Below are 69795 nucleotides of genomic sequence, written 5' to 3' on the forward strand. Positions count from 1 at the left end.
CTCTCTGAGAGGAGCCTGGCTCCATCTTGTCTATACCCTCCCTCTGGGTAATGGCGGACAGTAAATAGACATCCCTCAGCCTCCTCTTCTCTGGGGTGAGCAAACCTGCTTCCTTCAGCCTCTCCAGTCAACAACCCGGGCAAGACTTTCCAAGATGACAACCACAGCTGCACACCAGTGCTGTTTATTACTGACCTAAATGCTTTTCCCGTGGAGAAAGTTTGATTTAACAGTAACACATGCAGCAGAAAGGGCACCAAAGACACTGCTGCCACTCAGCTCCACCGTGCCTGGCTGGCAGCAGTTGCAGCCTCACAGCTGGAGGTTCCCCGCAAGGCACCTTACCTAGATGGCAAAGTCCTGGCACAGTGCTGCAAGGGGACTTTGCTGCTGCTTGCAGAAAAACATTCTTTTCACCCATTTCTAGCATCATTCAGGTACTGGGTTCTGTCACGGTGGTGTCCAGAATTATATGTTTTAATATGTTATTTCCAAACAATCCAAGGTGTCCAGCTGCAAAGTGGAGGTCTTGCACAGCAGGAGCTAGCTGAAGAGCAGTGGTGGTGTCCCTCAGCACTGCAGTTGGCTATCCCTGAGAAAGCTGTGGCAACTATAGCACAGTAGCAGTAAGAATATCATTATACTTCAGTGAGTCTGTCCAGCTACGTGTGTCCCTTACCTGTCATGTAATAAAATTTAAGCTTTTTCACAAACTGTACGGACCTCCTGTCCAAGCAAATAAATGCCAAGGGGTGGCAGCACACTGATCAATCTAACTCTTGCCATTGATCTTGTGCTGTAAAAAGCAAAAGAGCCTGCTTGTGTGTAAATGGCGTAAGGGGGCATCCCACATTTGTTTGAAACCTAATAGGGTAGCTGCATGCTGTAAGCTTTTTCACGTGGACAAAGAAAGCGCATCATTGTTTTGACAGCTGATACTTGCATGTTAATTTGGCAGTATAGCAGATTAAATTATTTCAGACAAGTTTGGGGCGTGGGCAGGGAGGGGCGGTCAGTGGAAAGATCATGTACTAGTAATTCCTGATATTTCAAAAAGTTAGACCTGTTGCTAGTAAAATTGTCAACAACTGTAGTCGAGGGGCAACTGGAATACAGAGGTTACTGCCCAAGCTGTACAGCAGGTGGCATACAAAGTACGGTACTTGAGGCATCAATACAGAAATGTACAGCAAATACTTCAAGGTAAACTTGGTTACTGTTGTGAATCTCCACAAAATCACAGCAAAGAACCTGGGCGTGCTGGAGAGAAGCTGGCAGTATACACTACATAAAAATTAAGTTATTTTTTTAAGTTATACTTGCTTTAGTGAGGAGCAGGACGTTGCCGCTGAAGTTGCTGCTGTTAGTATTGATAGAACAGCTTCCACATATCTGCATGACACAATGATACCTCAGTTAACTCGTCTTATTAACACAGAGGGAGGACAGACATAGGCTATTAATGTTGGAGACTGCCTTATCTGACCCTGCTTATTTGAAGGGTTTTCATTTACTGTAAAGTGACTTAGAACTGCTGGGGAACCAAATTTCCTTGCTGATTATCTGCATGTGAAGGCATACTATGCGTTTGTATTTGATAATGATACAAGTCTCCACACTGACCACAGGAGTAGCAAAGAGATTCTCCACAAACTGTTACTGCAACAGAAACGTCAATTTTCGGATATTGCTAAGGATATAGGCAGGGTTAAAGGATTTGCTCACATTGTTAAAACTGAGCCATATATCTCTACAACAAATTCCTGCCTCCTGGAGACAGGAATTGTCGATTTGTTGATTTTTATGTGTCTTTAAAGGAACCAAGTGACTGTTGGGATTGACAGTCACCCGTTTCCACAAAATATTTATAAAAGGTCGTGGATCAGGAGTGTTTGACTATCAGCTATTGGCATTGAGAGTACCTAAGAACACAAAGCACCTTCACTGTGTTTATTGCACAGTGCTAATGCAAGTTTGAGTGGCACCTACACCTTTTCAAAGAAAGCCATTACCTGCAGCTCTGAAAACTCTTGACAACTTACATGCAGTATGTTCTTTTCTGATTTGATGGTGTGAGGAACCACAGTGTTTAAGCACATTACCTTCTGGACCCTCAACTGAGCCCTTCAGATTGAATTTAGGCCAATTAGTCTTAATGGTGCATAGTCTAGCATACACAGTCTTTGATCCTGTGTAAACTGCTATAGTGACTATGGATGTCTATAACCTGAGACTCGGAGCTACCCAAAGCTCTACTGGGAAACTGAAGAGAACAGAATTTGCCTGAAGATCATTCACGGAAGCTGACAATATATTTTACTGTTAAAAAGAAATTACTACTTTTAACAGCTACAGAAAAATAACTATCCATTATTGAGTATGTAGTCAGCCTAGGTACAGAACAGAGTTCTGCAAAGAGACTTAAGAATTAGATGAGGCTTTCTTCAGACAACTGAAAAAGCCTCATGTTCACAGTCCCTGGAAATAATCTGCTGGAGCAACAAGACAGCAGGGCACAAGCAACCCAGGAGGTTTCTGGAATGCATTGACAAAAATTTCTTAACACAAATAATCAAGGAGACAGGAAGGGGAGGTGCTCTGCTGGACCTGGTACTTACAAAGAAGGAAGGACTGGCTGGGAGTGTGAAGGTGTGGGCCAGCCTTAAGATCTGAGAAGGCAGAAGGGCTAAAAACGAGATCACAATCCTTGAGTTCAGGAGAGCAGTCTTTGGCTTTTCAGGGATCTTCTTGGAAAAATCCCATGGGATATGGCCCTGAAGAGAAGAGGTGTCCAAAAAAGCTGGTTGATGTACAGGAATCATCTCCTTCAAGCTCAGGAATGATCCGTCCTGATGAGCAGGAGGCCTGCATGAATGAACAAGGAGCTCCTGACCAAACTGAAACACAGAAAAGTGTAAGCAGGGTCATGCGACCTGGGAGGAATACAGAAACACCAGCCAAGTGTGCAAGGATGACAGCAAGAAAGCCAAAGCTCATCTGGAGTTTAGTCTGGTGAGGGACATGACAGGCAACAGGAATGGTTTCTACAGGTGTATCAGCAGCAAAACAAGGTGATGGAAAATATAAGCCCTCTGCTAAAGGGGCAGGGGACCAGGTGACAAAGACCAAGGACCTTCACTGGAAGATGATGAGGACAGGGAACATTTAAAGAAACTGGGCATATGTAAGTCCATGGAACCTGATGGGACGCACCTACAAGTGCTGAGGGAGTTGGTCAATTTCATTATAAGGCCACTCTCAATTATCTTACTGAGGACTGGAAGAAAACAAATGTCACTCCTATCCTTAAAAAGGGTGAGAAGTCCGGCAAACTACAGGCTGGTCCACCTCACCTCAATCCCCAGAAAGGTGATGGAGCAACTCATCTTGGGAACCATTTCCAGACACATGAAGGACAGGAAGATGATTGGGAGTAGCCAGTATGGATTTCTGAAGGCAAAGTCATGCTTAACCAACATGATAGCCTTCTCATCAGATGACAGCTTGGTGGATGAAGGGAGAGCAATGGATTTTGTTTATCTTTAGCAAGGCGTTTGACACTGTCTCCCACAACATCCTCAGAGCAAGCTGATTAAGTACAGGCTAGACAAGTGGAACTCGAAATGAATTGAAAACTGACTGAACTGCAGGGCTTAAAAGGTTGTGATCAGTAGGACAAAAGCCAGCTGGAGGCTAGTCATTAGTGGTGTACCCCAAGGGTTGACATTGGATCCAGTACTGTTTAACAACTTCACTAATTATCTAGATGGTGGAACTGAGTAAACTTTCAACAAATTTGCAGATAATACAAAACTAGGATGAGTGGTTGATACACCAGAGGATTGCACTGCCATTCAAAGGGACCTTGACAGTCTGGAGCAACGGGCAGAGAAGAACCTCATGAAGTTCAACAAAGGAGAATGTAGAGTCCTGCAGCTGGGGAGGAATAATCCAATGCACCAGTACATGCTGGGGACTGACTGGCTGGAAAGCAGGTAGGCAGAAAAGGGTCTGGAGGTCCTGGTGGACACCAAGTTGAACGTGAGTCAGCAGTGTGCCCTTGTTGCAAAAAAGGCTACTGGTATCCTGAGCTGCATTAGGAGGAGTGTTGCCAGTAGGTTGTGGGAGGTGATCCTTGTCCTCCACTTAGCTGTGGAGAGGCCACACCTGCAGTCCTGTGTCCAGTTCTGAGTTCCCCACTTCAAAACACATATGGAGCTACTGGAGCGAGTTCTTCAAAGGGCCACAAAGATGATGAAGAAACAGGAGCATCTCTCATAGGAGGAAAGGCTGAGAGAGCTGGGATGGTTTAGCCTGGAGAAGAGAAGGCTCAGGGGGGACCTTGTTATCTGATGGGAGATTATGAAGCCAGACTTTTCTCAGTGGCATCCAGTGACAGACAAGGTGGAATGGGCACAAATTCTGTCTGAACATAAGGAGAGAGGTTTTTTGCTGTGATTGAGCACTGGCACAGGTTGCCTGGAAAGTCTGTAGAATTTGCATCCTGGGAGATTTTCAAAAGCTGTTTGGACATACTTCAGGGCAGCCTGCTCTGGTTGACACTGCTTGAGCATGGTATTGGACAAGATACAGGTGTCACATCCAAAGCTCAAATATTCTGTGACTCTGTAATTAACTAAAGCACTCAGAGGAACAGCAGTGCAAGTTACCTACTGGTCAACATGATTATTGTCTTCTAAATATGACGTAGAATGCATTTTTAATTCCTCATCTATGGTGAACTCTCTTATCTACCCTTATTTTTAAAGGACTCACAAAAAAACTGGCATCTAATTCTATTACAGAAAAGCAAATTAAAGTTGTTTGCTTGCATCTGAATTCCAAGAAGTTGTGACTTTAATAAAACAAGATGCATGTTGCCTGACCAACAATTTTTTTTTTTTTTTGGTACTGAACCCACTGCCTACCTCCCAAGATATAGCAAAACAAACCTTCTCAGTTCACTTTCTCTGTATCACTCATTATTTTATTCATGTCCAGCCCTCGTTGCCCTTTTCCAGCCTAGGAGGTTCAAGTCTGCTTAGCTGTTCCTCATACAGAAGCTATTCCATAGTTTTGACCATCATTTGAAACTCTTTCAGTTCTAATATATTCTTTTTGAGATTGGGGGAAACAGAAATGCAAATATTACTCAAGATGTAGTGGCACATTGCATTTTATGTAGTCTTATTCTCCTACTTTTTAAACCCTGGTTCTACAAAAATACGGAGGGTGTCATTATTATAACCGTTCTGTTTAACCCCAAGACCTTATTCTTAAATAGTAGAAGTCAGCTTAAATAGTATCAGTCGGACGATTCTTGTGTATGCAAAGCTAGAACATCTTTTCCTCCTCCCAGTCATCATTTATTGTGACTGTTTCATCTGTCATTTTATCGCTCAGTCATACTGTTAAGGTCCTTATGCAATTCTTTGTTTAGCCTTTGTATTTACTCCTCTGAGTAACTTACCAACAAACTGTGAGCCCTTTTCAAGACCAGAGACATATTTGATATTACACTGCTTGGCATCAAGTTTATTATCAGAGATACAGGACAAGGCACTGAGTGTATGAGTATGCTGCTTTTAGTTCCAATTCCATACAGAAATAGGGCATGTTGGAAATCTTGTTTCCATTAATTGGAAGTCCATAGTGCTCCAGGCCCATAGGGTAATAGAACTGTAGGTTCACCTAAGCTTTCCAGGAATGGTAAACGCAGATACAAAATTAAACAGCTGTGCAACATAGTAGTGACAGAAGAAACAGCCAGTGTGGCATAGGAACTTTATTCCAGAGGTACACGAAAATCCTTCTGCTGGGAAGATTAAACAAGGGCTAAATAAAGTTCTCCCCTTGCCTAAACATGTGTTTTAATGTTTTACGTGAGGGTGTAAATTGTAGATGAGATGATCTATTGACCACCACATGTAACAGCTTCTTACTTAAACGCTGCTTCCCTGACCTATGGTGAACTCATTCAGAGCACACCACTCAGAAGTTAACTGCATAAAGACATGAATGTTTTTCCATCAGTTTACCTTTCACCGTGCTAAGGGCAGACATATCAGAGCTGGTGCAAGGAAGGGAACGTGACTGTGCCTTCCTTATGCCGCTCGCAATTTTGAGGCAGCTGTGAAGCTTCAGGCCAGCACTGAAAAATCTTGAATTACTGTGTGCTCTCTCATCTTTAACCCAGCTTCTTTACCTTTCAAAAGCAGTCTGAACTGCTCTTACCCCATGACCCTTAAAGAGTTCCTTTATTTTTTTTTTTTTTAACTACCCTTACACCAAAAGACAAAAGACCAGACTTGAGACTTTGGAAATGTGGAATAAGGGAAACTAAGAAGTTCAAAGTCTGATACATTACTGGCTTTTGATTAGGCAGGTACACAGTGTAACAGACAGCCTGTTCTGTGTAGGGCTTAGGTAGCGTCGGCTATTCCAGCCTGAATCGTAGCCCTTCGCCAAAAGCCCACAGAAAGAGACAGAATATCTGCAAAAAGTAGTCCTTCCCCATAGTACCTTTCACTCTCCATTCACTTCTAGACCATGTTGCCCTTATTCTTTACTTTTGCTGTTCCATCACTGTAGGAAACTGCTTGAATGCGATGTAGGGTACCTGTAGGCATAACTGTATTAAAGAAACTCTACCCTTGGAGCATGAATCACAACGGTTTAGACTTGTGAGGCAGCACCAACAACTGCCCAAAGTGCACTACTGGCTCAACCCTTGTGAGCTCTGCCCTACTTCTTCATCTCAGCAGCATCTTATGGAACAGAACCCCAGTGGTTGGACAAGTATTGAATCGACCTTTTCCTTCAAAAGTGCCAGTCATAGGAAAGAAAGGAAGGGAATTCATAATTCATGTATCCTCAGCTTGTAGCAAGAGATTCACTGAGTATGGCTTGCTTATTGTTTCTTGATGTGCTGTTTCTTCCGGCCTTGTTCTTTTTATATTCTACTCAGCCACCTAACCCCTGATACTTTATAGAACCTCATACCCTTATAGCAAGTACATAGTATAATGTTAGTATAATGTATTAAAAAAACACCCTAAGATACTGTGTTGCACCCTTTCCAAACCCTTCCACAAGGAATTTTGATTCTTTCAGAACCTCCAGGTTTTTCCACTTCCAACACAACTGCTATTTACGAGTGTAGGCTTCTTTCTCCTTCTCCCTGCTTTCCCAGATCAGTGTGTTTGGGTTTGTAGTAAATGGATCTCATCTAAAGACACTGAGCAATTACCAGCTGATGACATTTTGCTACTGAATGTGGAGGGCTGTGGGACTGACACAACTGATTCCATAACAGTATATCAGCTGAATGTTTGTGCTTTTCAGGGTGAAGTTTTACAGTATAATCCAATGGCAGGTAGCTGTGAAAAGACTTATTTTCTTCCCTCTGTTCTTGGACATGCTTTCCTACTGCCCCTGTCATGATGGTTCTAATGCCCGTGACTGCAGTGTTAAATTAGCTCAGGCCATTGACTGAACAGAAATCTAACTCATCAAAATCATTAGATTTCCATCAATCTGGCTTGGTCACATCTCAGTCACATGATTGCTTAAACCCCATGAAAGGAAGAGAAAATCGTTTGGTAATCCAGCTTCTTGCTACGGACTGTGGTAAAGGGTGACCTTGTACAGGAGGGACAGACTAGCTGCAGGAATCAGGCTTCTGATGATGAACATTAGGAAGGTTATCAGCACACTTTCGGACTCAAGATTTTGGAGAAGATAACAGGTGCAAAAGCGTATTTTCTTCATGTCATTTTTATGAAGGATAGTGAAGTTACAAAAATTCTGTATCCTCAAGTGCAGGGCAGATCAGAGTCTGTGAACAATCAAATTAGACACAGAAACAAAATATGGTGCAATTTAAATAGAGTACCAAAACAAGAACCAAAGTAGTAGTATACCTACTTCTATGCAAATGTTAGAATTATGAAAAATAACATGTAGGACCAGTCTCTTGTCCTAACAGGAGATGCACCAGGCATATTAAAAACTTTGTGGCAGACATTCAATCTGTATACAAGAACACAAAATATGCAGTAAAATAAGGTAAACTATACCAGTGATAGAGTAGTACTGTATGCTGATGAGAACCTGGATCAAACTAATGAACTCAGCATCAGAATAGGTTTAAATTTCAGACCTAAATAGAAAGTGTATAGTGTTGGATCTGCATCACCACCTTCTGAACGCAAATTCCAACACCACGATATGTTGATTGAGATCAGACAGACAGCTAGACAGAGACTACAGTAGTAACAAAAAACCACAATGACCCCCATATAGACTGGGCAAATGTCACATTGCGATGTGATGTAGATGCAATCAGTGATTGTGGAACAGTCAACTAGGAAGTCCACAAAAGGTTGTGACTAGATACTGCACTAAACAATTTACATCTTAGCTGAAACCACTACTTCATAGTAACCACAATGTGCTTGGAGTCAATACACCTGTGGAAGCAACAAGGGTCAAAAAATCCACTAGAATGGATCAAAGAGAAAACCACATAAGAATGAAGAAGCCTTTTAATCAATTAAGAAATGTGACCAAAAAACTGAAACATTTCCAGAAGGCACGGAAGTTACTGAAGGACACAATATTGGTATCTAAAGAGAACAGGTCCACATAGAAAGCCCTCAGTGCTTCTTTCATCTGCTTCAAATCCTTAAATAGAGTGCTGTCCTCTGCCAGGATGCAGATTATATGCTTACTAGAACACTCTTTTTCTCCAAGGTGTAAAGGAAATGTGTGGATCTGTCTCCCAAAGGAGCTGCATGAATGACCAGAAAAAAAAACCACACCAGGACAAGCAAACTTACAAATCCTACAGCTTATCCCACTTCTCCCAACACTCACTGAAGAAAGATGGATCACAAGACAGGCAAACACCCATCCAGCTCCAAAACCTCCTGTGACAGCTGCTCTTTTGCCACATCCTTCCACTGGCAGCCATTTCTATGTGTATCTGTGGCATGATAGCCAGGCACACAGCATTTCCCAAAGTCTTTGGCCCTGTCTTTCCACAGGTCCTACAATGCCCATGGTAAAATGGCCAGTAGGCCAGAAAAAAGTGACAGCACCCTTTACAGAGAGTACATGGTTGTTTGGGAAGGACAACAGTTTGGTGTCAAAGGCTGTCTGTGAGATGTTCCAGTGCAGGATGCAGATTCTGTCTAGTCAGGAGTGGCTCAGCCTGATCTCTTGTACTTGGATGTAGGTGAAAGAGGTACTATTATCTGGTTGGGGGTGGTACCAGGTATCCTTTAGGGAGTGCTGATATCCCAGTGATATCTGCCTCTTATTTCCAATGCAGCTCTGTGAGCAGGGCAGAAGCAAAATTCACAGGCAGGGCCAGACACTCCTATGGACTGATACTGCTAAGGAAGGCATCCTGACAAAAATGACATTGCAGACGTGGTATCAGAACACAGATATTAAAGACGTTAATGCACTTCCAAGCAGATCTGAATGTGCAGCAGCTGATTTAGTACAACGATCATGTTCCCCAGCATCCAAGACTACAGGTCAAGAGAGGACAGGGTTGTAATGATCAGTGTGGCAAAACTGAGTATGAGATTGTATAGACAGACATGTCTGTCCAAGCAGTCTTGCCGCAAAGTACAGTTAGATTGCTAAGATGAAGGTCTCCTTTGGGAACACAATGGAGAACCCTTTTGCCCAAAGCAAGGAGACCCTGCCCCTACAGAGATCTTCCTTCCATCCCATGGCGTTTAATGGTGGGATTTTGAGCTGTTTCTCTTGGAGGGTGGGAGAAGGGGGATGTGAAGAATCCACTGGCCAGCAGTGGTGGTGCCAGTGGTACCAGCAGTGTTTTATATCAGCAAGTTCTGTAGCCAGAGCTATTGTCCCCCTGGTACAGGGAAGTACTCTGCCCTGTAGGTCCCCTTCCCTCCTTCAATAGGGCCCTCACTGATGAAGATGGGGCTGTAATCTGCAATGCTGCATCTTCTTCCCAGAGTAATGAGTCTTCAGCAGCTGGCACAGATGGTCCCTCAGCATGATGGGTCTGAGAAGCCTGCAGATTTGTGTGAGCCAGTGGTCCTCATAGTGCCAAAAGTCTGTAGACTAAGTAAAGGTCCCCAGTCCAGCCAGTGCACCTGGCAGAGAGCAACAACTCTCCCCTGACACAAGGACAAGCAGGAGAGGGAGTAGGATTTGAAAAATTTTACAAGGACCATCTCTGCTTTTTTGTTTGTTTGTTTGTTTTCTGTCTGATCCCTATCAAAATATGCTATAGACATAATACTACTTGTGGAATAGAATATGATGATGATACAGATAGGCAAACATTGAGTTACGCACAGACCGAGGACAGTGTCTGAATAAGATGCCACAAATACTCTCAGTGATTTTTGCTGACTCTGAACATGAAATAATGCATGAGCAAGACTGTGAGCGATGTTTTTAAACATACAAATATGTCATCCAAAAATCAGTAATTTCTCATAAACAATCTGAGTTAGCAACTTATAGAACTTAGTTCAGTTCCCAAGTTAAATGAAAGTTGGAATAGATCCCATCATTTAACCTCTGTACCTTATTTTTATTGGCCATTATCCCTCCATCACTCCTGACTTTGGTTAATAGCTTCTACTGTCGATCTACAGCCCCTCCCTGGATTCCTGTTCCAGGTTTAATATTTTCAGATGGCATGGACATTAAATGTCAGTCCTGGGATACAATGACATTCGTAGGGCAGTTCCTGCACTTTCTTCTGCTCACTTATCTTGTCCTGGGCTTGAAATACTAGTCTACCTGTCTCTCTGACATCTGGAGATTGTTGCTCCCTTATGGCCCTGGAGTACTTTTTGCACTTTTTTCTCCTTGTGACAGTCAAAATTGACTCTTGCTGGTAAATATATGGCAGTTTTAGTTTAATGAATTCCACAGAGAAAAGACTTTCTGTAGCCTTCACACCAAAGTGCGACCCAGTACTTCAACCTGGATGCAGTGCATCTCCCTTCCCCCAACACTTCCCTACAAGTCAAAGCAGGGGGCTGTTAAAAGAGGGAGGGAGTCCAGTGAATGTTATGCTGACTCTCATTATCATCCCTGTATCAGCAGCCCGTGATAACAGGAAAGGTTATTGCCACAGGGGAATTGCTTTTTTCCTCGTTTGTGATGGATTTATTACTCTGGCTGCCAAGACAACAACTATCTTCTTCTCTCTGTTTACCTTTGTCTTTACTACCATACCAGTCATACTACCACCACCAGGTTTTTTTTTATGGGAAATGGGCCAGACCCCTGCTGTGCAGGAGAGTTAGGTGGTTTTGTATGGGTATTTGCATCTGGATGGGGGAAGGAGAAGGAAAATGGAAGCCTAGTCAAAATTGTACAAGATTTACTCGTATAACTTTTATAGTAAATTAGGTATTTAAAAGTCTTTGATGGTAGTGATAAGATGTCTGTGCTACAACTTTTACATTGACATCATTTACTTCAGTTAGCTGAGACAGGACAGGACACACTAGTACAGTCAGCAACCAGTACCATGGAATTCATATGACTAGTTTATAGCATCTATTCTAATAATGATGAAAGTCTGAAATGTAAGCAAGACCCAAGTATTACTGAGAAAAGGTTTATGGTTGCTTATGTCTCTGCCGCAATCAGAAAAGACAGTCCCTTTCCTCTTTTCTAGGTGTGTTACTGACCCCTTCTTTTCTAACATTCATGTGGCCATGCATCAGACGGAATGGAGAGCTGAGCTGGCTGAAAATTAATTTTTTGTTGCATCAAGCTTCTTAATCACTAGTTCCAGTACCTAACAAATCAGGACCGTCCTTTACAACCAGTCTGCTCCTTAAGTCCCCTAAACCAGTAGTGTAATCACCCACTCAGAGAGATCAATAGATTCTAGGGCCTCAAAGAAGTGACTTTTCAAGCATTTGAAAGTTGAACGTGTGTTAGGAAAATGAAATAAATTATTTCTTTCCTTGCATACCTCTAATCCTAGCCATGACCTCCTAGACATACCTGTCCATACTCAAGATCCCTTCTTCTTGCCCAACCGCAGCTCAAGCATACTCCTAAAATGTCTTTGAAACCTTCCCTTTTCATCTCAGTCCAAATAATTTTGCTTCATAAGCCAGTCGTCCTCCTAAATTTTTCAGCTGTGATGACATTTTTTCCTAGTTGGCCATGGCTTACATAAGAGACAGCATTCTTCTCTTGAAATTATCCAAGTCCGATACAAAACCAGGAGCCCTAACACACCCAGTGCCAGCCCAGTTCTACACAGCTCATCACTGGTTTTAATTTCCACCCTTATGATGTCAGTCATGTTGCTGGTGTAATAGCATGATAGCACAACTGACAGATTGGATGTGCAATTATTAATTTTACCTGTGCAACAAGCAATCTACAGGAAGGAGAGGAAGAAAGGCAGAAATTATCTACCACACACTGCCTACCATCTCTCAAGGGTGGTTTTAGCTGACAAGAACATACAGGTCATGGTGCAGGTGACTTATTAGCAAACATTCACCATATGCAATCAGAGATCATTGTCTAGATATACAGGTAAGGAGCAGTTTCCCAGAGAGTCTGTAGATTCTCTGTCCTGAAATAATAACAAATTCATGAGCTTAGAAGCATCCCTAATATGTTTTGATCACTAAGGATGAACCTGTATCTCCTAGATAGTCTCTTCTGCTCTTCTCAGTCTCTTCTGCTAAAATATCTTCAAGCTGATTGCTTCAGAGAATACTTGTGATGCAACATTATTCTCCTAGAAAATAAGAAAACCACTGAACCCACTTTAAATAGTTCATTGACTGTTTGCTAGTTCTTATTGACTTTGGATGCTTTTGGATGCGTAAAACTGTTATAAATAGTTTTCTGCCTCTCAGCATTCTAATTATTTTTCTTTCTTTTTTTTTTTTTTTACTTTAACTTTTTGATACTTGCATACACACTGTGTCTATTTGTGTTGTTCTCAGTTTATTCTAAGATGAGACAATCAGATCTCTACCCCACCAGCAAGATACCTCTGCCTTTGGAAAGCCATTGAGCATATGCAAGGAAGAAATTATTTAATAGAGGCTACAAAGTACTGTGGGATAGAGAGTCACTGACAGAATTGAGGGTTGCAATTTAAGAAGAGGGGCAGCTGTAGGGGAGGAGCCATCCAAGCTGTGGAGGTGCAGAAACAATCTCCTAGGCAATGGACTGTAAGCACAAAATTTTAGCAGCTCAGAAGGTCACCGAGTTAATTGCAACCAAGGTTGCAGTGGGTGCGGGGGAGTTGTGTATAAACTATATATTTATTTCAGTTATTCCTGACCTACATGCTTAAGTTTTCTCTATTTAAAAAAAAAAATATCAAATAATCTTATTTTTATTCTAGTGAAGACCATTCTATTTTGAGTTTTGAAGCCTGCTGGTCTTGACCTGAGAGATCACCCGGACATCTAGTCAGATCCACCTTAAAATTCTGAATGAGTTGGGATCCATTTACAAAACCTAATTTTGCTATCTTCTCTTTCATCTGATTTTCTGTGTCTTGCTCTTGCTTCTGGATTTGTTTAAGTTATCTCTGCTTGTTCTTTTTGCTCTCAGTTCCAAACTGTGACCACACTGTGATGTAAGATAAGACAACCTCAAATTAACAAATAGTTTACCTTAGGTACCAGCATCAACATAGGTATGGCTTCGTTTCATTTGATATTGGGGTGAATTCACAAAGCGCTCTCTGCAGACTGTGACAGTTGAGTTGTTTCTGGAACTGGGACACAACCCTGCCCCTTTTAAGCTCATTTGAGTTTTGCCAAGTCATGGCATATCATAATGTCATATCATGTCATACCACAATGTCATCATGTCATATCATGATCTGTTCAAGTTTCCTTCCAAGTTCATCTATTCCAACATCTACTTCAATGGCTCCTTCATGTCCCTGTGTTCCCATAAGTATTTATCTGCTTTCAGTTGTGAGATCTATTTTTTTTTCCCATTCTGCCTTTCCTCTGGTAACATCACCATCTCCCTACCTGAGTTATCAGAAGCTGATGATTCTCAAAATCTGCCCTGTTTCTGTCAATTCTGCTCTATTCAGTCTAGTATTAGTCAGTACATGTCCTCTTGAATATCATCATATTATATTGTTATTGCTCCATGATGAAAGCCCTTAAACTTTCTGGACTTTTTCTTTCTAATTCTTACTGTGAATTTAACCCTTCTTTCAAGTTTTCTCTGAGAGTTCTCTGTCATCATCTCTCCATATTCGGCCTTGCTTGCAATATGCTCCTGTACAGCTTAAATTTCTCTTTTGCTACTGTTCAAGCCTTAGTCCACGGTCTATTTCTGTCTTTCACGATAAAAGCCATCTTTTCTCCCAGTCTCTCTCCCTCTTCCTAACCCTTTTCACAGCATTCTTTCTCTCCCAAAGCTCCAATTGCCTCCTGTAGCTCTTTGAAGCCTCCGTGGGTGTCTTGTCTAATAAAATGTCCCACTCAAGCACCTTGTTCTCATCTACAAGACAGTGCCTTATCATATGTCTACTGAAGTCTTTTTCCTGCCTTTTCACTCTTTTTTGCTCCATATGAAGCTATTGCTTGAGGCAAAGTACACTTGCTGTGACTTCTTTCTGTCCTGTATCTCATCCCCTCACATCCTTCTGTGCTTTCTTTGTCTCGTATTGCCTCCATGTTTATCTGTTAGAGCCTCTGTTACAGTTAAGTAGTCCTCCTTTTGTCACCTTTCTCCTCTTCCTCCTTCAAAACTCCCCTTCTCCCTTTCACCTTTACAGTTTCTTTTGTCTCGTAGCCTATCTTTTATATTATCTCCTTCACAGCGTTATTGGACTGAGTTATCTTAAGCACAGAATATTATTTTTTCTTTATTCTTAAATGGCTGCTTTTCTATTCTGTGTGCATGGTTCTGAGTAACAATAACTCTGCCTCTACAAATTCGTCTCCTTTCATTCTGGGGTGGCAGAGGGCTCTGCATCACCATCTGCTATAAGTCTGTGTATGCAGTCCCGATGGCAGCTGAAAAATAGACCTTGTGTTTCATTCCAGAGGAGGCTGCAGTCTGGCGGTGGGCGATAAGGTTTGTATACAGTGAGATCATGAAGTGGTCTAGATCTTTTAGGATGAATCTGCTAGAGAAACACACACACACAAAAAAAGCTCTAGTATAAGCAGAAGGCTCAGAAGGTAGTATGATGTCTCATAATTGTGTGGGCAGGGCACAAGGAACAACATTAATCTTGTCACTGTTGATTAACAGCACTGGGATTTGAGGTGATAAATCTCCTGGGACAGGACCGTGAGAGAAGGGTGAGTCTTCAATCATCCGTCCCACCATATTATCAGAGCTTTCACTATAAAGACAGTAGGATGGGAAGGCTAGGAATTATATTTCTGCATCATGAAAAGCATTCAGGTGAAAAAAAAATAAAGTCAGAGAAAGGGAGACCTGAGAGAAAACTGGGAAGAGGAGGGAGAAAGATGGTTGAGTGGAGAAGAGATCCATATTGGGTGAGAGTTCTAACTTCTATTCCTTTCTTTTTCCTCACCTAAGACCATAATATGGGCTGTAGCTGTAGTTTCATCTGTCGTGAAGATGTCCTACTTGAAGGAAGTACCACAGAAACACACTTTGAAGTCCCTCTAGGGCCTGTAATATGCAAAGAAAAAACTGGTGTTTGAGCAGGTTGTATACCTTTCCTCTTGTGTGATGTGGAGGAGTCTAGAAACTTTTGTGAGCCCTTTCAAGAGGCTTAGGTGGACCTGAGGAGTCAAGCCATACATACAGGTCATCTGTGTTTGTGACTAATGCAAGATGGTTATTACATTTTCCTCTTTTTTTTATATCTTCCTCCAGTTCTGTGCTAGTCTCCTGAGTCTGTTGGTAACCTCTCAAGCAGCAGCATTACTACGTTGCTGTGTCCTGGTAGAAGGGCAGAGCTAGACCTTGGTAGTTGAAAGCGGGACAGATGAGCAATAAAGAAAATACGTAAAGACAAACTGTGCCAGGAAGTTAGAGAAAAAGTGACAGGGGAGATTTGACAGCAGTTGCTGGGCAGCAGCAATGCAGAAAGGCAGATCTTTTTCAGGGTGTGCTCAGTATTCTGTCCTTTTGGGACCCTGCTGATTTGAAAACATGGACAAGACAACGGGTAGAGCTGGAACATACCTTTCACTAGGTCAGCTATGCCAGCTGGAAAAAGTGGACAAGCTGTTGTGTCTATGAGTTCTTCTTTGAGTCTGAAATAGAAGCAGCAGATCTCAAAGCAAATATAAGTTGAGAGTAGCTGCTTTGAATTTAACTAGACTAGCGTCGGCGAGGCTGTGACAAAAGATTATTGGTATCTTGTGGAATAGAGAGGATGTTAATAGTGCCCACACAGCTGACAAATTACTTTCATCCTAGAGAAAAGAGGGAAAGGGGTGATTTATAAGCTGTGGAGCATGATAAGATTAGTGTTCAGGACACAGCTTATAATGTGACATAGATCTAGTATCTCTACAGGTGGCATACATTTTGTCATGCACTGGAATGGTGAATTTCAGTTCTCAGTCTTTTCCTTGGTAGATAGTATCTGGGCAGAGACATCAGAGGTAGAGAGATTGTTTGATGAGAAGTGCTCTCCCACTGGGAGTTAGACAAGTGCTAGGTCCTTAGCTGCAGATGTCCTTAGAGCTATATCCTTAGAGTGTACACGTGTACCACTGTGTGCATAATAATCACTCAATTTCATCTGTACAGTTATCATTCTACCATTTAGTGCACTGGATGAGGTGTATTGCACTGTGGAAAGTACGAGTGAGGGCACAGGGTTATTGTGGGTTGTGTTCCTTACGAGGATAGTAAAGGTTTCTTATCTGAGTAGCAACTAGAGCCATTTGGTGAAAATTGGTCTTAGGGTCCTTCATGCTTTTATTGATGAGGTGAGCGAGGCTGAGGCCAGTTTGGAGGCTGAGAGGGACAGTTCTCGGAGAAAAAACCTTTCAGGGTAGGATCATCTTATTTTAGGCTATAATTATATAATTATTTTCCATGGAAATTCCACAACAGTATCATACAAGACAGACAGTAGAGTTTGATTAGCCGGCAGTAGGGGGCTCTTTTTTATACTGAAGACATTTTTGATGTGGTATTCTTCTGCCTCTTGAAAAACAAGAGCTAGAAGAGTGCACCTTTGGGTAAAGGTTCCCATTAGTTTTCTTCAGTGGCTCTGATAAGTGTTCTCCTCCACTAAGTGTAATAATAACTGACAATCTGGTGCTGTATTACAGCTTTGATGTTTGCTGAGACTTACTCTGGTTGGTCTTTAGGTTTTCTATATATGATGTACACTTATACTCTATACAGGGGTTTTTGTATTTTATACACTATATAGTATATAGTATGCATCATTTTTTATGTTAACTATAGTGACATTGGTCTTCCAAAAGCATCTCAGTAGGTTGCGAGCAGTTAATGCCTTTATGATGGAAATCCATGAGGGTATCCAAATGTTGTTCTTAGATTTTCTAGACACGGTCACTTGAAACTCTTCTTTAAGAGTTTAAGGTGGCTCATTACAAGTTTTGTCCTACTGATGCAACACAGTCTTCCTCCAGGAAATATTGCTTATTGACAGTAAAGTGAGTGCTGGTGAGAATGAAAGAGATGAGCCTCTATATTTTTGTAAATATACAGCCTGGCCTGCCACCAGGTGTGGGTTGTACAGGCTAACAATATCCGTATGGATATTATTGCTAATGAATATCCATATGGATATTGTTAGCAGAAACACTGGAGGAGGTGGGGAGGTGGTTCATGGAGGAAATCGAGTGTGCCATCCTCTTGGAGACTTTCTTTGTACCCCACTCTCAAGGACTGTTCAGACTGAGAAAAAACAAAACGAGCCTCCAGGGGAAATGTTTTACAGGGGTCTGCAAAATGAAATAATGAGACTAATGTTCTGGACCCAAAAGAAGGGTGTTTTGCAACTTTCTCTCCCCCATCCTGCCTGCAAATCTCTTATCCTGCAGTGTGAGAAGCTTGGCAACCATTATACTGGAGAGGTGACAGTGTACAAGAGGAGGAAGAAGGGGTTAACAGCAGCTCTTTAGTGACTGTGTTTTAGGCATTTGGGGTCTTCTTTTCTTGTATACAATTCCTAAGATCTTGAACTCACTGCTCTTAGTTGATTAGTAGCCATCAAAAGACATATGGTTACAGTCAGCACACTGACAGTACTGGGAGGTGTTTCTAGACCATGTTGCTGGAACATGCTTCTCATTCCTGTCACTGGCTAGTAGCTCACTGGTGTTGGCTAAGTTCATTGCTTTTTTGCCTGTCTGAGAAACAAGTGGCAGAGTAGAGAGGAGAAGCTGTTGAATGCTCTAGCCTGTGGAAAAGTGGGCACCAAGAAGAATAAATTTCTGCGTATACCCATAATTGAATACCCACAGAGCAGTTTGGTGACATTCTTCAAACGTGTAAAGCATTCCCCATAAAGGCACATGAGAAGGCTGCAATTCAGCTGTAATGCTCAGCAGTTTAGAGGTATGCCTGACTTCTCCATTAGGGCTTGCTGCTTCTCTTGTGGACCATGGACTTAGAAAAATTGTCTCGGGACACTGACTGTGTACCCATCTTGTTCTATCTTACCATAGTTGCTGGCATCTTTATGATTGTCACTCAGTCTTTTGGACGCTTGGTATGGGGAAGAGAACAAGGAAGCCCACTGAATTTTGTTCTCACTGCAAATACGGCTTGCTCAGGATGGGGAGGTGTGAAAGAAGAGATCTCCTGGATAATCATTTCTGCTTCCTCCTGTCTGCTTTCTGCCTCTGTACTTCTAGGTCCATCCGTTTTACCACCTTCTTTCCTCCTCCCCCCTCCCCCTTCCCTCTCCTTCAGGAGTTCCCCTCTTGCCCACGCTTGATATTCAATCCCGTCGGAGTTAGTGCCTTTTGCTGACATCAGACACGGCACTGGGGAATCATGTGGCAGAGGAAGGTTGCTAAAAATACAGTTAAACCCTGCAATCACTGCCTTTGGGCAGGAAGGGGGGAGAGAGGCACAAGGAGGAAGAGAAGGGGCAGAGAGAAAGTGAGTGCAGGAACAGGACAAGTCAGAGTGATCTGAGGGGAGAAAGAAAGGAAGGAGGGAGTAGAGGAAAGTGCAGAGGCCATGCTCTTGGCCAGAACATGAGGCAGTTCTAGGTAAGGCCCAGAGTGGCAGCTCCTTTGCAACTGAGCGTGAGGAAGAGTAGAGGCATGGAGAACTCAGAGACTACGACGCAGGAACCCAGATCAAAGTCAGCTTTGTGGGAGGGCACACCGCAATACGACTATGTCTCCTTTGAGAAATGCACCCGTTACGGGATACCTTTGGAGGCAGGATGTGAGGCCGGGGGGACAGGGGACGACCTGCACTACCTGGAGAACTCCCTCAGCTACCCACAGGTAGGGCTGAACAACTGGGACATTTGTGGCAGCACAGGTCTCCCTGGGATCACATAAGCTCTTGGGGCTCCTGGAATGGTGCTGGTAGAGCACACATCCCTGCCCATTCCCAATTCTACCAACTCTCCCCTTCATTTGTTGACTCCCAGGTCAGGCGTTGACTTTGACGGTTGTAGTTACATCCAGGAGTGCTACCAGCATTTTGAGTCAGGGGTCATTTTCACCTGCCATGGACACAAAGAGAGAATGGGCAAGCTGGGGGGGGGAAAATCAACTAGACCATTTATGTGTTTGCAACAGCAAAGAGAAACTGCAGCTGCCTTCAGCTGCATAGTGATATTAAGTAGAGCAGAGGAGTGAATAAATACAAAGAGAACAGTGATGTATGTAGGTGGGTATCTACCTGCACATCTGTATAGATGAAGTCATGCAGAGCTCTGTTCTGATTTTTCTCTGAACAAAAAGCACTTCATGCTCACAGATCCATACATGTTTTGGTAACTCTTAGGGGATTTGTAAGCGAGGGATTTTCTAACCTTTAAACTTGATCTGACTCTTTCTCTGGTTCATACAAGCAGCGGTTCACTAAAATATCTGGGACGCAGATGTACTCTGGTTATAAACTCTTGTTCCATTATCCTCTGTATCTCCTCTACCTCTCCTTTTGGGACAGCCTCCTGCAAAGGGGAGATTTTACAGCAGAGTCCTGATGTCTTATGTTCTACCACTCTGCTCAGACTAAAGCCCTCAGAGGGCTTTAGAGCAATGAAAGATGCAGTCAAACGATGAGGGAGAGAGCATGTGAATGTGAAATTCATACAGAGTGGATATTTCTCCTTACATGAGTACAAATACCCTTACATGAATACTTAGGTGAACGATTGGGGGATGAGGGAGAGGATGCATTAATCATCTCCTGATGACTTTTGCGATATAGTGATAGGAATAAAGCCACCTTTGCCACCAAGAAAATATCTTCCAGTAGATAAGCATCCCAATGAGTATTATATGTGTTACATTGCAAAAGATTAGAAAATCTGTTCCATAGCCACAGTCATGAATTTCTCTTCTGAAACTGCCTAAAACATCCGAGAGTTTGCAAATGTCTCCTGCATGAAACCCCCTCCAAAACCTGCTCCCTGGCTGATTTGGAAGCAGCAGCCTGAACAGGAAGGTGTCTGGACAGAAGTCTGACTGGAGCTGTTTATGCTTTATTTACACTATCTCAAGCCAACGCTTTGGGTGTGGCAGTCATGGTAGCACGGTGACCATGGGATGGAGACGTTCATGTGCCCGACTGGAGCCAAGCTCTGATGGGATTCAACCTTTGAATCGCTGCCTGATGCTAAGCACCAACCCTGTGGCCCTGTGGCCCTGTAGCCTGGTGGCCCTGTGGCCTGGCCCGGCCTGTGGCGGCCAGCAGACCCGCAGTGACTGGGGCCTGAGGTAGGGTCAACTGGTGGGAAGGAGACATCCTGGCGCCATCAGCCATGCCCAAGTTCCCGGTTGGCCCTGGGTGAGCGTCACAGCTTTGCTGGGAGGATGGCAGACACCTACACGGTGGGGTGCGAGTGGGGCAACACCGAGGGCTGGAGAGCTGCAGTAGGCTGAGGAGATGTACCTTGTGCTGCATGAACCATTAGTGAGTTGGGGCCCGGGGTGGGTGGGGGAGCTGTGGGATGCAAACTCTTTCTCCAGTAAGGCACATCCAACAGCATCCCAGTTCACATGCATCCACCCGATATGCCAGTGCCCCACGTCTAAAACCGCTCTCGCAAGCAGGCGCAGGTGACACAGTGAGGCAACACAACCCACCTTTGTGCTCTTGCTACCTGGCATCGCAGTGTCTGCGCCCAGCTCCACAGCCATGCTGGTCAGTGCACGTAGACAGACAACCTCAGGCACAAACAGGCCATCAAATGCATTCCTGTGAATATCTTCAGGCAGTAATGTCACCAAGCAAGCACGCGTTTGTGAACACAATTTGCAGTCTAAAGAACTGACAGCTGTATTTATAGATTTACTGAAAAATGTGCCCTAGAAATACATGAACAATCTCATACACATGTACATGTATGTTTATGTATGAAACTTTGTATGCAGACATACCGTGGCAAAACCAGGCTTGCTGTGTGTATGTATATTTTACTAGCCATTTATGCACATGTACGTAAAGTATAAATATGCACACTAATGTACACCTTGTACAAACATGCACACTTATGTTATTAGCATGAAAAACCACCTGCTGCATGTGTTTTCATCCATTTCCATGCAGATTTCTTTCCCCCTTGTCGTGTGAAAAAAAAAACATTCAGCAGAGAGATATGTTCATTCTGTTGTGCCCTTTTCTTTTGCTAGCTGTTGCCTTTTGTTTTATATGTAGGTTGGAAACTATTTCAGACTGCCTCTGTGATTTGATTGGGTTTACACAGACCTCAAAACAGTGAAATCTTGGTCTTTGGCCTGGGACCTTCAGATAATTGATGGTCAAAAAACATGTAGTGGTTAAGAGATAATAAAATAATCATACTAGGAGGATAATAATAGTAATATATACATAATTTTGGACAAATAAGAGCAGATAATAGGTGTATCATATATGATGTAGTATACATTGATAAAAATACACATTCTTATATACTGTAGGATTATGTATTGTTTTCTTTCTGCATGAGAAAGCAGATAAAGCTGGTGAAGTATTTAGAAGCTGTGTTATTCATGACTATAGAAAGGATGTTCATGGCAATACATAGGCAGGTGTAGTGGGAAGGATGTGTAATGAGTAATTAGGCAATGCAGTAATATAGACTATAGAATAACAGACTCAGACATGTGTGGGTGAGAGGGGCCTCTGGAGGTCTCCAGCCCAAGCCCTTGCTCATAGCAGAGCTGACTCGAAAGTTAGGTCAGGTCCAGGGCCTTGTCCAGGCACATTCTGAACATCTCCAAGACTGAAGGTTCCCCAGCCCCTCTGGGCACCAGCTCCTGTGCTGAACTACCCTCAAGAGGGGGTGGATGGGAGCATGTTTTCCTTTTGCACAGACTTTCCTTTTTTGCAATTTAAGCCTTTTTCCTTTTGTCCTTTGCTGTGGCCCTCTGAGAAGTATCGCTCTGATGTTTCTCCAACCCCCCTCTCCCTTCAGGTGGTGGGACTGCTGTTAGATGTCCCCCTTGCCTTTTGTTCTCCAGGAAGAACTATTATCTTGTTGCTGCTGCTGGCCTCTCACACGTGCCTCATTGGCTCTATGTCTAAGCAATTGAGCCTAGACTTTTTACTGACATTTATATTTACTTATGAAGTGAGTTGTGTGAGGTTTCACCTTTGAGACCAAATATGGCTACTCTTTTGTGATCCATGAGAAAAAAACCCTAAGGAACAACCTTTCAGGAATAGCAGGATGGCCACGAGGTGGGAGTGAGAGGGATGAGCAGTAGAGCTCAAGGCTGCCTCAGTGGCCAGGAGCAGCAGATTAAAACTAGTATGCACTGGCAGTGCTGGGGGATGGGATTTCAGGACTGGAGTGTGCTGTGGAGAACAGTCTGAATGTCATGGGAAATGGCTTTGGACTGTGAGAGGAAGGCAGTTTTATGCAGGCGCTGAGCTCTCAGAAAATAGGTCCAGAAAAGTCTTGAGATTGTGGTGCTGTACATATTTTTCCCCTGAGATTCTGTGCAGCTTTTCCTTCATTTCTCAGGCAATGAAACTTTCCCATCTTTTTTGGAAAGACAAACCCTGCTAGTTTACAGTTAAACATTAATAAATGCTTCCTCCCTGAAAATGAACTTTACTCTGGTTGTGCTTTCTCCCTGGATGTTTTTGGAGGTGTCCCCCTCCCCCTGCTTTTTGCAGTATTTATTCTGTCAGCTGTTTTTGCACCATTATCATGTTCTCACTCAGCATTTAGCCAAGCTGGGTGTGATAGTACCTTTTCTGGCTCAACCCTTTAGGTGGTAATTGATATCTTTTAAAATTCTCTCCAGTTTTTCTGGTGCTCAGAAACCCTGTGTTCATTGTGTTACAGAGGGAGCATCAGAAGAAGGAACAGTCTAAGTCCTACTATGTTATATTTTTAGTTTTACATGTCTTCTAATGGAGTGGATATTTCTTGCCTAACCTAATTTTGCATTAAGGTGATCCTCTGATTCCTGGATTTTTTCTCTCTCCCACAATCTCCTATCATTTTAAATAGTGCCAGAGTCTTGGAGAAGAAAGGAGATGTATGAAGCATTATTTAAGTGAGTTGAGACTAACTTGTTCTCCAGGACAGAACCTTCATTTTTGTGTCCGGAGACTAACTCCTTTTTTCCCACATCCCAAGTGCACCATTTTCTAGCCAGACAGAAGCAGTGAACTGGGATACTGTATGAGGACTTTTACCATTGATACTATTATACTGTCATGCTGTTCCGTCTGGGTAGATGGAAGACTCTTAATTTTAATGTCATAATTGGCATGGATTTGAGTTCATATTTTGGATTAAGCTGTATTTGATATAAACTCATCCCTCATGACCATGTAAAGGCAATGAAACATTAGCTGAGGTGATGCGAAGATGCATTTGTCTAAAATCTGCTGGTACTTGGCATTTCTGTCTGAAATAGACACAGTGAGAGAAATAGGAGCAGTCTGCTGTTTAGGACTGGATTCTGTATGTGACAGCTTACCTTGTATAGGAAGCTCTTCAGCCTTATGTTTGACTGTCCTGTCTGTATTATGGGGGGGCAGAGCATGTCCATTCCTCACTGCAAAGAGTCTGCATTACTTAATTTGCCAAGAGTGTGTTGATAATCATGTGGTTAATAATTTCATTCAATTTGTCAGCTTCCAGTACAGTGATGAATAGAATACTTTCAAACGTTCAGGTAAGATCAATTTGTTTAAGAGACTGCAGGTAAGCCACCTTAACAACAGGATGTTTTAAAAAAGCCTAGATCTGTTTTCGGTGAAAAAAACACCAGTGTTTTCAAAGAGAGCTATTGCACGTGGTTCAAGTGTCTCTTGAGGAATATGCAAATAAATAAACTATTTAGGAGATTCAGTTATGTTTGGAAATATGAATTGGTAGAGCACTGAAACAGGAGCTCAGAGAAGCTGGGGAATTTCCACCCTTGGAGATGTTTAGGAGTTGCCTGGACGAGGTCTCGAGCAGCCTGATCTGGCTTTGGAGTCTGCATGCTGTGAGCAGCGGCTTGGATTAGAAACCTCCAGAGGTGCTTTCCATTGTAAATCTTTCTGTGAGTCTCTGAATCTACTGGATCTCAAGGGAACAGGAGCAACATCTCCTGTGTCACTTCAAAAGGAGGAAACACAAAGCTGTCAAATAGAAATGTCCCCTAAGCACTTGGTAGTGCTTTATATCTCTCGTATGTCTTGTCATTCTCCAACTGAAGTGTCTGATTTTGCTGCCACTCAGAAAATCCTAGAGCAGCAGATGGGGAGGAAGCAAAATGTCACTTTCTTACAGGTGGGAAGTGCCAAGATCAGAGGCCGTGCATCAGGTGGTAAAATGACCTCAAGTAAAGCCAAAGATGGTTTATTGAAGGACATGTGAGGAGGAGAGGCTTATTCTCTGCTTCTCAAATGCACACCTTCCCCACCTGTACTCTGAAAGAGTGATTTAGGATAGCTGTTCTTCAGGGAATCTGATAAACAAACAAGAGGGCACAGTCAGGGTCCTTCAAGCTGCCTTGAGATCTCGTTGACAAGCCAGCACAACTGCCAAGTTTACTATACCTCCGTGTATGAAATGTCATTGGTAAGCACATGTTGTTGAATTGCATATAACCAATTGCATTTCAAGATTAGTATCTGAAGACAAAGACTAGATTAGGTAGTTAGGAAATCCAGAGGAACTGGAGATGTGAGAGGACTTAGCATGATGATTTGGGCAAATAATGGAAGGAGATGTGCAGTACCCTGTGATATGTCTGGGCTGATGCTGCTTCTTTTCCTCCACAGGCACCATCAGTGGCTGTGTGCCCTGTTAAGCATTCCTTGGCAGCAGGAAGATGAGATGCAGGACATTCCTGCAGCCTGATTAATAGTGTAATACTTCTCAAAACCTTCAGAGATCTTCTACAGTGTGGCTGAAATCTATGAGAAATCCCTGAGGTTGGCAGCCTCATGTGAACTATTTTGACCTTCTTTTGTAGCCCCAGAAAGCCTGCTCAATCTCTTCAGACCACAGCCAGCTCTTTCTCAGGATGTTAAAAAGCAATTAGTATTCTATGATCACATCTTGTACCCCCAAAGAGGAGATTAAAAGATTTTGGAGAGGTTGGGAAGAGGAAACCAGAAAGGAAAAAGAAAAAAACAGATGAGCTGCATCTGTCTGAGAGTTTCTGTGTCTCTGTCTCCCTGCTTGGGTACATTTGGGTTTGTACCTCGGACTGACAGTAGATCTGCCTTTTCATCTTTGATGCTATTTGTGAAGAAGCATTTGCCTTACCTTTTCCTTTTGATCTCTCTTGCTTTCTGCTCCTCTAGCTTTATGGCCAATACACAGACCAGATAACTGACTGTGCAGAGAAGGAAGCAGCAAAACTACTGAATAAGAAGCAGGCCCAAAAGAACAATGAAAGACCCCTGAAACGTATGAGTCAAGTAGAGATCAAAGAAGAGCACTATTCCAAATGTCAAGGTAGGGACAATTCATCTTTCATTACCCTATAACTAGATATTGGGTAGGCCAGCCAGAGAGATGGAATTTAAGCAAGGCAAAAACACAAGAATATTGTGACGGGGGAGAAGAAAGGAAGGAAGGAAAAGGAATCACAGTGGATCGAAAATACTTTTTCATGCAAGCTTTCATCATATGAAGAGCCAAAATCTGTTTGGAAAGAAGACCAGTCCCAAGTTAATAATTTGTTCCACAACAGATCTCTGTAACAGGAGGAAATGGACTTTCTTGTGTCAGATTTTTGCTGCTAGTGCACAAGATGTTAAATTCCACCCCATGTCCCATCCCCCCCCCCTTTTGTTTTTTTGTTTTTTAAACTGCATAAGATTTTGCAGGACTATGTAAGAGATGGATGGGTACCAGTCCTTCAACACGTAGCCCATGATGCTTCCAAATAAATCCTTATTGTAGTTGGTTCTCAGCGTAGGAGAGGAGAGACAGACACAGGCTTCATCTCTGTTCCCTCAGTTTTTCTGGTTCATTCTTCCCTCTACAGACTGTGCTAGACGCATCCAGAAATATGTTACCAAGAAGCTTGGAGAGGACTGGATTTTCTTGGTTCTCTTGGGTCTGGTCATGGCGTTGGTGAGCTGGGGAATGGATTATGCCAGTGCGAAGAGCTTACAGGGTGGGTCCCATTCAGGTGTTGAAAAAGCACACTGTAAATTATATGAATGTTTTACAAAGCCCAGTGACAAATGTTCCTCCTTTAATATCAGTGTCCCATCCTCACCCCTTGCTGCCTGGGAAGTCTGAAGTACTTGCAACATAGCAGGGAAAAGGTTAACTAGGAAGAGGTTCTTTAAAGGGATGGCAGGGAAAAATTTGGAAGTAAGTGGGCAGAAACAAAGGATATGTGTATGACAAGTCAAAGAAAAAATATTATTTTCACTCCCTTTCCCTCCTGCTCCTTTGAATGTGGAGGGGCACAGGGAAATGGTCCTTCCTATCATGCTGGTTCCCATCCTCCCCAGGAATAATGAGCACATGGAGGATGGGGAGAGGAAGGGGCTCTTGGATGCCCTCCTGACACTTTTTCTGCTTTTTACTTTATTATTGTTCTTTCTAATTTTTATTTATGCAGTGCCCTGCAGTTTCCTGCTACCTGGCCATATAGTGCTCTCTCCTTTGGCCCTTTTCACAAGGATCTCCTAATCACTGTCTTATATCACTTCCCCACATTTTTCCTGTGGTCCCTCTCCTCTTTGGCAGCTATAACAATTACAAGATCTTTCAGTCCTCCTGCCCCCCATGTTGGGGAGCACACCCACACACAACATTGCCCACATTCTGTTAACCTGACCTGCACGTGCACACCAAACCTTTCCTCTCAGTGCTCTTGGCTGCAGATGTCCACCAGACACTGCAGTTCCTCAAAGCTCCCAATATCCCTTCAGCCCAATGTTCCTCCCTCTAGAGCTTCATCATCTACCAGGCATCTGGCTTACCCTACCAGTCTCAGAAAGTCCCTCTCCTTTATACTCCCTGCAGCTGAGTCCCTTCTGGTTTGTGGTTTTTTAATTCTCTCCACCAAGTCTCAGCCTTCTGCTGTGTGCGGACTCAGCTCAGGCAAAGAAGATGAACTGCACAGGACCTGCAGTTCGGTTGTACCTGGCTGAGCAATCGTACCACTGATGTTTTAACAGTTGGCACAACTGCCTTCATGCTGCTGGTCTAAAAGACAAACCATAATCAGAGCTTTTAAGCTAGTTTTTATGAAGGAACAATTTTTCATGTGATTTAGATGGAGGAGAGGGCACTAGTTATTGGTTGATCACTTTATTGTCATTCAGGACCCACATAAGGCCCTCAGGCTGCCACAAGAAAAGACCCTGTACAGTGATTCATCCTCACAACTACATGTAACATATCTCTTCTTACGCCACATTTGGGCACAGGTATTAACAGTGTTTAAGAACAGAGAGCCATTTCTACCCGTTCCTGCAGAATGCCTGTTTTATCTGAGAACTCGTACTCAAAAGGTAACAAGACTTGTCTTAGAAAATGAGGGCTTTAGGATAGCACTTCTCAGGGAGATTTAGTATGGGCAGGTTCAGCAAGTGTGTGATTCTTTGATGTCTACCAAGCTGTTTGGAGCAGCTGTGGTTACTGACAACTTCTTTGTTTGTCTGTCTACAGCCTACAAGTGGATGTACAGAGAGCTGCACCCGAATATTCCTATGCAGTATCTGGTGTGGGTCGCATACCCACTTGCTCTTATCCTGTTTGCGGCCATTTTCTGCCACCTCGTCTCTCCACAAGCTGTTGGTGAGGGCAGAAGGCATGGCAAGATCTGTTTCTGTCTGTCTGGTTTTTATTATTCCATTTGGCTGCAGGTTTTGTTCATCCCCTGCTCTGCTCTTGTTTTCAGGGTCTGGAATCCCAGAGCTCAAGACGATTATGAGGGGAGTGGTCCTCAAGGAATATCTCACTCTCAAAGCTTTTGTGGCCAAAGTTGTGGGCCTCACAGCTGGGCTTGGAAGTGGCATGCCTGTGGGGAAAGAGGTAAATATTGCTATTTTCATGTGCGGTAGTGGCCGGGGTCTGGGAGGTGGGAGGAGTTGTCTGTGAAAGAGGAGTCTATAAATGTTTTCTTTTTTTTGCCACCGTTCATCTTAAAGCTCTGCTTTTTCCAGCAACGCTTATCTTCCATTGGCCATTTTCCTTCCACTTTGAAGGGCTTGATATAGAAAACATCAAAGAACTCAAGCCAGGTAGTCTTTGAGAGGGAAGAAGAAGATTGGAGGGCTGCCTGAGATGGCCAAAGAAAAATTATGAGGTCTGCAATGGCTAAATGGTTGTCAGTAACCAGAGGGTAACCCTCTCTGGTTTCCTCCTCCTCTTCTCTTGCAGGGTCCTTTTGTGCATATTGCCAGTATCTGTGCTGCGGTACTCAGCAAGTTCATGTCAATCTTCTGTGGTGTGTATGAGGTAAGGCACATGTCTCTGCATACAGCTCTTCCACAGGCTGAACTCCTAAAACACATAGGATAGTATTGGTAGGCCACAAAACACAGAAGAAACATATGGATTGAAGTTCACTGTACTGCTATAGAGCAGTAAAATGCAGGCCAAAGAAAATGGTAGTGGGAGGCCAGATACACACTCAAATAACTGTGCAGGACCACCAATATTAGCTACCAATTATACAGAGGCTGGTTAGGAATATGCTTTTGACAAGTTTTCAATCTCATGATGCTGATACCTTTGCCCTGTGATGACTGTCTGTATGAAAAAGTAGCAGCAGACAAAGATCAATTTGTCTTTAAGCCAAATTTATACAGCGTTGCTAATTATAGACACTGACACTGTCTCTAGGCTTTTGCTGTCGCAGAACAGCCTCCGCAGGCTGATCACTGTATTGACTAGTTGTATAAAAAATCTATTAACTGCATATATAGCGAAATGTAGGAACTGCTTTACATACAGGCTCTTAGCAGAAACTGGCTGTGTAATACAACAATGGGAGGTGCTGTTCTACTTGAGTAGATCCTGTCTGTGCGTAAGGACCAGATGTTACTGCTGAAGACCAGCTGACATTACTAAAGACTGCACTAAAGTGTGTAGAGTCTGCTATTTGTAATAGCAGTGGCTGAATCTGCTGCTGGCTGTTGCTTTGTTTCATTGTTCTGGATCCTAACCCCCTTGCTTTGCTCCCTCTAACCCCAGCATGCCCTTCTCTGGCTGCACTCTGTTCCAGAATGTGCATAGGCAGTTCGACCTCCTGGTGGCGGCTTGCGCAGTTGGAGTTGGATGTTGCTTCGGGGCTCCTCTTGGAGGCAAGTGTCTTCCTATATGTGACATTTAATGTACAACTCATATAGCCTTTTGCTGTGAGATTTCCTGCTCTCAGGAAAGGTTACCCACAGATACCTCTGCGGTCTAGCTACTCAGGTTCTTTCTTTTCATGTGTAACTGTTGGAACTGAAAGAAAGGGAAGGTTATAGGAAAAGTGACACCTATTAATGTGCTAATTTCTAATGACACAACTTGTTCAGTCCCTGCCTGCCACAGACATTGTTCAACCTGGAGAGCACCAAGGACTGTCCAGAAAGTCAATAAGGATCGAGTAGAGAACAGTAACTAAAAAAACCTGTCATGTAAGGAGTAGCAACATCTAAGGGCAGAAGATGATGACAAGTATGGCAGGAAGTGATAATGTGAACAGGAAACTACTTTATGAATACTTCATCAGTGGACTGGAGAACAGAAATATCAGTGTGTAAAGTTTTGAGCTCCCCATATAAGAGAGATTCGAAGGGCCTATAAGATGGTTGGGAGGTTGGAGTAATGGTATATGAGGAGAAGCTGAGGAAGCTGGGTTTGTTCAGCCTAAAGGAGAAAAGGCTAAAGGAGTATGGGGGAATCTCCACCCTCGGAGATGTTCAAGACTCACCTGGGCAAGAACCCAGATCCAAGAGCCTTGGAATTAGCGCAACTCTGAGCAGGGAGTTGCAGGAGACACCTCCAGTGGTCCCTTCCCACCTTTCTATGATCCTCCTGCGAGGAGAAATGTGGAAATTTATCTCTGTCCCCTTACATTTGTGCTAATCTTCTGATTCATGCAATTTCCTTAATCCAGACATATGCCAGAGGTTACATGGTAACTTCTTCCCAAAAAGGTAGAAATATATTCATAAAAAATCTGTCTTAAAATCTTCTCCATTCTTTGTTGTGTCTTCATTTCATTGTCCTCCCATGCACTGCCCTGAACCTCTCTCCATTGTTATTGTGCCCAGAAGTTTAAGGAGAAAGTGAAATGCAATGTTTTTCCTAGGTTGGCTTTATTTATTCCATGCACTACTTTCCTGTTAGTCTTCAAATGGATGAGTTAGCTGACAAATGCAATATAGTCTTGCATCCACAATAATGATCTTTACTCTGGTTTGCTACCAAAAATAAGGAAGGAACATAGTTTGTCAGCTACAAATCAGCGATTCTTCAGTTGCCAACTTGAGAAAAGACGTGCCAGGAAGAAAATCAGGTTCAGCAAGAGAGAGGCTGAGAGCTGTGTATATGTGGGCAACATAGCAAGTTGGAGACAGCCTGAGCTGAAGAGCGAGGCTTCAAGGTAAAACTTGTAAGTCTACCAAAAACCTTGAGAGAAAACAAGTTCAGAACCAAGGATTAGACCACAGTCAGTTGGAACTGCTGGTAGTATAAAAGGAAAATAGTATCTCTCTTAATGGTAAAAAAACAATGGGAAAAAAAAGCCCAAACCAGAAAACCTTCCATAACACAGTCTACAGTTCATTTCTTTCTCTGTACCTGGAATTCATATAGTCTCAGAGATTGTAGGACACACTATATATAGTTAACTAGGAGAGACTAGAGAAGAAAGGAGAAGGCTAAAGGAGGAGAGGTATAATTGCTGTCTTCTGTACCTAAAGAAGATGTTAGAGAGACAAAATAACCAAACTCTTCTCAGAGAACCATGAAAGGACAAGAGATAACAGGCATGACTTGCAACAAAGGAAATTCTATCTGTGCACAAAAAAAATTTCTCCCCTTGCCTCAAAGGTTGTTCATGGTGGCACAGGTGTCACGAGAGGCTGGGGAAACTTCATATGGGGAGGTGCTCAGGGCTCAACCTAGCACCTTGATCCTGAGCACCCTGATCTAGCTGTGAAATTAGCCCAGCTCTGAACAGAGAATTGGAGAAGAAGCATTCAGAGGTACCTTCCAGATTAAAACTTGCTGTGAGTCTGTGAAAACATTGTAGTATGGGAACAAACTAGCCCTAGTTGTGTTCCTCTTATGGATTCACTCCAAATTGCCAAATGTGATTTCCTTTACCTGGGAATCATGTAATCTTTAGCTAACCTTAGTCCAGGATATAGCTTGCAACTTCAGATCATATTGCCCATGGTGTATAACAACTTGGTGTTGTTGCTGCTGAACATCACCCTATATATTAATGAGGAGCCCTCAAAATGGATTTGAAAAGTAAATTTAGCCCTTGACAAGAAAAAGGAGCCCAGCCTACTTTTTCTAAGTGCAGTCTGGTACTCTTTGATTGCCTGTTTGTTTGGGTCTATCTGGCTACACCTATGCTGCGGCACAGCAGCAGCACTCTGACACAGTGTTGGGTCCTAGGAGATGCCATATACCACAAGCTGTTCTCAGTGGTGGCTATAGGTCTCTCTGTCTCACACTGTTCTTCAATACTGTCCCATCAGGCTTTGCACCTTCAAACAACTCTAATTATTACCTCTTGCCATACTGCAGGTCATGTTGCATGTACCCTCAGTTTCACGCTGTTAATCACCATGCTGGTGAGCTATAACACAACCCTCCCACTATTCCAGACACTTTGCACTGAACCCCATCCCTGTTCTGGACATGATTACGTCTTAAGGCCACAAGGACACTAATAGGGCCCAGAAGTTACCTAGAACAAAGCTGTGGATAAGGACACGTTGTTCTGGGTTACGGAATGGTCCACGGCCCATTTTTGTTGGGTTGTGCAGAGATAGCCTTGTGACACCTTTTGGTGGAGGCTCTATCAAACACCTGCTCAGGTAAACAGGAATTCATGGCCTTCAGGCCTTAGAATTCAGCCTTCCCACTCAGTTTCCCATCATAGCACAAGACCACCCTTTCTCAAAACTCTTGTGGGAAATCTAACAGGCTACTTTGGGAACACATGATAGCAGAAAGTACCAAATACACAGGCTCTTAACACGAGTGTATTACACATCACCTAGGATTTAGACCAAATAAAATAAAACCTATTACCTTTCACCATTCTCTGGCATTTCAGGGCCAAATCTCGGAGAAAGAGCAGAAGAGCATTTTCTCCCTTTCAACAGCTCTATGTCTTCCAAAACTGTCTCAGAAGAGACTCTACCTTTTATACCTTCCATTTCCATTTATTATCTTGATTGTTTTCACTAGGACAGCACAATGTTAGGTGATCTGTTACCCACTCACCTACCTGGGGTGACAGAACCAGGCATCTGTCCACACTTGGTTCTGGATATGCACGTGCCTTGTGCACACAGACTCACAGGATGGGTTTTTTGAGGCACTCTCTGGCACATGTATATCCTGGGATTCCCTGCCAAAATGAAAGAGATGGAGCAAAACACACTTATGTGCTCTCCACCCTCTGGAGGATTTTCCACAAAACACTTCTGCAGTGACAGAAATGTGCTTGTTTCAATGAAAGATGAGATGCTGCCTTCTCCACGTGTCTTGAAGATGTGATTCCAGGTATATGCTTGTCTTTTACCAGGTCTTGTCTTTTGAATATTTTGAAGCCATCCAGAAGGGAGAAATAAGATAAATACAGCTATAACTCTGAGACTGGTGACAGAGTTGGGTGACAGCATGTGGCCGTACCTGACAATTCTGTTACTCACTCTTCTGCTTTCTTTCCTTCTTTCTTCTGTCTGTTTGTCTGTCTGTCTGTGTCTCTTTCACCAGTAGCAGCCATATTATTACTCAGATGTCCTGACTGTGGGTTGCGCTGTGGGGGTCGGCTGCTGCTTTGGGACACCACTTGGAGGCAAGTGGCTGTTCTGTTTCGTTTTCCTCAGGTACCTAAATCCTCTCCTGCCTAGTCCTCTTCTCCTCTCCCCCTTTCCTGCACCATATTTTTAATGTCATCTACTTTGAATCAAGAAGCTTACTTTTAGCAATACCAACCTCCCCAGCATCTCTGACACAGTCTTTTTTCCGCATGTTGTCAGCCTCCTGGAGGCAAGAGGGGAAGGTTCTCTAGAACAGTGGTCTCCAAATTGGGGTGTGCATGCCCCAGGGGGTGCGTAAGATGAGCCATTGGGGTGTGGGAAGGAAATCCTGAATTTCGATTTTTTTTAAACCAAAAAAAAAAAAAAAAAGAAATAAAGCTTTACTAATATTCAGTATTTGTATTGGTAGTGGTGCCCTCACTCAGTCCATATGTCAGATGACAACTTGTCACATACAGTGCATGAGGTGTCCTGGGTATAGAACTGTTCACAATGTGGGGGGTTGACTCATTTGTTTGCTTTTAGCGTATTGCAATATATTGCAATCAATGTGTGCCAACTTAAGTGGTTTTATGGTTTGTATTATCAAGTGTTAACTAAACTAACCCTCACCAAATGGACAAGTGGCTTAAAAAGATTCCTGCGAAGAGGCCGTGGACTGAAGATAATACTAATGAGAGCACAGACAAATGACAAGAAAATGGCAGAGCTGACACTTCTTGTACTCCTAGTACAGGCTCTTAGTCAGCCACATTGCAAGGTACAAACAATGACCAGCTAATCAGGTCTGGCAAGAAGTTGGCCAAAAAAAATCAAAATTATCAAAGGCTATTTTAAATACAGATTTACATCTGCTATCATTAACAATGAACCTCACCCCAAGTGTATATTGTGCTTTGAGAAGTTAGCTAATGATGGCATGAAGCCATCAGAATTAGCAAGACCTTTAAAAGACTAAGCATCCAGAACATGAAGACAAACCTCTACAATTTTTTAGTGATGTTTCAAACTATGTGATATTCAATGCAATACTTTACAAGATTTCACTGAAATTAATGATAAATGTTTAGAAGCTTCCTTTGAGGTTTTTTGCTTCACAGAAAAAGACAAAAAGCCACATACCACTGATGAAACACTTTTTCTTCCTGCCACGGTAAAAATGTCTGCAATAGTACACAGAAAGCAATATGGCGGCAAAATAAAATGCATTCCTTCATCAGCAAACACTGTTGGAGGATGCATAGAAAACATTGCTGCTGGAGGTTTGAAGAAACGAGTATCAGTACAAACTGCACAATGTGAGAGGTTTGCTGTGCAGCTGGATGAAAGTACAGGTGTTTCTAACATGTCCCAGCTTATGATATTTGCTAGATCCTGTTCTGATAGTGAAATACATGGAGAACTACTTTCTGTGAGCCACTAAAGGAAAGATCTACCAGAGAAGCTGTATCCTCAACAGCAAATTACTTCTTTAATAAAAATGCTTTATGGAAAAGCTATGCAAGTGTAATGACCAGTGGAGCAGCTGCTTTGACTGACATAAGAAAAGGATTGCATGGTAAGGTTACGTAGCTAGCACCACACCTGAAATTCATTCACAGCGTTCACAGAATCACAGAATCACAGGATGGTCAGGGTTGGAAGGGACCTCTGGAGATCATCTACTCTAACCCCCCTGCCAGAGCAGGGTCACCTACAGCAGGTTGCACAGGACAGCGTCCAGGTGGGTTTTGAATGTCTCCAGAGTAGGAGACTCCACAACCTCTCTGGGCAGCTTGTTCCAGTGCTCCACTACCCTCAAAGTAAAGAAGTTCCTCCTCATGTTTATATGGAACTTCCTATGTTCAAGTTTGTGCCCATTACCTCTTGTCCTATCACTGGGCATCACTGAAAAAAGACTGTTCCCATCTACCTGGCACCCTCCCTTTAGGTATATATAAGTATTGAGAAGATGCCCCCTCAGTCTTCTTTTCTCTAGACAAGAAGACTGAGAAAGACTTGTTCGTAGGCAAGCTATTGCACCAAAGAAATGGGAGCCAGACATGCACTAAGTGTGACAGGATGTCATCGATGTGGTTAATTTAATAAAAAACAAGACCCTGAAACAGTAGAATCTTTACAATACTTCATAATGAGATGGGGAGTGACCATGAAAATCCTCTGTACCATACAGACATTTGCTGGTTATCTTGTGGCAATGAGCTTTTAAAAGAGTTTTTGAGTTTAAAGACTAATTACACGTTTTTCTTTACAAAAAGACAAGTATTCTGAATTTGCTGGTCTTTTCTGTGATGACAAGCATCTGTCAGTAACATGAAACCTAGTGGTTATTTTCAAAGAAGTAAACATACTTGATGTGAAGGTGAAAGTGATGTTCTAACAGTGGGTGAGAAAGTAACAGCTTTTCCAAAGAAACTTGTGGATGTTTTGTGATTTTGTTGCCAAATACAATTTAAGTGTGTCACCCACAATAACTCTCATACGTGTAGACTTAAAAAACTTGGAAACAGAAATTTCTAACCTGTTTGAAAATCTTCCAGATTAAGAGTTTCAGTGGGTTTTGAACAATTTGTTAAAGATACACAAATTCCACACCTGATTAGTTTGCAAGAACAACTGATTGAAATCTGGGAAGATGGAAATTTACTATCCAAATTTCAACAAAAATCTTTACATAACTGGTGGATGGGATTGAAAATATAGTACCATGATTTAGTCAGCACAGCCAACGATGCATTTCTTGCATTTGGTTCTATGTATCTTTGTGAGATATCTTTTTCAGCTATGATAGCCATTAGGACCAAGTATCAAAATAAACTGAGAGTAGAACCAGACCTTTAAATCACTTTATCACAAAATGTTAAACCAAGATTTCAAAATGAAATAATATCGATATTTTTTGTTCCATTAATAAATAAAACAAATACTTTTAAAGATTTTGTTTATTTCATCTGTACCTCATCCTGGTTTGGGGTTTTTTATATGTTTTGTATTGTATAGTAGTACATTTATGTAATTTTTAAATATATAGACCTATATTAGGGGTACCTGCTCAAAAATCTTTTATTGGTAGGGATGCATGAGCAAAGAAGTCTGGAGACCACTGCTCTAGAAGACTATTTAGAAGCCTCTATCACTCTTCTAACATCACACTTCTGATTTTAACTTTGCTCCTTTTCCAATTCTTTCTAGGTGTCCTTTTCAGCATTGAGGTCACTTCCACCTACTTTGCTGTGCGCAATTATTGGAGAGGTTTCTTTGCAGCTACCTTTAGCGCCTTCATTTTCCGAGTTCTTGCTGTTTGGAACAAGGATGCAGGTAAGCTAAGAGCCATTCCTACTCTCTTTGTATAAAAGTTGCTCTATTAATTTATTATTTTGCATCTTCCTCAAAGCCACAACCTCGTATGAGATGTTTGAAACTTTTGCCATGACATGTGGATTCCAGCAGTACAGAAGGAAAGAGAAAGTGAAGTATCTTATGTCATCAATTGTCTAACCCAACTTACTCCTAGGTGTGCTGGGAATGTGACTGAAAAACTACTAAATAAGAGTCCTCAGCAAGTAAGAGGGCCCCTGAGGTGGGATTTTTGCTGCTACTCAGCATAATGTCAAGGTTGCAAACATAGAGGTATCCCATCACAGAGGACGTAATACATACTACAGTGTACGCTGCTGGAAATGCAGCTTTGGTCATCTCTTGACAAGAAGCATAAAAACCAACTGGTCTAGAAAATTGAAATGATAAAACGATTAGGAAGGCTACAACACTGGTAGAGTCTGACTGAAGGTCCTTGAAAACATAACTGTTCCAAGTAACTGAAAAGCATGAGTGCAACGTTTGTGCAGACGAAAATAACACAGGACAAGCTTGTTCAGGAGAGCATCTCAGATACTGTGGGAATGGAGGTCCAGCTGATGAAGGTGGCTGCCATTTCTTTGTAAACTTCTTCCTTATCAAAGAATCATAGGATAGTTTAGGTCAGGAAGGACCTTAGAGATCATCTAGTTCCAACCTCCCTGCAGGGGGACATTAAAGATCACCTAGTTCTAACCGCCCTGCCATGGGCAGGGACACCTCCCACTAGACCAGGTTGCCCAAAGCCCCATCCAACCTGGCCTTAAACACCTCCAGGGATGGGACATCCACAGCTTCTCTGGGCAACATGTTCCAGTGTATCCCCACCCTCACAGTGAAAAATTTCTTCCTAATAGCTAATCTAAACCTACCCTCTTCCAGTTTGAAGACATTACCCCTTGTCTATCACTATATGTCCTTGAAAAAAGTCTCTCCCCAGCCTTCTTGTAGGCCCCCCTCAGATACTGGAAGGCTGCTATAAGGTCTCCCCAGAGCCCTCTCTTCTCCAGGCTGAGCAACCCCAACTCTCTCAGCCTGTCCTCATAGGAGAGGTGCTCCTGCCCTCTAATCGTCTTTGTGGCCCTCCTCTGGACCCACTCCAACAGGTCCATGTCCTTCTTGTGCTGAGGACTCCAGAGCTGGACGTAGTACTCCAGGTGGGGTCTCACGAGAGCAGAGTAGAGGGGTAGAATCACCTCCCTTATAATATCTTTGTCTTATTTTTACAGTATTATCTGTTTTATTGATCTGAGCTCCATGACTGCAGTTCCCTTACTTAAAACTGGTATGACTTATGTCTCTCCTGACTTCACAGGGTTGAACTTCTTTTGTGCTAAAACATTATTTGGCTTTAATGTTCTCTTGAATATAGAAACTGATTACACTTTCTACTTGAATGCAGAAAGTTACTACACCTTTGTTTGTGAAACACTGCCTTATATTGAGGGGTGTTCAAGCATCAGACCTGTCACAAAAAAAAAACCCATCTTTTTGTTCTTTCCAGTGGAAAATATAAGAAATCCAAAGACAGATGACAGAAGATAACATCCTATCCTTCACTTTATCTACTCTAGCTCCCTTGCTGATCTCCCAAATCATTAGAAATGAGTTTAATCCTGAAACATCTTAATTACTGTCCCTTCTTCAAAATCATCCAGACACTTTAATACCCACATTAATGGCTCCTTACGTTCTGCTTCATTGACTGTCTGGGTGAAAAAGTTCCATGATCCAATTGTCTATGAAAAATAGTTCTTTTTCACAGTTCTGAATTTTCTTTGTCTTGTTGCCAGTCTCTTTCTCCTTGTATTAAGGAACTAGAAACTTTTGTCTAGCTAAGTCATTTGTTATTTTATGATCTTTTATCATGCCTGCTCTCACTTATCTTTCATGTATTTTCTTGCTCGTTTCCTTCTGAAAGTTAAGAGCCTGGTCTTTTCAGTCTTTGTTCATGCAAGGATTTTTCTTAGGTCTCCTCTCTGATGTCTTCACAATCTCTAAAATCTTGCCTGCTCCCAGAAGTTACGCACTCAGTAGATAAGTGGATGTCTTTGTGCTAGTCTGCTGTATGGCTACTATTATCACCCCGTAGGAAAGTCTTTGTATGAGGTAGGGCAATGTACTTGAAAGTGGAAGAAATTGCTTCCCTTAATGTGCGCTATGTGCATCTACCTTTAATGAACATGCAGAACATGTAAGCTATTGCAAATTCATACTTAATATGTGAACTAACTTTTCTGCTTAGGCAGGCATTTGCCATCTTCCTCCAGAATATTTTTGAGATAAGATAATGAAAGTTCCAAGCAGGTATGGCTATTGCATGGGTCTCTTGGAAGGCATTACAATATTGCAATGCAATACTGTGAATTATGATACAATTTTTATGCAGATTTTGCACATTTCTAGCAGCTGTAGTTAGGAAAAAGGTATAAAGGCCATTTTCTTAGATTTGTCTACACTGATCCAACTCTCTTTCTTGAAATACTATAGTTAAATTAGATTCCTTTCTAATGTATGAATAATCTTCCCTTACTGCATTACTTTGCACTCATCAACAAAGAATATTGCCTTTCTTATGCAATCCTCTCTGCTTCCAATAAGGGTAAACTGATTCAGTATCGTGCAGGTTTTGCTCTCTTCCACAGAAAATTCTGTATCATAGAATCATAGAAAGATTTAGTTTGGAGGAGACCCCTGGAGCTCTCTACTCCAAACTCCTGCTTACAGCAAGGACAACTTTCCTCTGCCTCTCGTGGCATCTGTTCCAGTACTGAACCACCTCTCCAAAAGGAAGCATTTTCTCATCATATGTAGACAAAATTCCCTTGCTGGAACTTGTGCTCATTGCCTCTTTTTCTTTCACTGTGTCTTCACAACTTCTGCATGAAGGGAGACTGCTGTCAGAAGCCCCTTGGGCCTTCTTGTTTCCAGGCTGAGTAGACCTAGTTCCTGCAGCCTCTCCTGGTGCCCATGCCCTGGTCCATCTTGGGGGTCACCACTGGGCTCTCTCCAGTTCTGGAACATTTCATTGGTACTGGGTTTTCTAGATGTGGCTTCATCAGTGCCATATAGAAGGAAATAATCACCACCCTCAACCAGCTGGTTATACTTTTGCTGTTGTGGCCCAGTATGTGGTTATCTTTCATTGCCACAAAGGCACATATTAAGCATCGTATCCACCAGAACCCTCTGGCATGAGAGCAGAGCTTTTCCTGTTCACTAGTCCCCCAGGCTGTACTGATACACCTGCCATTCCAGGTGCAGGACTAAATATTTGTCTTTGTTGAATTTATGATGTTCCTACTAGTAAGTTCCTCCAGTTTGTGGAGACCACCCTGAGTGAAGCCCTCTAGGCGAAAAACCACCCCCTTTTCTCCATTCCCAGTTCAGTATGGTCACTGATGAGTGGGTTCCATCATCTAGGATCTTGATGCAGATGTTAAACAGAATCAGCTCCCATATTGACCTCTGAAGAAATCCATTTAACACCATGGCCCCAAGACAACAATTAGCAACTCCTGCCACGTATGTACTATGACATGTATCATTACATGTCTGACATGATAAACTCACTTTTTTTCTCTCTCTGGTCTAGCTTCTGATCCATGACAACATTTCCCCTTTTGCTGTTTAATCTGTGGACCTCTACACAAGGCTCCACAGCCTCATGTGGGACTTCTTAATAATCGAAATAAATACCATTCCCCTTAATCTGGTTTTACTGTTTTGTTAAAAAAAAAAAAAAAAAAAAAAAAAAAAAAAAACAAAAAAAAAAACCCTCCACATCACAAAGTTTTTATTCATTTGAATAATCTTTGGGTTTTTTCCTTGGCTTTGAAGTTCAAAATAGGTACTTCCAGGGTTGTGCTTGCTTTTAAAATCTATATGTATTTTACCAATTTGGCAGGGGCTAATGCACAGCTCTCTTCGACCACATTGCCCCACAACCTTCTTAAATACATATGCTACCCATTGGTCCCCCTCCAGTCCCTGGAAGCCCTGATGTTCATTAAAGAAGGTGAATTATTTTTTTTAAATGGCTCATCCACCTCATGCCTAATCTGCCTCAGATCTTAACACCTTTTAAGCTTGCAGCTTGTTTAACACCTGTTTTATTGTAATTTTTTACCTCCAAACTGCACCAGGAAGTAGCAGGTAGAGAAGCAATCACATCAGAGTAGATAGATGCAAATAAGTTGTGTAGCATCTCACCAAAATTCTTTTCTTTCTTTGACCCACAAAATCTTTGCTGGCTTCTGGATACTGATGGCTTTGTTGGCTGGCTTTACACCATTATCTGTACTTTCCAAATAACATCAGCCCACTCTGGTTGTCTGCTGAAACTTAGGCCCCTGTTTGTTAATCATGGAAGACCGGAGTTCTGCAATTTGCAGGATTTCTGTTTCACCATGTCCTGAGCCTTCATCTTGTTTGCCATAGAGTTTTACACCTTGTGTTCTTCCAGCTTCTTCTGATCACTTCTACACATGGGTCAATGTTATTTTACAGTTCAAAGCTTTTTTAAGTAGACTTGCCCATTAACTAGACTTTCTTATTTCTTTTTACTTCTTTTAACTTTCACCTCGTAAGAGTTGGACAGCTACTATAAACCGGTGGAGTTTGTATCCAATGGAGAGAAAAGGGCTTAACCATTCAGTTTCAGGATGGCTTAGTCACTTAGGAAAGACGAGGAAGGTAGGTGGGATGAATCTTTCTGTATTAATCTGCTTCTGTCTTGAGGGAGCAGAGAGGCAACCTAGAAAGACTCAGACTAAGTGCTGTGACTGTTTCCCTTTGCTCTGGTCATCTTTGCCGTCCTGTCGGAAAACTTTGAAAGTGAGTTCTGCTATGTTTTTTAATGCACTGTCATTTAGTGGCTTGGACTATCTGTTTCCTAAAACTGAATTGACACGATCCCTTTCTTGGGTTGGTCTAACAAAAAAGAGGACAACCTGACATCCCACTTTTCACCATCTTCCATCCCTGACTGTTCTTCTACCCCTCCCTTGTACCATCTCTGTGTTCACTGGACCCCTCCATTCAACTCACTTCCCTGGCGGAGGACTGACCCCGGAAAAGAGCAGACAGGTTTTCTGGTAGGTTTTAATGAGGTGAAAGAACTCAGTGAAGACTTTGACATGTGTCAGAGTGGGTCTGACAGGAGAGGAGAACAGTGCATCCAGGAGGGAAGGAAAGGGGTGAAGAGGTAGGGAGTAAGATCTTCCCATTTTGAATAGCAGCACGCGGTTAGACAGGCTTAGCTATCTTATGTAATGTAACCCACAGAGGTCTGATTAAATCATTGCTCTAAACCTAGTCCTGTCCGGCCAATTAACAAGTAATTTATACCTCCTGTAATAATCACATACTGCTTCTTTTCTTTCCTCATTGTGCAAATAGTTTCTTCATCCAGGGCAAGATGGGACTTATATCTGTCCTCATTCAGCCGCATTTCCACTCTGCACTAGATTGCTAATTTGTACATCACCTGTTGGCATACAGATGTTTACTGTTTCCATACAATTAGGTACCTCCATGTAAAAGCAGGACAGGTTTCAGCATCTGAGTCTTTTTCACAGTGCAGTGCTACCAGGAGAGGTGAGCTGGAGAAGATGAGGCTTAGCTGATATTTTCCATCTCTGATTTCTAAGACTTTCATTCTTTTGGTACCAGACAAAAATTTTGCAGATTTAAGTTCAGAGAGGATCTGAGTTTTGTTTCTAGAAGGCAATCACAACTGTTTGTGACATAGCTTCTCCAGATATGTAAGCACCACCTGCCTTTGCAAGGAGAGTTTTCAGAGTCAGTGAGCATAATGGGAAGAGTTTTTATTTTCTAGAGAATGGATGGTAAAAGAAAGAAAACCCTTTAAAAATCTGGAATTGTAGCTAAACAATATATACGTTCTCTGAAAACAAACCTGTACCATCTGGACTGTTCATGTTGCAAGTGCTCAAAAATAGGCACTACGAAAATAAGAGCAATATTCCAATCTGTAATATTGTACATAATATAAAGAAACCACACAGGAGCATGTACAAACTAGTTCCCCTGTCCCTACCCCTAGCTTTTATGGCATTTAACTTCTCACATCATTATTCCCTTTCCTCCTCTACCTCCTTCTTCTCTCACAGTTACCATCACTGCCCTGTTCAGAACGAATTTTCGCATGGATTTCCCCTTTGATCTGCAAGAGCTTCCAGCATTTGCTGTAATAGGGTAAGTTCCCGGGAACCTGGCTCCTTGCTCTATCATGTGAGCTCCGTTAGGAATTCTTTTGCAAAACAGTTATGTGCATCTCTTTTAGACATCTTGATTGTCACAAATAAGCCCTCTGCTTGTTGATATTCCTCCTTCAGAAATGGTGCCCATGTAGCACAATGGGTAAGGAAGGAAATGTAGGTATTATCAAGATGCTTGTTATTTCCTTTCCATATATCTTTTTCAGAAATTAAGTTCTGGAAAAAAAAGTAAGTCTAACTTGGTCTGGTTCTGGGTATAGATTTACTGACTGGCCCTTGAACTGTTTTGATGGCATCCTCAAATGAACTGACCAAACAAGTATGGCCTTTTCATTAAAAAAAAAAGTAGGACAAAAGATTTAACCAGGAAGTTTCCCTTTTACAAGGTCAAAATGGTTATCCTTCTCAAGAGAGGTTAGTACATTCGACAAGGTGGCAAGAGTAACTGAACTGTAATTGGATTCAGGGAGAACAACGGTTACTTTATGAAGATGTCAGTTTTATTTTATTTGTGGAGATAGCTGAGTCGGTTTCATTTATGGAGGAAATTTTGGGAAGTGAAAGAATGAACTATAGAAAAATGAGAATAGAATTGGGAAATACTAGAGAAAAACAGTTTGGAATTGCTGTGAGGAAAAGCTTGGGTTAGAACTTGAGAGAGGCTCCAGGGAAATCACTGCAGAGTAGTAGTGAAGGGAATACACTGTAGGAACAAATACCTGTGCTGGCATTGTGAGCATATTCTATTGCAAGATGTGGATCTCAGACCAGAAATATATTTGAGGTTCCTTTTAGTAGGCTGCCCTCATATCCACTAATATGAACTCAAGTGGGATTTTTTGAAACATCAAATATGTCGAAAATATATGAATACACAGGAGCTTTTGCTAGTAATATGTATCTACCTTTTTCTTCTTAAATAGACTTGCATGCTGAACTCGAGGGAATCTATTTGTTTAGATTGACAAGGAAAAAGGTAATCCTTATGATTTACAGCTGATAGAATGCAAAACTTCTTGTCATTGTGTTTTGAACAGAGTTGGCAGGACTGCTTTTCTTCAGTACTGCACATAGACTAGGAAAGGAGTATATGACAACTGTGAAATGCTTTCAAATGCCTGGGTATCCAATGCAGTATTTTTTTTAAAAAAAAAAAAAGTCTAGACTTGTATAGTCTTGGATAAAGTCCTGACACCAACTTGGAATGCTCCAAAGTTTCTTAACATTAAGTCTCAAAGCTGAAATCTCTTTCTATCCAACATATTTCTTCACATTCAGGTAGGAAAAAAAAAAATGAGCCAGCCCAGGCACTATTAACAGGTAGATCTTTTTCTTCTGTGTCAGCAAATGTTGTTAATTTGCAAAATACATACAGCAGGAACACTTCTATTTAATTGATAAATTCATAGGCAGGAATGGAGGGATCTGTTTTTTAATATAAAGTGTTATAAAGAAATTCAGTTCACCATGCAGCCCTTAGGCTTATATTGCCTAAGGGACTGGTCTATTTTAACTCTAGTACTAAACAGTGCTGGCTTAACATATTTAAGAGAAGTTCATTGGACATGTTTGGCTGTGAACAGCTTTATATTTAAGTTTAAACTTGTTTCTTTGCAATTTTTAAATGATCAAGCAGGTTTTTTTCAACATACAACCTTTTAAGTAAGCTTAATTAATGTTTGAATGAGATTTGGCAAAAGCCTGCATAGCATATAACAAAGGAAAATTCCATTAATTTTAAAAATTAATAGAATGAAAATGTTATCTGTTTCTCCCCAGTATTTTGTAGGTTAATTATTCACCACATAAAATACTTCCCTTAACAATTCTAAATGCAGTCTTTTTTCACTCTTTTTATTTTTTTACTTAGCCTTTGAGTATTAGGCCCTATTTCTCCAGGTGTCATTAAGCTACAGAACATAAGGATCAAGGCCAGTCCTTAGAAAGCTATACTTTTTTTGACTTTATTAGGATCAGGAATGTAGGCCTAAGTGATTAGGATCATGGAGATGACATACTTTGCTTTAGGCACAAGATTACTTTTAATATTTGATGTAGGTGTATAATTTTGCCGAAACAGAGTTAAATTCCTTTCATTTTTGCTATTTCCTGTTCCAACCTGATGTCTAAGTTCTCACAATACTTGTCTTTATCCAGTTGCTCTTTGCCAGCCCCCGCTGAGATCTGTCAGTCCCTTTTTATAGGTTATTTTTATAGATTATTTTATAGGTTTTTATAGATGAGATTTCCCCCTCTAAGCAAGAGAAAATTTAAGGGGTAAAATGTCAGTGTGTGTGAAAAACAGGTCCAAAATAATCTCTCCCATTTTATCAGGGAGTTAATGTCTTCAAGTGAGTTGCTGTAGGAGTAACCCTCTAGGTGATATTTAAAAGACTTCAGAAACATCTGAAGATGAAAACACTTAAACTCATTTTCTTGGTTGATGGTTTGTGTATTATTTGGTTTTTGGTATAATTTTCTTTCTCTCCACTTTAGGATATGTTCTGGATTCCTTGGAGCGTTTTTTGTTTATCTTAATCGCCAAGTGGTCCTATGCATCCGGCGTCATACGACTCTGAGCCAGTTTCTCACCAAATAGTGAGTGCCTTTGAAAATACTCTCTTTAGGGACCAGATTTTTATACCCTACTAGAATAAAATACATATATATTTAACATATATAAAAATATATATATTAACAAATGCTTTCTGGAAGCTACTAGAACTATTTGAAATGTAAGATAGTAAAAATATGCGAAACTGAAATTCTGTGAGTAAGATATCTGCAAACATCAAGAGAATTTGTTCTACACTAGATTTTCTTCTTGATCATCCTCAATAGTTTCAAATAGCTTCTTGATTTAGAAGGGAGAATCTGTCATATTCATTAAGAGGACAAGGGAAACTATTGATTAGACAGAAACTGGTTATAATTAGAAAATCAATGATCGTGCTTCTTAAGATCATGCTGCTTCTGGTGGGTTTTTTTTAGAATCTGTAAAAAAAAAATTCAACATCATTTATATTTTAAGAAAATGTAATACAACTGAAATCTAACTATGTCTGTAAAATCTTTTTTTTTTTTAACAAAAATGTAAAGAATGTGCTGCAGTATTGCAATTGTTGCATACTTACAAACAGAAGCTGACACTGATAGTAACAAAATGGTGTGAATTGCAGCATGGAAGAGAAATGCAAAACAAAATTAAAATCTTATCAATAAAGGTTTTACGGGACACTTGAAGATACTTTTCTTCCCTCTCTAATAAAGTTATAACCTCCAAAGTTATAACCTGAAGAAGAAAAGGTAGCTGTAACATTTACTAACTGCAAATGTTTTCAGACTCTTTACATAAGAAATCTGATGCCGTAAGAATTTTTTCATTTGAGAGTTGTGGAGGACCTATATTTCTTAGCAAGTTGCAGATCTGAGCAGAAGAAACCCACTAGTTAAAAAGAAGTTCAAACTAACTTAATTTATTATGTAGGAGAAAAACTGTCTTTCTTCATTATGTAGCATTACCCACAAGCACCAGCAGAGCCACCAATTTGCTTAAAACTTTGGACTAATTTCTCCGAATTTTGTTGGTCCTTAAACTGAAAGAAATTAAAGGTTATATTTTGTCTTCCTGCTTACCACAGCATCTCAGCCAGAACTTCCTGTAGGGAACAGAGTAATTTGTCAGGGGAGACCTGACAGGCTTAGTCCAGCACATGGAGTCAGCTTAGACTCATGTTTTCTTCATGCCCATGAGGTGTTCCAGTGTACTCGGAAACACATCCTGGGAGTGGACACAGCAGTAGGAAAACACAGATGGCTTCACTCTGCTCTCCAGCTATGCCCCACTGGCCCGGCACAGCTAAACCCACTGGCCACCAAGGACACCTTCCCAAAAATTGTGACGATCAGCAATCCAATAGAAAGAAAAGCAGTTTTCCTTATAAGAATTAGTGCAATGGGGGATGCATGCAGAAACATATGAGAAACCCCTACATTTGAATACATTGGGACAGGATACATTGCATGGGTGATGTAGAAGCAAGACTGGCATAATCAGGACAAATGGAGGAGGTGCTGGCTTTTGACAATAGGTCAACACATCATCGTAAATACACATCTGCCCCACTGCGTATTCAAGTTTATGCATTTTATATGTCCCTCTGTCCCTCCATCCCTCCATTACATTAATTCTGATGGGAAAAATGGCTTTGCTGACAGTTGAACTCTCTATGAATGATGATGATCAGTGGAGCGGGGCATTAAATTGCCAGTAACAGAACTCTAAAGCAACAGATACAAATATGGCAGAGAGCTTTCACAGAAATAGCATCCCTAGTCCTGAAGTGATAGTGCTACAAGAAAAGTATGTGAGGTTATATTTCAATAAACCTTTCTTTCTTTTCAGCCGCCTTGTATACCCTGGGGTTATAACCTTCCTTATAGCAACTGTGACCTTTCCTCCCGGATTTGGGCAGTTCATGGCAGGAGAGGTGAGAGTGGGATATGTATTTGCAATTCTGTGCAATTCTGCGGAACAGTCTGCCCTTATCCTGTGCCCCAATAACCTTATGTCGTGGAAAGGGGAAGAAAGATACAGGAGGAGTTTGGCCTGAGGAAGGACTATATACTGAGATTTACGGTCTCTGCTATCTCCTTCATATAAAACTTGATAAAGGTCCACTCTCCTAAGCAAGTAATAAGGAAGATGTCACCCCATATGTAAAAGTAGTTATCCTTTCACCAGTTCAGGTAAAGTCCTGTCTCTCTTCCTGAAGATTAAAAATGCGAATTAAATCTCATAATCATGAATTACCTAAGTAAAAATCTTCTCCATTTTCTTGGAAAAGAGGTAGAATATTTACTTGGTCTAATCTCATGGCTCATGCCTGGTTTTTTGCTGTTTAGTTGATGCCACGGGAAGCCATCAGCTCTCTCTTCGATAACTATACCTGGGCAAAATACACAGGGGACCCTGCGATCCTAGGGAAATCTGCTGCCTGGATACATCCTAAAGTCAGCGTCTTCATCATCATCTTGCTCTTCTTTCTCGTGAAGGTAGGAAACCCAGCTCACCATAAACCTTCTCCACTCAGAGTGAATGCTCTTGATCCTTCGTAAAATAGTTTGTGAACTGCCAATGAGGAGTTGCTGGGTATTGAATGAAGCACTACAACAGCAATGGGTTCTTACATCTTTTGATGTGATGTTTGCCTGCCTTGAATGCAAGATTATCAAAATTATTACAGAGTATTTCCCTGGCCTAAATATAGTGACCTCCTTCACTGCTTCCCTAGGTCATCTTCCTCATGCATCCTGCTGAATGACTCTTGGTCCCCACTGTGTAGTATTTGGTAGGAAGGACTACAGCAGGAAAGATTTCTCAAGTTCCACAAAAATAAATAGTTGAGTAAAAAGCTCTCAGATATTTTATATTTGGTCTAAATAAAGTCTGATACCATCTTCTTGATATTCCTGACTACAGATAGGAGATAAATAAGACTATGCAAGCACGATCTCTAGTTTTGTGAGGCTCAAGGATTTGTTAGCAATACCGTAACTGGATAGAGAAATGCAGCTTAAAACAGTCTTGTTCACTTCTCAGAAAGCAACAACATATTAAATGTTCTGAGCTGACATGGTGTGCAGAAGTTGCAACTGTTCAGCCTCTGAGAGGATCAACTGTGTAACTGATACATGACAGAGCAAGAGAAGACATTTGAAAGAAGAAAATATTATATTCCAGTGTTCAAAATACAAGTAGCAAGAAAGAGGGTTTTTAAGAGGTGTGGCATTGGAAGGTAGAGATAAAACAGTAAAACTATCATAGAAATGGTGATTTTTTTTTTGTTGCAAAGGAGCAAAAGAGCTGAGGCCGCCTTGTAATATCAGTTGAACATTTCAGTAGATCAGGAATGGACACCAATGATTGATTGACACAGCTGATTCCACCTAAAGTAAAACACTGTATTGAATTTCTGACAGGCAGTTAAGAGTTCTGCTTCTGTGATAGTTCTGGTTAGGGGATGGACTACATGGCGTATCTATCCTGAGTCCATCTCTTCTCCTTTGGAAGAGCTGTGTCCTCAGACACTAGATTCATTGGCCTTGTCCCATTAACTAAAGAGCTTCTCAACTCACTAGATAACAGCTCCAAGCAGTTTATTTTCTTCTGGATATATTCAGAGTTGGGAAGAGACCACATAAAAATGACTGCTGTTTCAACTTTGGGCAAAGACTTTGCCTGATTCTCCACTACGCTACAGTCCCAGATCTCAGCTGTATTTGGTCTGGGTTTCGTACCACAAACACAGAGCTTAGTTAGCAGTACTCCACTTCTGCAGCTTGCTAGCCTCTGAAGCCAGCCAGGAGCTTCTCCTCTTGAATATTCAAATGGCTTATGGATGGAAGAGGAACAGCCAGTATCAAATTGATGAGCCCACCCATCCTCACATCATGTTCCTCTACCATGGGCTGAGAAATGCTGTTCTGTGGGTTCTTTGTTACCTTTGTAGGGGGGCTTTCCTAAATGGCAGGCTGTATCTTGGCTTCATTTTCCCTTTTATGACAACCATCCCATGACAGTTACAACAGAAAAGCTGTTAGGTAGATTTCCTCTCATCAAACTGTCTGTCTACAGATTAGTATTTCTTCTGTCTACATCTACAAGAATGTCTGCAGAGGCATCACCTCCTCCGAGGTGGACCTTGAACAGGAAGGATTTCCCCACTCAGGGGAGAATATGGTCCCAAAATACCTGAAAGTAGTGCTCTTGATGTACTGGACCATGGTTGTCTCTCTCCTATGGATGATGCTACTACAGCAAGGGACATCTTGCCAGTACACTTCTTTGTACAAGCTTTTGAAACAGCAGCATTCTCTGTGTTTTCTTCAACTGTGGATATCTCTTGTCATATTGCCTGAGAAAGTCTGAGTGTATTGGCCTTTGAGGTGTTTGTAAGGTTAGGCTGTTGCCTCCAGAATAAGTCTATGTGTGCTGGGCTAAGTCAGCATTTGAATTGGTTTTAGCAGTACCAGGATGGGTTTCATCATTTTGCCCAACATAGTGATAGGACAAGAGACAACAAACACAAGTTAGAATAAAGGAAACTTATGACAGTTGGAATTCAGGAAAAAATTCTCCCCTGAGTGTGGGTCAGCAGTGGCACAAATGCCCAGAAAAGCTGGGGAATCTCCGCCCTTAAAGATGTTCAGAAGTCACCTGGATAAGCAACCTGATCTAACGTAGGAATTAGCCCTTCAGGGAGTTGGGGGAGACACTTCCAGAGTTCCCTTCACACTGAAGTCTTGTTCTCTGGCAACCTTGTTCTATGAAAAGCTAAGCTGCTTGGTGCAGTAAGAAACCTCAAGTTCCGAGGTCCAAGGCAAAGGAGTTCTCACGTTCATCCATCCCCTTGGTGATTCAACTTCCCTGCCACCACAGCAGTCACCCAGAGGTCCTCTGCATCAGTGTTGGTGTGTTGTCCGAGTTCCTCCAGCTCCACTTGACATCCCACAGCCCCTTTACCCTTCATTGTCTGGCTGAACTGCCAGATCCCTCAGAACATGTCTTCTCATTGATTCACAGGCTGGGCAGTAGAGTGAGGCTGCAGGAAATGCTATTGCTGCTCAGTAACAACTGCACCCTCTGCCTCTGTTCTAGTTCTGCATGTCTGTCATTGCTACCACGATGCCAATCCCCTGTGGAGGCTTCATGCCTGTTTTTGTTCTAGGTGAGTTTCAGTTTTGTGTTGCAGCATATTGGTCTGACGGGTGGAGAGGGTAAGAGAGACATCGCATACGTACCCAGTAGGTTTCTTCTAGTGGATGAGGAGTCATCACTTGATGTCTATGACAAGCTCTGTTAACAGTCCATATACCAGCCTCTGAGCCTCTGCTTTTGTCATTTTCCCACTCCCCAAATCCAAACATTGAGGAGGAAATCCCTGTCCTTTTACATAAGGAAAGCCACACTGTGGGGAGGCATGCTGTGTCATGGCCTTCTAATTTCTCTGCCTCTTCACCTACAGAGAAACTTTCATCCTACAATTATTAGTAGTTGTTCCTCTCACCCCTGAAAGCCAACTAGAAGAGATAACCTCAAAACTAGTACCTGCAATGTAATCCACCACTTATTCATTTCTTCTGACTGAAATATGGTAGCATACGGGAGTTTATTGGTTTTTAACTGGTTTTAATTCCAAGACCAAAAAAATAAAAAGAATGTGGCGCTAATGTTAAGAATGAGAGGCTACATTAGGCTGAAGTATACAAGTTCATGAAGTTCAGTATTAAGTACCCACAGCTCTTAAATGAAATGGTGTGCACCAAGGACCTCTGAGTTCTGGCAGATAACAACTGAACATGAGTCAGTAGCATGCCCTTGCAGAGATGAAAGCTAACGACAAACAAGGCTGTATTAGGAAAAGCCTAGCCAGCAAGGCAAAGAAATTGGTTATTTCCTTGCATTCAGCATTTTGGACGCAATTCTGGAATATTGTGCTATTTTGTGTCCATCAATACAAGAGATTTTGACAAAGTGCAATGAGTCCAGTGAGGCCACTGGAGTTGTTGGGGAGATGGAGCACAAAACACACAAGGAGAGCCAGAAGAAGTTGGGCGTGTTCAGCCTGCTGAAAGGGGATCTAACTGCGGCCTTCACCACCTAATGCAGCAGGGGACAGAGAGGACAGAAAGACTCCTTTTAGAGACACACAGTAAATAGGAGGCCAAGGCACAAGTTGCAACAGGGGAAATTCTGACGGAACATAAGAAAAGAAATGTTTGCTTGGTTAAGGTGCTCAGAAAGGCTGGAGAATCTGCACCCTTGCAGACTTTTAAAGCTTGTCTGGACAATGCCCTGGGTGACCTGATCTCACTTTTATATCAGCCCAGTTGTGAGCAGAGATCAGAACAAGACCTCCAAAAGACCCTTCCCACCTAAACCCTTCCATAAGCTGTGATTATAGTGTTTGGACATTCATAGAATGAGCATGTGAAGGGCCTCAACTTTGATTTGGACTGACATTGTATTTATTCTGAAAACATTTCCTCCTACCTGAGAATAACAAATACCACTGTGCCTTGAATGTCCCGAAATGGAAGGATAAGGGGTTAACTGTATTTACATATCTTAGTACATTTTTCTCTTCTTGGAGTCTAACTTCTATATTTTGTAACTGAGAACTACTCTTTAGTCCCCAGTGTCATTTTAATGTAAGTTTTGATTTTGTTTCTGTTAGAAAATACTCAAGTGGTTGCCAAGCACAGCTGCACAGCACAGACTGGGTGTCCCTTAGATGTTAATTCCATAATTGTCAGTGATATTTTCCAGGTGCCGCATTTGGGCGTCTTATTGGGGAAATCACGGCATCACTTTTTCCCAACGGGATCCTCTTTGATGGTATCGTTTATCAAATTTTACCTGGAGGGTATGCTGTCATTGGTGAGTCTCCATGTCTTCTTTTTCTTCACCTGGCCCCATCCCCATGACTTTCCTGGTTGACGTGACATGCCGTTTCTTTATGACAGTCGTCTTCTCTCCCTATGTCTTTTCTACACTACCTGGGAAAGGTGCAGCAGCTCTGACAGGAGCGGTGAGCCACACTGTCTCCACTGCTGTGATCTGCTTCGAGCTGACAGGTCAGATCTCTCACATCCTCCCCATGATGGTGGCTGTCATTCTTGCCAACATGGTGGCCCAGAGTCTGCAGCCCAGCCTCTATGATAGCATCATCCAGGTGAAGAAGTTGCCCTACCTGCCAGACCTGGGCTGGAATCCCATAAGGTACAGTGGTAGAACATAGGTGGAGGTGGGGAGTGGCAAAGAAATAAAGCAGAAGAGGATGAAACCGTGGGAGAATAAAAGGTCATGAAAAGGGGAGGGTACTACAAAGAAAATAAAAAGGCAGAATATGCTTGCAGTGAGAAAAAACAAGTGGTGCAGTAGAATTAGGGTTCGTACGCAGAAATGGAGAAAAGTCTTTTTCATTTTTTTCACTGAAAGCACAGGTTTGAATAATCTGCAACATTACTGAATTTGTGTTAATATTGCCAAATTGCTTCAGTTTAAAAATTTAAAATTCAAGTGTCTCATTTCCATTTTTTTCTGAATTCAGTGGGGTTTGGTTTTTTTTATCCAGCAAATGTTTGAAATGTCATTTTATTTTGGATATTTTGCTTTAAACAAAATCCATATAGATGTCTTCTTCTCTAGTGTATATGTAATATGCATAGGTATGTATGTATAAAACATCTATATGTATATGTGTATATATGTGTGTATTTTTATGGTGAAGGGTAATGGAGTGGAATACAAGTGTGATGAAAATCCAGTTAATCTGTGTTGATCCTGTTGGAGAGTCCTCTTTGGTTACTCTCACAGAAGATTATTCAGCAACTGTGTTGAGAACACTTTAAAGGAATTTATCTGCTAGACATCTTTAATGTGCTAACTCTTCCCCTTATTGTCCATAAATTCACAGCAAATACAATATCTTTGTTGAGGATATTATGGTCCAAGATGTGAAATTTGTCTCCTCCAACTGTAAATACCGAGACTTGCAAACTCTACTCCAAAGCACCACTGTTAAGACTTTGCCTTTGGTGGACTCGCCAGGTAAGCAGTGTGGAGAAACTGGTCCTTCCTGAAGACTGTCTCGGCTTAAAGAGCCAAAGAAACTAGCTTTCAAATTACATGCTGTGAAGGAGACAGGGTGACCCGCTACATAAAAAATCATCCTAAAAATCTTCCGCTATGGAGGATGTATGACAGAAGGCTGTTTCAGCTGGTCAGACAGGTAAGCCGGAGTGTGGGCAGAGGAGCAGAGATAGGAGGTAAGGGAGGTGTGAGGGAAGTTTGTGGACTGAACTGTGACACCAGGGAGGGATCTTGCATAAGTAAAGAGCCTGCTTCTGATGTGGTGCTGAGGAGTGGCCCACAGCCCCACAGTGTTTTAGCAGCAATTAGCAGGGCTGGTCAATGACTGGTATAGTTCTAGATAGTATGAGTCCGAGCACTTTGAAGAGGTTGGAGGGAGGAAGGGGCAGTGTGTGTCAGGGGACGTTCAAAACCTTGAAGTGGCTTAACGGCTTCTCTGCTCTGTTATGCAGAGACCATGATCCTTCTGGGGTCTGTAGAGCGATCTGAGCTGCAGGCTCTCCTCCAGAGACATATAAGCCCAGAACGGCGACGGCTCCTCAACAGAGAAATGCAGCAGAAGCTGTCTGAGGCACCCTACGATGGGCACAGCAAGGGACCGTGGGCAACCCTGCCAAAGCTGAAGCATGAATCTTTTGCTTATGTTGATGAGGATGAGGATACAGATGAGAAGGGAGAGGTGAGGGAGAAAAGTGGAGAGACTGCAACACAGAGACTGCTGAAGAAGCGGTAAGGCATTTGCAGAGGCTGAGAAAGAAATGACACAGGGTAAACTTTGTTTTCTCTCCTTTCCAACAACAGCTGCCTCGGCCCCCAAGTCCCACTCCCAGTTACCCAGAGGAGCCCAATGGCCCAACAAGTCCTCTTAAACAAATACCTGAAACTTTGGAGCCACAGCAACTCCCAGGTATGGTAACTTCTGGCATACCCCAGCCACATCTTAGCCAGCTTGTGGAAGTTTTCATGCTAACTGTGTGTACGTGCCTGCGTGAGGTACTGATTTCCCAGAGACTGCGAGGAGTTTTCTCTCCTCTGTTAAAGGTTCCTCTATTAAAGGTACTTTGTTACTTCACCTCAGCATCAGTGTAACATACCTGGAAATATCTTTTGTTTGTGATCCCTGAGAGAGCATGGCTAAAGTCGGCCCACTTAGGCTGCTCTTTGGCAGTAATAGCTCCTCCCTTGGACACACATCTCTTTGATTCAGCTCCATTAATAAGATGGACAAAGACTGATGTACTGTGTTCTTTGTGTGCCACCCCAGCCTTTATTAGCTTTGCTTCCAAGACTGTACTCATAGCTCATTTCTAATTCGTATGTCATGTGTATTTGATGCAGTACGGTGGGTTTTTTTTCCTTTATGTGTCTTGAAATATGCAGACAGTGAGTAACCAAGCAGGTATAGCCCAGTCTTGAGAATGAATACAGAGGATAGGGCTTTAGCTCATGCCTTTAGGCACCCAAAGGTTAGCACGTAAAATCCAGCATATAGCACATTCTGGTTCCTTAACACCACTCATGTATGACTAAACCTGTAAGACACAGGAAAATCCACTTCATGCTTCCAGGGCAGTACATGGTGGGACAGCCATCCACCTTCCTTAACAAAGCAGAAAAAGAATCACATCAAAACAAGGACAGTGTGAGAGACATTTTACATGAAGCTAGTACTGAGTGATCCAGGAGTGATCAGAGGAAGTGGAGCATGGGGTGACTTCACAAGGCTTTCCCTGCCATAATTTTCAGTTTGGCTCACAGCTGTCATTGTTTCTGACCGACCTTCCTCCAACAGCACCAAACCCTATCTCCTCCTTTTTGGTAATTCCCAACTGTCCTGCCTGGGAGAATAATTCTGCAGTCTTTTTCATTCCCACCATTACACTACTGGCACAACCCATGGACTCCTCACCCTTTTGTACCTGTCACATGCAGTCTGTTGATATGTTTTGTCTTTGAAGTAATATCCAAATTCTCACCTCCGCTTTCCATACTTATCCTCCAAACTACGTTCTCTTTGTGGACTGCAGAAACCTCTCATCACAGCAGTTTATCCCTTGTATCAGATTGTTTGCTGTGTTAGTAATCTTGCTTCTGGGTTTTGTTTTTTTTTCTTCAAGGACACTCATCTATGAGTATTATCTGAAAGGGCTACTTTGTAATGGTTTGTCTCCTATATTGCATGGGAATATTCATTCTGGCATGTCCCAGACACCATCTGACAAATTGAATGCTAGATTGTGACTGGCTCAGCCCTGTCATATACCATCTACTATGGCCCTCATATTATTTACCAGCCTGCCTTGGGCAAGGAGCTGGGCATGAAGCTTTCTGTTTTTGTCTCTCCCTTGTTCTTCATTCTTATCCATGTGTTTGTTTTCATCCTTCAGGCAATTTCAGGAGTTTGAGGCAACTGATCCAGCAGCTCTTGTGCCATTACAACCGTCCACTCGAAACAGAAAGTGCCGTCCAGGTTAGGGATACAGAGAGCCTAGTAGTACTCTGAAGAGGGAAAGGAATGCAATGGAAATAGAATCTACTACACAGAGCCATTCAGCATTTGGCCAAAGCATGGACACACTTATGGTTCTGAACTCTGACAGCATCAGTGGGGAACTCTCTCCAAGGAGAAGGGTGTGATTACTGTAAAGGAGTGTGCATCTTCCTAAAGATGTGCTCAGGTGTCAAGGCCACCATCATGACTGAGTGTGGGCATCTTTTTCTCATTGATCAACTTAATGCTATTTTGGTTAACCTGGAATAAAATGCAGTTCTATTCCATTTGGCAAACAGTTTTGGCCAGATAAAAAATGATTTTGCCTTGAGCCATTTTAGATGCCCTTGGGTATCTGATATATCTGCACAGAGTTGGCGGATATCATACAAAGCCTATGGAAGACCATCCACTCTAGGGCAGTGGTTGACCCCCATGTGGGATATCTAAAGCAGTACTAGCTGACCATGTTTAGGCACCTGAATTGCTCCACCAGCATTCCATAATCAATCTTCATTGGCAAGGGAAGCACACTGAGTAAAGAGTACATCTTATAATGTGTGAGTATAAAGAAAATCTAAACACTCAGTAATACACTATTTGGAACAAAAAGTGGATGACATGGGGTGAGGAGGCTGTGCAAATTTTTCCTTTCTGTACTCTGTGAAACTGTGGGTTCTCTGTCCCGAACAGTGTTTTCTCTTACAGGAGCCGGTGGAAGTCGTTGACACAATGAGGCCAGAAGAGGTAAGACTGGGTGCAGAAGGGGAGTGAGGTTAATGAGTGCTTCTTTTGCTGATTTCCTATCACTTGCAATACATCCTGAACTCCAACAACCTCAGTGATTGCCACATAAAGCCATAGCTCAAGCCATTTTCTTCTTAGAGTTGCCCAGAGTGCAAGTCTCACCCAATAAAAGAAGAGGTCTTTCTGCTAGATGTGCTGAGTAAGGCTCTGACTAATCTGATCTAGCTTTGAAGTCAGCCCTGCTATGAGCAGGGTTTTGGACTACAGACCTCCACAGGTCCGCCCTCACCTAAATCTTTCTGTGTGTCTATATTGTTCCTTCATTTTTTACACAAAGGAACAATTATCTTGCAATGACAAGGTCAAGATGCACTCAGAAAGGAAAGCTAAGATGTTCGCTCCCTCTTTAAGCAGGAAGGAGCAAAACCTCACCTTCTCAGGAAACCTCTGAGGTACTGGAATTGCTCTGTTTCCATAGGGACTTGCCATCTGGCAAGGAAAAGATTGGAAACCTGAGGGCTGTGATATAACGGGGAAGGTGAATGATCTACATAGGAAGGAAGAAGCATTAACAGGAGAATGGGACTAGTTTGGGTACACAAGACAGCAGTACTGCTGATTACTGTAAAAGTGATTCCTCTTCTTTCCTGTGTCAGATAGATGCTTGGGAACAGGAGGAGCTGAACAAGAATGTGTGCTTTGACAGCTGCCGCATAGACCCTGCCCCTTTCCAACTGGTGGAGAGAACTTCCCTGCACAAGGTGGGTGCAGATGTCTCTCTGAGGCATACACTGGTTTTCTCCACCCTATCTATTATTGCAAGTCTAGTCTATGACTTATTTCTTCACCTTGTCTTCACCTACAACTACTATCACCAGCTACTTCCACATCCATATACAGAAGTCAGTTTGTTCCTATAACCTTCTGTGTGTACTTCCAGTCTCCTGCAAAATGAAAGGCTACATGATAAGAAGTATGAGTGCAGTTATTAAAATAGCTTTTGGACACCACGTAGGATTTTCCAGCCACTACATTAACAGAAGCATTGTAAGCCTTGCTGCTGGGGGCATTACACTGAGATTTACACTCTGCTTTGTCAGTGCGCAGCACTGGAGTGACTACTCCTAGATTTCTCACGGTGTTTTTGTCAGGGCATACAGACAGCCTCAGTGCATGAGAAATGTTGCTTGAAACCACCCTATATCATCGGCTCTTCATTGAACTGAAGCACGAAGAAGGAGGAAGATGGGTCATACAACTTCTAGAGTTAGCACAGAATGACTGGGGATAAAAGCAATCATTGTATATCAGGAATAAGAGAGGACTGGGCTTTCACTCAATAGAAAGAGAAAGCAGTCTGCTGAAGCAACAGTGCATGTTTTTATCAATATTCATTTAACGTGAATGGTCAGCATATGCCTTGCACAAAATTAATTAATTGCTGTTATCAAAAGGGTAAGATCTCAGACTTGAGTGAAATAAGAACAGGTTAGCATATAATTGAGTTGGGTATTTTCTAAAGGGCTGGCTGAAGTAATCTGAAAATTACTAGCATTTATCTTTGAGAATATAGGGGTTACAAGAAATGATACCTGAAGACTGCAAATGGGGAAGTTTCATACCTGTCGTAAAAAAGAGTAAATGAGAAGCTCTGAAATAACAGACACATCAACTTAACTTGGATGCACAAAAAATTCAGGAATAAATAATCAAGCTATCTGAAGTATGCATAGTTAGAGCTAAATGTGAGACTACTGACAATGGCAAGAATACCACAGATTATCATGATCAAATTGTATTTAACCAGTCTGATTTTCTTTTACATTAGGATAAAATGCCTTGTTTCTGAGAAATGAGATTTTCCTTAGTTTACACTTGAACGTGGCATTCAATACCTCATGTGATGTTAAAAAAAAAAAAAAAGGCAAGCACCAGCTGTGAAAGAATGACTCAATTTAAGGCCACAAATAAAGTCCAGCTAGACCTCAGCTTAAAGAACTTGGAGGTTGGAAATACGCCACAGGTGGGCACTGAGAATGCTGAAAGTTTTAGAAAGCCTGATCTATGAAGAATAGTAAAATAATGCGGTATATTTAGGCTGAAGAAAAAAAGACTAATAGCAGTGTGATATCTGTCCTTTCAAGAAGGCTTTGTAAGAGAAAGGGAATAACTTGTTCTCGGTGTTCACACTGCACTGGATAAGCAGCAACAAGCTTAAGTTTTGACAGGAAATATTCTGGAACAGTAAAAAAGGAAACTTCTAGTGCCAAGGAAAGCACTGGAATAAATAACCTAAGCAGGTTCTGACTGCATATTACTATATGATAGTTTAATGTCCAGCACCAAAATGAAATAGGATCTGCATAAGTCCCCAAATACACAGTGGTTGTGCATAAATCTCTGTTTGCCAGATGCAGGGTGGGAGTGGCCTTGAGAAGGTGTTCTCCATCATCAACACACTCCCAACTATGGCTGTACTACCAAAGGGCTGAAGAAAAGAAAAACTACCTGCAAAAGGGGAAGGGATGAGAGGTATTTTCTCACTGGGATAACTGCAGACTTATGCGCCTTTGTGATTCCCGTTTCTAAATTCCAAGTCCCAGCTCTAGCACCAGGTATCATGTTACCAGGTTCCAAAGTCCCTGAAATGGTTGTTTGTGTTTTTGCTCATAGACGCATACATTGTTCTCATTACTGGGCCTCAGTCATGCCTATGTAACCAGCATGGGAAAGCTGAGGGGAGTGTTGGCTTTGGAAGAGGTAAGTAGAGATCCTTTCATCTCCTCCTAATCAACTGCAAATGTCCTGTGGATCATTGCAATAACGTACAAGTGCTGGAGGATCCAGCTGAGAATATGTATAGCTGTGATTGCTACATTTTCAATCTAGTGTTGAATTCTGAGTCAACCTTTTGGAAGCCATGTAGACGAATGGATGACTGTATTTCAGAGGATGCAGCAGATGTTGTTTACAGGGATGCTAGATGGTTCATCCTTTTCATGAGCATAGGGCTCTTAACTGAGTGGCTATTACCATCTCTGAAAGTGGTGTGGAATTTGTTATTTATGATGGAATGAAAAATTACACCACCACTGCAAAAGATGATCTCCACAGGCCCCAGAGGTAGAGGGACTCTATTTGTGATCCCTTTAGACTGGACAGTAGATGAACTTCTGGTGGGTAGGGCTGGGTCAGCCTCCCTTTCATCCATTTTTTCTGAAATTTTTCTCTTCTCATAGCTCCAGAAGGCAATAGAGGGTTCCACACGCTCTGGGGTTCGCCTCCGCCCACCCCTTGCCAGTTTCCGTGATACCAACCGGACTTCTGTCAGCAATGAGAAGGTCAGACAGACCAGTCAGGTGTGGAGCCAGCAGGACGACTGCATGGTGGCAGCACAGCAAGAAGCGGACTTGGGCACAGAGACCCCACTGCCTCCCAGCTCACAATCCCCCCAGCCCTCACACTTGCATGAAGAGGGGGGAGTCCTGTCCTCCACTGATGGCACTGATACTGAGTTGGAAGAGATGGAGCTGACAGGGCCAGTTGCTGAAAACATCTCAGACATCCTCAAGGACATAAGCCTACGCTCCACTGACCTGGATGAGGATGAAGATGAGGATGAGGATGTCCCCTTATAGCTGGTGTGAGTGGAATAGTCCAGTCGGGAGTTGAATCAGTCTTCTTGTGTTCGCTCCTCAAAGAGAAGCTTTTGGATGTTCTTTGCAATCCCCACAGATGATTGATTCAGCTGGGGAAAGGGGCATTGGACTGACCCTTTCTTCTGCTGCTTTCCTTCTGTGCAAAGACTGTCAGGCTGTTGGACTATACGGGTGTGTGCAGGAGTCAGATGTGGACAGCAAGGTGACTAAGGGCAGGCTCATAATGCTTAGGCTTCTGCCATGTCTACATAACATGGCAGAAGGGATTGTAACAGGACATGAATACTGCTGGACACAGTCAGGATGCTCTGGGTCAATCTGCCATGTGGAAAGTGGAGGAGGAGCAGCTCTTCTCATTCTCCGTCAGTGCAATCCTTCCAGTCACACCTGGCCTGCATGCACCAGTGTAAACACAGCCAGACCTCCAGCCTAGAAGCATATTGCTGCTTCTGACTGCAATTGTGTCCATGTTGCTGCAGTTTCTTTTCACTAGCTCTCATCTTGCATCCCCCCAAACATTCCCACGTAGAACATTTTTTCTTCTTTCTCAATTTTTACTCTGGGATTTTCCTGGATGGGGATGGGGGTGCAGTGAGGAGCTTCTCCTCTGTCCTTCAGCTGAGCTGTGCCCTGAAAACAGATGGGATGAAAAAATTTGGTCTATGTTTTATGTCTTGTATTCAGCCAGGGCTCTAAGAAAAGCACTGGAAGGGAGAAAAATCTCTGTTTTAGCATCATCTCTGGAATTTTTAAATAGAATGGGAAAATCTGAAGTAGGGGCAACCTCAGGGTCAGAGGAAGAGGAGTAAAACAGCATGTGGGCACCTATATTTCAAATACCTGCGTTTGTCTCTATGAATCACTGTTCACAATTTTTACAAAGTTATAGTCTTAAAATATAAGAACTCAAAAAAAAAAAATTATGGAGCAGGCTGCCAAGAAATACAGTAGAGGGAAGCCACGTTTTCTACACTTTGAAAACAGGTTTCTCTCTGAAAACTCCTGCTCTCTTTCCTGGTAATTCTACCCTGCCTACTTTCCACATATTTCTGCATACCTCAGATCTGAGAATTCCAGCTCTCTATTTTGCCAGCTTGTCTCAGTTGTGACTAACAGCAGAGACCTCAACCCTTGTCTGCACTATCCCTCTCTATTCCAGTTCTAAATCTGGAGCAGATTTTGATCTGTATGTTGCAAAAGGATGTCTTGTCAGTTCGTGTCATGCATGCAAAACCTTAGCATCCAAAGATAAGATGCTGCTTTGTTTAACTCACTGTCCTTGTGAAGTTTTCTCAGTAAATAGGCAAAATCAAATTCTGTGTATTCTGCAGCTTTCCTCTAACATTCTACACCTCCTTCTATCCTATTTTTGGTGTGCCATGGCACTTAGATGCAGTCCCAAGCAGCCTATCACATGTGTTTCTACTTATCAGCAACAGTGAAGAAATCCAAGTTCTGAGAATATGTTCTTGGAGGTATTCTCCCGGATGTTGGGCCACATCTCCTTTTCTGATATTAGTAAAGCATTATCTAACTTTGAATGACCATCTTCACTTTAACAGGTGGGTTTTCATAAGCTGCCTCCGTAGCAAGTCAAAAATACCATTGCCCCTAACGCAGTCTCCCTAGGAAAATTCCCTCCTGGCTTTAATTCCAAGGACTGACCTTGTACCAATTCCTCTCTGATGATCCTCATGGGTAGGAGAGTCTGTAATAAGTTTATAATAGAGGGAAATCTCCCAAGCTAGTCTCTTGAAGAGGGAGAGATTTATTTTTGCTGTCTGGACTTCAGAACCCACCAACTCTGTATTGTCTTTGACATGTGATCCCCCTCTATAAGCTAACTAGGGACAGCCTTTCCCCGCCTAAAGTGATCTTCAGTCCTCCAAGGGTCACCCTGTCCCTGTGGGAAAACAGTGGTGACCTGAGGGGAAGTCTTTTGTGCACACCAGCTGCTTGCCTCCACCAGAGGGTTGTGGCGCATTTCTGGCTGCCAGGCATTAGCAACACAGCCTCCCTGCTACCTTTGTGTCACCTTCCGCTGCCTGCAGAGAAGAGGCAAAACAACTGCTATTTTTTCTCAGGGAACTGTGATAGTCCTTTAAATAAGCAGGGGAGAAAGGACATTCCTTTTAAAAACCTATAAATGTGTGGTGAGTGGCAACACTCTGAGACCACATCTGCTCTGAGGGTCCACAAACTCTCCGGAAGGACAAGTAAGAGAGAAGATTTTCTAGAGAAAAGAAGATTGAGGGGGGATCTTATTAATACTTACAAATACTTAATGGGAGGATGCCAGGGGGATGGGAGCAGTCTTTTTTCAGTGGCGCCCAGTGATAGGACGAGGGGTAATGGGCATAAACTTGAACATCGGAAGTTCCATCTTAACATGAGAAGGAACTTCTTTACTTTGAGGGTAGTGGAGCACTGGAACAGGCTGCCCAGAGAGGTGGTGGAGTCTCCCACTCTGGAGACATTCAAAACCCGCCTGGACGCTGTCCTGTGCAGCATGCTGTAGATGACCCTGCTCTGGCAGGGGGGTTGGACTAGATGATCTCCAGAGGTCCCTTCCAACCCTGACCATTCTGTGATTCTGTGTAAGTTCCTCCAAGTCAGCCCCAGCCTTATTACTAGCAAGTACAGATGACATTTTGCAGCTTAGCCAAATGCTTGCACTGAGGCAGATGAGACAAGGAGAAACTTTGAGGCTGGAATCAGTATACTTCCCCCTCCTCTCTCCTGAATACATGTTCTGCTCCAGTCCTACACTTCTCCTATGGTGTTACAGAAGAACTGGGATCTGACTGGCTGAGAAAGCAGATGGAGTCTAAATCAAAGCCAGAGAGCGTGTGAGTCATGACAGACAGATTGTGAGCTGGGGGCGATGAAGCTGGAACAAAAATGATGCACATGGAGAGGCTTGGGGAGCTCAGAGCAAGACACAAGCTAACCTGGAACGTTTCTTAAGGTTTGTCACCTCAGAGTGCAAAAGCACACACATGTGTGCCTACACATGCACACACATGTTTCTCTCCATTCCTCTTGCCTTTAGCTGTCCCAGAATCACCATGAGGAGCTGGGCTGCTCTCTGTGGGGAAGCTGAAAGGTGGGTGTTACTGCTGCTCTCTGGAGGCACTACTCAAGATCCATTCCAGGTATGCCCCCACGCTTGGAGAAGAAGCAGCATTCATCTGCACCATTTTCTCACCTGGGAAAAAGTATGCATACACGAATGCATCTAGGGAGCCAGGAGGGGACAAAAAACATACTGCAAAGATGGTTCGCGATGGCTGAAGATGTTTCCACTTCCATTTTACCAATAAAATCTTCACTGAGCTGATGCCAATAGGTGTAAAACGTGCAGTAAAGTGACACTGAACCTTTGTCAAGGGAACTCTAAGCTTGCACCCTCTCAGGCAATCCCAGTATGCACCCTCAAAGTTTAAACTTGAAGCCTTTGTCCGGCAAACAAAATCATGCTGATCTCTCACTCTAAAACCTGCATCTCTTATCCTATCCAAGTAGCACAGACTTGGCTACCTCACACAAAAATAATTTTCTCCCCCACCCAAAACATCCCCAGAATTTGTATCAGCACTGAGGCCTTCCCATTCAACTAGAAAGTCAAATCTCAGATCTGCCCCGAAAAATCCAAGCACAAGGCTTGAAAAACACGAAATTCTGAGGCTGTTTTGAACCACAGAAGCTTGCCTTTTTCTGAAACAGCATGCAGAGTTGCTTCAAATCTTTGTTTTGGGCAGAGATTCATGTTACACCAATCTTGCCACTACCACTCAAAGCACCAAAATAGAACTGATCTTGTTCAGCATTTTCAACTCCAAGCACCCGCTGAACTACAGTTGCTACCCAACATATAACAGTCTGAGAAGAACACGGTAGTGAAAAATCTCCATCAGAGCAGAAAATTTTGGGAAAACACCACCACTACCACCACCACTAACAACAAAAAAAAAAAACCTAAAAAACATCCTTTGACCTTGTATCTTCAAGATAAATGTAGTCAATCTCAACAAATTGCCGGTTTACTGATACTCAGTTAATGAAGGCAAGAAGTTATCTATTGCATTTTAATCTAGGAAAAAGTTGAACTCTTCCTTTTATATGGCACTTAAATGTGAAAGCAGAAGTCTTGTTTTTAAACTCATCAGTATAAAGAATTAACAAACTTAATTAACAGACAAGATTGATAACACAACAGATAGGGCTTTGGGTAGTTATGACACGGCTAAGAGACTTAGTCATGATGTGGATGAAGAAGAAAACACATGGAGGTGGATTACTGGATGAGAAAAATTTGCCTGAAAAACGTAACTTTTTTTGGTTTGCAAATTATTTTAGAGAAAAAAAAAATCTAGTTTGTTAACTCTATGGACAAAACCAGTTAGTACAAGCAGAAATAGAGAGAGGCAGAATCAAGAGTTCATAAAAAGTAACTGCCCCCCTCTTCCCAGTTATGCAAACACTGTATAGAAGTGTGCGGTTTATGGCCAAAGATTACAAGACAGGGCAACAACCAGCTGAGCAAGTAAAGATCCCTCTTTGCCAAATTAGTCCAACCCCAGGAAGGGTATAATTAAAAGCACACTATTAAAAATACTGTCACAGCAAGGACTAAGTTGTTCATGGCCACATAAGCAATGATCTGGGCACAGTTCTCATAACAATTTAATCAATATTGCTGCACAAAAGCCATGACTGAGCATTAGTATTCTCAAATAGACACTACTGTGGACGCTGCTGGCATTAGTGTGGTGCCTAATGAAGCTGGTCTCAGCCAAACCTATTACTAGTTCAAGCATTGGCCTTTCAAATGAGCATTTGCTAATGTCCCAGCAGTTTTTGTGTGCTGCTTGTGCAAACACCTTGTGCTCCATAGTAAAACCAGTTACTGAAACGTATTTAGCCAACTTGGAAGGATTGCACCTGATATGGAGGACAAAGTATGTTGAGGAAAAATCCAGTAGAAAATTTATAAAGGAAACAGAACGTAGAGAAATGAAGATGTGAATTCCCTGCTTTATATGAACAACAATCTCAAAGCTGCTAATATCTGGCTATTTACTGAATAGCTACTTACTTACTTCGAAGAACAGAAGGTAAAAATATAAGACCTACTAAGATATGTTCAGAATTAAAGCCACACAAACTCAAGTTAAAAACTTTTCAGTTTTTTCCACACAGAAACAAGTGCAAAAGACAGTAGTGGAAAGTTTATGAGGAATACATTTGCCAAAAAAATTAATCTGCTTTCCCCCCCCGCCTCGAACTTCTACAGTGCACTTAAGCAAATGGGCTGTGAAAAGAAATGGTAGCTGCGAGATGGTTGGATTATGACCAAATATGGCACAGAATCTCATCCTGAAATTATATTTGCAGTTTCTTTGGCACAGAAGATATGAACTGTCTGAGGGACTGTACAGAAAATACCCTTGCAGCTGGCAAAGTGTAGAGCCAGTGAGGTGTGCAGCAAGAATGGCCTTATGCCCTTTTTATTTATTGTTTTCATTAATTACTTGGAAGTAACAGATGAGAGCCTGTAAGACATAACAGGAGAGAAACATATGGTAGATTTGCCATCTAGCCTAAACAGAGAAATAAGCAGCAAGTGGAGATCAGAGACTGAGGCAGATACCACAGAATGAGGTTCATGTTGGGGCTAAGCAGCTAAATGTAGAGGAGATGTACTTAATGGAGGGATAAATCTAGACTAGTATGATGGCAAAAGAGTTCTGTTACATGAAGCACTCAGCAGCTAGACACCATCTTTGTAGCATAATGTGAAATTAAGAAGAAAAGACATTTTTCCTAGGCAGAGGTATGACTTCCACGCCCAGAGACATGTTATTCTCACAGCAACTCAAGTCTTATACATATATGGAATAACTGTTTTCATTTTAAAAAAAAAAAAATAGTGACAATTCAGAGGCCATTTGGAAACAAAAAAAAACCCCAAACAAACAACAAAACCCAAACAAACAAACAAACAAAAAAACCTGGAGTGATTCCTAGGGGACTTACAGGACTGATGAAAAAAAAACATGACCAAAAACCTAAAGGAGTTAAGTATGTGTCTTATGTAAGTCACAATTAATTATATGAGCATAATTATGCAGACATACATTCCAAGAGGGGTGGGGGAGGTGGGAATCTATTCAGTAGCGAAGGCAGGTAAACTGGAAGGAAGCAGATTAACTTCAAATAGAACACAGAAAGCTAAATAGCCCTCATTGTGAAATATACTATGCCTTAAGCAGGGCAAGTGACACTGCGTAGCCGCTCTAAGAACCAGTGGAAAAGTGCAAGCATCTTCACAAGGAAATAGGTATCTTTTATGGCTAAACAAAGCACTACTGGATATGGCCTAATGTCCTAAATCAGAAGCAGATGATAGAACAATGTTGGAAGTGCAGAGATGCTCCTTTCCCTGTGGGTCAACCAATTCCCCAACCTGCTATGAGGACAGCAGGCTGAGAAGCACCAGTTTAAAGCAGAATGTGAAGCCCGAGTCTTGCTACCCAGTGTCAGTGCCTCTTACAACCCCAGCATCAGATTCCTCTTTGTGTCCTGTCCTAAGATGCTGTTGTGAAACTTCTGTCCAACCCTGTACCAGATGTGTCTGCGGGTCACCAATATCAGGACAAAACTTACACGTATCATCTGGAAAATGCTGTTTCAGTGTAACAGGAAAACTCACTCTATGCTAAACCAGAGGATCCTGCCGATGTGATGCAGTCTGTCATCAAATCTGCCCCAATGGCCCGGGATTTGTGCCGTGGTAGCCACAGGCACTCATGAGATTTTAGCCCTGTATGGTCAAACATGTGATGTTCTTATCTTCTTAATGAGAAATATCTATGATATTTCCTACTCTGGGATGCTTTTCCAAGCCACCATGGATCCTCCTTCCTTAGACGCAACTCCCCTGGAACCAATCCCACAGAAATAAAACACTTCCACCAGCCAGGATGGCAAGACCACATTCTGTTTAATAACAACTCCATAAAGGACTGTACATGCTATTTTGAGCTACCTCCCCTCCTTTACTGTGGTTGCTGCCACATACAGGCATGGAGGTGTATAGTGCCATATAGTTTCCTAAGTCTATATGTAGTGTGTGTACATGTATGTAGGTGGTTGTACATGTATGTATTTATATATATCTTTGTAGAAGTGTTATCTCATAAGTCACATTATCAAAACATGCGAAGTATATCCAACAAAAATTTTCAGGCAAACATGTTTTGGAGCTGGAAGACCAAAGGCAAATCAGACTCAATTAGTTACTAAGGGTTAGTGTGGGACAAGGTAAGGATGAAAGCTTTCACGAGTGGGTCCCTTTCCCTTTTTGTTTTACCTCCATTCCGTACTTTCCCCCCAAACATCAATGCACCTCTGTAAACACTAGCTTGAAAGAATACATATAATCACCATGCAGCCTCCCCCCTACAGAAAATGTGTACAGGCTTGGGGGAAGCTCTTTAAAATTGCTTTGCAGAAACGTCCATTGTCCCATACACTTATGCTAAAGCAGTTCCAGATACTGAGAATACAACATTTAAAGACCCAAACCTTTAGTTACTTTTAAACATGCTTCAGGAATCTTCCCGCATGCCACCCCTGAGACTCCCATCCACCACCCTTGTACCTCCCAAATCCTCAGTCTGTAGCTTCCCATATCTGAAAAAAGCTCAAACAAGAGAAATCCTATTCCCTGTAAAATTACTTTTGAGTCCCAATTTTATACTGTAGGGATTCCCAGAGACCTCCAATCATGCACAACATCCACAAATAAAAATTGAAGCCAAACAAGAATATATACTTGCAAAAGAGCTTTTGGCTTGCTGCATTGCTCACACATGCAGTATCTGAAGAGAAGGGAAGTCCACCTGCACTTGCCTCATGGGAACTTAGCAGAGGTCTGGAAGAGGGTTTTTAACCTTCTGACCTCCAACTCATGACTGGATTTCCATGCCCAATGAAAATGAATCCAGAAGACCAGTGAATCTGGACTAGATGCCTTTATCTTATTAGAAGTAAATGTTGGTGCATGGTCTTGTCTCCATAATGGAGAAAAGCCTTTTTAGATGTTTTTGTCTTGCTGGCATGGACATTTGATCCCTTATGGGAAAGCAAAAACAAGACTAGGTTTCAGAGGGCATTTAAAATGTCCCAAGTCAAAGGAGAGGAGAAAGATGAGAGTAGCATTCTTTCCATAGAACACTGCAACCCCTCTCTTCCTAAAAGACAGCAGCTACTACTCATCGGTAGGTAAGTCCTGCCCGTGGCAGGGGGGTTGGAACTAGATAATCTTTAAGGTCCCTTCCAACCCAAACCATTCTATGATTCTATGATATCTGCTCTGAGAACATTCTTGAACAAGTCTTTATGGTTTTAGTAAACATACTCTTTCTCAGACAGTCACAGCCTGATTAAATGTTTCCTCTTCCAACAATGTATATGTGCACTGGAAAAATATATCACATATTTATTTTCTTTTGTGCAGACCAACACTGACAATCATAGAGCTTCTCTTGATTTCCAAGGAAAAAATAACACTTTGTTCTGCCTATGCTGGGAAAAATGTCAGTGCAAGGATGTAAATAGACCCTAATGTTCCAAGCACAGGTCTTCCATGTCCATTCGTTAACACAATAACCATTTGTCTTCATCCCTACCCCGGTCAATTCATGAAGCTGGCTCTGCTGCTGAGAGAGAACAGTGTCCCCAGCAGTCTTGCCCAGGCTCCATGGCGTATTCTAAGACAGAGAGACATCAATCTGGCACAGATGTCCAGCTGCTCTCTTCTGCTCCTGTGCAGGTTCACTACTATTTAGCCTGGGAGGTACAAAAGAGGCACCTGGCATTGACTTTATAGCTTGCATTTATATTTGAGACTGTGCTTTAATGACTGTAGGCTGTCCTACACATACATGTCGTTCTAATAGGCACTACTTTACTCACATTTTCCCTGTTTATTTTTCCTTTCCCTGAGCCATGGCATAGAAATCTTTC

At 42.2% G+C, this 69795-nt stretch overlaps 1 protein-coding gene across 1 annotated transcript; it reads left to right on the forward strand.

Annotated features, from left to right (window-relative positions):
- The first annotated feature begins 19262 nt into the window (after positions 1 to 19262).
- CLCN1 (chloride channel, voltage-sensitive 1) lies at positions 19263 to 60741 on the forward strand. The gene is made up of 24 exons (XM_009892303.1): positions 19263 to 19451; positions 25942 to 26095; positions 26631 to 26762; positions 28274 to 28402; positions 28506 to 28639; positions 28988 to 29065; positions 33566 to 33644; positions 36802 to 36927; positions 43101 to 43185; positions 45705 to 45806; positions 47614 to 47698; positions 48114 to 48263; positions 50869 to 50938; positions 52540 to 52650; positions 52737 to 52992; positions 53690 to 53823; positions 54318 to 54544; positions 54667 to 54772; positions 54859 to 54906; positions 56253 to 56335; positions 57065 to 57103; positions 57760 to 57864; positions 59777 to 59863; positions 60343 to 60741. Exons 1-24 carry the CDS (start codon positions 19263 to 19265, stop codon positions 60739 to 60741), a joined length of 3108 nt encoding a protein of 1035 aa, XP_009890605.1.
- Positions 60742 to 69795: the final 9054 nt, after the last annotated feature.

The sequence above is a fragment of the Charadrius vociferus genome, unplaced genomic scaffold (assembly GCF_000708025.1).
Source record: "Charadrius vociferus isolate BGI_N301 unplaced genomic scaffold, ASM70802v2 scaffold301, whole genome shotgun sequence".
NCBI classification, from domain to species: Eukaryota; Metazoa; Chordata; class Aves; order Charadriiformes; family Charadriidae; genus Charadrius; species Charadrius vociferus.

What these genes read in the sequence shown, in the direction of transcription:
- CLCN1 (XM_009892303.1), top strand. Translation starts at nt 19,263, where the DNA reads ATGGAGAACTCAGAGACTACGACGCAGGAACCCAGATCAAAGTCAGCT. An exon ending in CGTCTCTCCACAAGCTGTTG is followed by an intron (nt 28,403 to 28,505) that starts GTGAGGGCAGAA and finishes TCTTGTTTTCAG; the next exon opens with GGTCTGGAATCCCAGAGCTC. An exon ending in CCAGCATTTGCTGTAATAGG is followed by an intron (nt 43,186 to 45,704) that starts GTAAGTTCCCGG and finishes TCTCCACTTTAG; the next exon opens with GATATGTTCTGGATTCCTTG.